The sequence below is a fragment of the Schistocerca gregaria genome, chromosome X, assembly GCF_023897955.1.
Source record: "Schistocerca gregaria isolate iqSchGreg1 chromosome X, iqSchGreg1.2, whole genome shotgun sequence".
In the NCBI taxonomy this organism is placed as follows: Eukaryota; Metazoa; Arthropoda; class Insecta; order Orthoptera; family Acrididae; genus Schistocerca; species Schistocerca gregaria.
In genome coordinates, this window is record NC_064931.1 from 186,240,352 (window position 1) to 186,312,440 (window position 72,089).

Sequence of the window (72,089 nt, forward strand, 5' to 3'; positions counted from 1 at the left end):
TCTTTGTTTGTTTGACGGTACATGTCATCAGTCCTTTGGTTTTGCTTTAGGGCGCAAAAAACAACTGTGGTCATACACGCCCATCTTCAGCCCTGTTACATACTGAAATCTCCACGCCATAATACCGTAGCGCGCTGCTTGATGAGAGAAACGAAATGACGCATCCCACTGGTAAAGCCAAGTCTGAAAAAGAACAACGCTGCAACAGTTCATGCTAAGTTGGTGGAAGTGTACAGCAAAAATGCACCATCGTATAACGCAGCGGTTAAGTGGTGCAGATTCTTCTAAGATGGGACGGACAGACAACATTTAAACTGTTAAAAATAACTCTTTTTTGAAGTCAGTAAGCCAACACAGAACTTTATGGTCGCAATTTGATTCTTTCGAGGTGATAATTAAAACTTCGTGACTGCTTCTGCTATTAAGGATAACTACGATTCGTGAGTCACCATGTTTACATACTTCCGCAAAATAAAAAGAACATGTATGATCAGATGTTTTTTATAACTTTTCTGAATTGGGCACATTGCACATTCATAAGCATCAGTTGATGTTGGAGACATTCACGGTGTTGTATGTGGACAGCTGCTTTCACACAGCAGTCACGTCTGCAAATTTACGTTCGCAGCTTCACAGGACTGCATTATTCCGTAAGCCTTCCCTCGGAAATAAGCAGCCGCCATTAGCATCGAGTCAACTATGTGCAGCGAGGATAGATCGACAAGCACGTAGTTACCGGTGAATCGTGGTAGCTGGATCCCCGGAACGTGCCTCGCTCGCACAATTCGCCTGCGAAGGAAACTACTTCCACAGAGAAGTGAAATGCGCAGTTGAAGCAGCCCAACCTTAGCATTAAACATCAATTGCTGCAAAAAGCTCTGCACCGCGCTTTCACGTGTCTTCAACCTTCCATACGTAACAACTTGACCCAGAATGCGTGTAAGGGCTCGCGAAGCGCTGCACAGCCAGTTTCCTATAATGAAACAAGCGAGTAAACGCCTCTATGGATAATGCTGTAGCAAATTTTACAGTAATTTATTCTCTGCCAATCGATACGAATGATCGGAAATCACTTGTTCTCTAGAAACAAAGGAATGTTATACACGTGAGACTTAAACGAGGATGCGCGCGCGCGCGCGCACACACACACACACACACACACACACACACACACAGAGAGAGAGAGAGAGAGAGAGAGAGAGAGAGAGAGAGAGAGAGAAGGTGGCGGTGGGTCAGAGTTCGACTGAGTTCGACTGTTCTTACTGGGGCTAGCAGATATAAAATTGAATGTTAATGAAGATGGTAAGTTACTTACACAGATACCTGTGTTTGGACACAGCCGAAAATTTCTACCACCGAACGAAGGGTGTTAAATATACTTACATACAGTAATATGATTGAGAATTTAAAACACAAGAACTGTTGTGCAATTAAACCGAAGATTCTTTCTTGGATCTTGTTCAGAGATTCAGATTGTATACTTACACTGACTGTGTAAAAAATTATTCTTAATAGATGATGAGTTGTTTTGTTTTTGACAGTCAAATTTTGAATTCTAAGCTAATTATCAACTGAAGCTTCATAGAAAGAACTAGAACACCATTCATTTTTGAGAATTAATCGAGAAATGCAAGAGATTCATGGAAGTTTGTGTGTTTATCGCAGTTTTCCTCTGTAGAGATTCAGTAACACAGTACGTGACACGCATATCTTCATTCAGTAGTTAGTGTTGAATATAGTTCTACTGTAACGCCTAATGCGGTTTCTGTACACCATAACCGATATTTCCGACGGTACTCAGTTAGTTAGTTAGTTAGTTATATGCTCCAAAAAGCATTTGAACAGAACGATTCTTTTATCGAAATGATGTGGAATGAGGGAGTTTCAGGAAATGTATACATGATTAGTATTGAAATTAATATAGGCATTATTTTTTTAGCCCAACTCTTGCAACTACAGTTAAAAACAAGGTTCTTTTTGGCTAACATTCTTTAATTAGAAGTTCGTCGATGGAATAAGAAGAGTCGTCCAGGGGAAATGATTTTAAGTGAGATTTAAAACCTGCTGCATACTGGACTCTTTTTCTGAGCCTCTGGTAGCTTTTATGATGTGTGGGAAAGGTGATTATTCCTTCCGGTGTTGCAGATATGGATATCACTGTTATTCTCAAATTATGATGGATTATTTATGATGAATTTCATTAGCGAATATAAGTACTGTGACGACGCAGTTAAAATGCGTACCACCTTGAAAAAGTACCTACATCACGCCCGTGGGTGAACACCACATATTCTTACCGCTCCCTTCTGTGCAATTAATACTTCCTTTTAAATGATGAATTACTCCACAAAATTATTCTGTAAGACATTATTTGAGTGAAAATAAGCAAAATATTTCAGGATGTCGATTCATTTGTTTCCAAGATTCGCAGTTATACGAAGAATGAAAGAAGGTGAACTTTAACTTTTGAGAAGCTCACTCATATACTTCTTCTGGTACTACAAGTTTTCGTCAATACGTATACAGAAAAGTCTACCCTATTTACTGACTCCTGCTCATATGCTAAGTAATGGTGTGACTCTATTTCTTGTACAGAACTGAATATAGCATGTTGTTTCTTTCCAAAGTTTAGGGAGAATTCATTTTCTGAGAACCACTTCGTAATTCCTCACAAAATTTAATTTAGCATCTTTTCTGTTGCTTTCTGTCCAGACTGATTTATCATAACACTAGTATCGTCTCGTGACTCAGTATCAACACCCAGCACACCGCCGCCAGATTTATCTTCTCCTACCTGGAAGAGGGTGTTCCGATTCAGTTTGTCCAGAACAAATTGCTCTCTTGACTGTCGACTGGTATAGAAAAGGATTCAGAATCTCAGAGTCTCAGACAAAACCGTGCGAGGACCCAAACAGAAAATAGTATAGTTGCTACATTTGAGGGCACATGCTGGGAAATAAATTAAAGGAGAGACCCTCTTGTCCCTTCAGCCGTTTTTTTAAGATCTGCTGGGCGCCATATCGCTCAAGGTAAACCTAAGGCAATCAAATCAAATTTATACTGCGTGTCCGAGAAGTTCCTGTATTTCTACGTTAAATCGAGCGAGGTGGCGCAGTGATTAGCACACTGAACTCGCATTCGGGAGAACGACGGTCCAATCCCGCGTCCGGCCATCCTGATTTAGGTTTTCCGTGATTTCCCTAAATCGTTCCAGGCAATTGCCGGGATGGTTCCTCTGAAAGGGCACAGCCGACTTCCTTCCCCGTCCTTCCCTAATCCGATGAGCCCGATGGCCTTGCTGGTTGGTCTCTTTCCCCAAACAACCCAACCCATCTTACGTTAAAATAGTATATTGTTTATTGGACTACTTACATGTAAAAACATTGTATCCAGCATATACGTATGTGTACCACTCTACGTCATACAGAGATTTATGTGTCACCATACCTTCTTTGACAGTTTTCGGAGCATCTCAGGAGTTATGATACAAAAATCTCCCTCAGTACTTTAGAACAACTCTTCATTAGTCTTCTATAGATGTTGAGCCCTATGGGACTTAATTATACGTCATATTGAGTTGTCCGACGTGGTAGGGCCCGGATCGTAGTGGAAAGTCAAATAGGGCTGGAGATGTTGCTGAACTAAGCCCAATCGATCAGTCTCCAAGCAACTCACTTAGCTCAATAGCAAAGCGTTCTGGATCTCCGTCCTGCCGTAACCACACGTGATCCATGACTCCCATGTCTCCGTGCTGAGGTATTAATTACAACATGTCCAAATAAAATTTCCCATTTACGTACCCTGCAAAAAATATGGTTTGCTCTGGTATTATGAAGACATATTTGGCCATACAACAACATGAGGCAGATTCGTTCCGAACTCCTGTACATAATGAGGATTTTCCTTAGGCCAGAGAAACCATCTTGCTTCTCTATGATCCATGATGCCTTGCACAATCGTCGGAAAATACCACTCCTGAGAAACCACACATGTTGTTGTTGTTGTTGTTGTCTTCAGTCCTGAGACTGGTTTGATGCAGCTCTCCATGCTACTCTATCCTGTGCAAGCTGCTTCATCTCCCAGTACCTACTGCAACCTACATCCTTCTGAATCTGCTTAGTGTACTCATCTCTCGGTCTCCCTCTACGATTTTTACCCTCCACGCTGCCCTCCAATGCTAAATTTGTGATCCCTTGATGCCTCAAAACATGTCCTACCAACCGATTCCTTCTTCTAGTCAAGTTGTGCCACAAACTTCTCTTCTCCCCAATCCTATTCAATACCTCCTCATTAGTTACGTGATCTATCCACCTTATCTTCAGTATTCTTCTGTAGCACCACATTTCGAAAGCTTCTATTCTCTTCTTGTCCAAACTAGTTATCGTCCATGTTTCACTTCCATACATGGCTACACTCCAAACAAATACTTTCAGAAACGACTTCCTGATACATAAATCTATATTCGAAGTTAACAAATTTCTCTTCTTCAGAAACGCTTTCCTTGCCATTGCCAGTCTACATTTTATATCCTCTCTACTTCGACCATCATCAGTTATTTTACTTCCTAAATAGCAAAACTCCTTTACTACTTTAAGTGTCTCATTTCCTAATCTAATTCCCTCAGCATCACCCGATTTAATTTGACTACATTCCATTATCCTAGTTTTGCTTTTGTTAATGTTCATCTTATATCCTCCTTTCAAGACACTGTCCAGTCCGTTCAACTGCTCTTCCAAGTCCTTTGCCGTCTCTGACAGAATTACAATGTCATCGGCGAACCTCAAAGTTTTTACTTCGTCTCCATGAATTTTAATACCTACTCCAAATTTTTCTTTTGTTTCCTTTACTGCTTGCTCAATATACAGATTGAATAACATCGGGGAGAGGCTACAACCCTGTCTCACTCCTTTCCCAACCACTGCTTCTCTTTCATGCCCCTCGACTCTTATTACTGCCATCTGGTTTCTGTACAAATTATAAATAGCCTTTCGTTCCCTGTATTTTACCCCTGCCACCTTTAGAATTTGAAAAAGAGTATTCCAGTCAACATTGTCAAAAGCTTTCTCTAAGTCTACAAATGCTAGAAACGTAGGTTTGCCTTTTCTTAATCTTTCTTCTAAGATAAGTCGTTAGGTCAGTATTGCCTCACGTGTTCCAACATTTCGACGGAATCCAAACTGATCCTCCCCGAGGTCTGCATCTACCAGTTTTTCCATTCGTCTGTAAAGAATTCGCGTTAGTATTTTGCAGCCGTGGCTTATTAAACTGATAGTTCGGTAATTTTCACATCTGTCAGCACCTGCTTTCTTTGGGATTGGAATTATTATATTCTTCTTGAAGTCTGAGGGTATTTCGCCTGTCTCATACATCTTGCTCACCAGCTGGTAGAGTTTTGTCATGACTGGCTCTCCCAAGGCCGTCAGTAGTTCTAATGGAATGTTGTCTACTCCGGGGGCCTTGTTTCGACTCAGGTCTTTCAGTGCTCTGTCAAACTCTTCACGCAGTATCGTATCTCCCATTTCGTCTTCATCTACATCCTCTTCTATTTCCATAATATTGTCCTCAAGTACATCGCCCTTGTATAAACCTTCTATATACTCCTTCCACCTTTCTGCCTTCCCTTCTTTGCTTAGAACTGGGCTGCCATCTGAGCTCTTGATATTCATACACGTGGTTCTCTTCTCTCCAAAGGTCTCTTTAATTTTCCTGTAGGCAGTATCTATCTTACCCCTAGTGAGATAAGCTTCTACATCCTTACATTTGTCCTCTAGCCATCCCTGTTTAGCCATTTTGCACTTCCTGTCGATCTCATTTTTGAGACGTTTGTATTCCTTTTTGCCTGCTTCATTTACTGCATTTTTATATTTTCTCCTTTCATCAATTAAATTCAATATTTCTTCTGTTACCCAAGGATTTCTAGCAGCCCTCGTCTTTGTACCTACTTTATCCTCTGCTGCCTTCACTACTACATCCCTCAGAGCTACCCATTCTTCTTCTACTGTATTTCCTTCCCCTATTCCTGTCAATTGTTCCCTTATGCTCTCTCTGAAACTCTGTACAACCTCTGGTTCTTTCAGTTTATCCAGGTCCCATCTCCTTAATTTCCCACATTTTTGCAGTTTCTTCAGTTTTAATCTACAGGTCATAAGCAATAGATTGTGGTCAGAGTCCACATCTGCCCCTGGAAATGTCTTACAACTTAAAACCTGGTTCCTAAATCTCTGTCTTACCATTATATAATCTATCTGATACCTTTTAGTATCTCCAGGGTTCTTCCACGTATACAACCTTCTTTCATGATTCTTAAACCAAGTGTTAGCTATGATTAAGTTGTGCTCTGTGCAAAATTCTACTAGGCGGCTTCCTCTTTCATTTCTTAGCCCCAATCCATATTCACCTACTATGTTTCCTTCTCTCCCTTTTCCTACACTCGAATTCCAGTCACCAATTACTATTAAATTTTCGTCTCCCTTCACTATCTGAATAATTTCTTTTATTTCATCGTACATTTCTTCAATTTCTTCATCATCTGCAGAGCTAGTTGGCATATAAACTTGTACTACTGTAGTAGGTGTGGGCTTCGTATCTATCTTGGCCACAATAATGCGTTCACTATGCTGTTTGTAGTAGCTTACCCGCATTCCTATTTTCCTATTCATTATTAAACCTACTCCTGCATTACCCCTATTTGATTTTGTGTTTATAACCCTGTAGTCACCTGACGAGATGTCGTGTTCCTCCTGCCACCGAACTTCACTAATTCCCACTATATCTAACTTTAACCTATCCATTTCCCTTTTTAAATTTTCTAACCTACCTGCCCGATTAAGGGATCTGACATTCCACGCTCCGATCCGTAGAACGCCAGTTTTCTTTCTCCTGATAACGACATCCTCCTGAGTAGTCCCCGCCCGGAGATCCGAATGGGGGACTATTTTACCTCCGGAGTATTTTACCCAAGAGGATGCCATCATCATTTAATCATACAGTAAAGCTGCATGTCCTCGGGAAAAATTACGGCTGTAGTTTCCCCTTGCTTTCAGCCGTTCGCAGTACCAGCACAGCAAGGCCGTTTTGGTTAATGTTGCAAGGCCAGATCAGTCAATCATCCCGACTGTTGCCCCTGCAACTACTGAAAAGGCTGCTGCCCCTCTTCAGGAACCACACGTTTGTCTGGCCTCTCAACAGATACCCCTCCGTTGTGGTTGCACCTACGGTACGGCCATCTGTATCGCTGAGGCACGCAAGCCTCCCCACCAACGGCAAGGTCCATGGTTCATGGGGGGCATAGCATTTGGAAATTATGCAAACAAAGCACGGTAGGCGGCAACCCGCACTCCTTTTCGTTGTCAGACATTTCATAAACAGACAACTGTATCAACGCTCTCATTGTCTCATTGTAAACTCCCTCTTGCTGTGTTCATGCATAACTGACTGCGGCACTTGAAGTTCAGCTGCTCTTTTGCTAGTGGATTTCATTGGAGATTTCTCAGTTGTTCAAAAACAAGAAGGTACGAGGCCGTCTCCGACACCCTGTAGAGTTGGAGAGACATTAAGTGAAGGAAAAGCGGCTAATGAGCAACACATACATAAAAAATGAATTGTTAATTTGTATTTTCAGTTAAACAAGAAAATTATACAATAGTCCGATACGTCACAGAATCACTTGGCCTGGGCGGGAGATGTTTGGTAAGTTAATTATCTCACGTTTGTCACTGCATGGTACATTAAAAATTTATATTGGGCAGCTGAGAGAAATGTCGCTCCCGGAGAAAATCGATAGCTTCTTCGAGAATTTCACCGTCCAGAGAAAAACGCCACCTTTGGCGGTTTCCAGCGGTTCGAACGCCTGCAGAAAACGTGGACTGTTCGCACTAAAGCCGCTTGTAAAAGGGCGAGGAATGCAACTGACTGTCCTTGGCTCCATAAAGTTGTGGGGATGGCCAGATTTCTGGAATGTTGGTGGACAGTGTTTTTTATGGCTGCCCTTTCAACAGTAGATGGCCTAAGACATGTTCGCTCTGAAAGCTGTTGTAAGAAGTTACGACTGTGGCAATTTTTTTACTACTGTCCTTGGATCGAGAAAGTCGACGGATTCGGCAGGTATAGGGCAACGGACGTTGTTGGGTACGATTTTATTGCTGTCTTGTCGAAGGGTTTATGAGGAGGGAGTCGTGGCTGTCCTGCTAAAAGCAGACGGGCACCATTAAACAAACAGCTGTAGTGCGCAGCAGTATGCCTCTTAATGGATGACAGACTGGAAGTCTCTTTAGGAATACAGACTGATCCATTAGTGACTTACAAAGAACCACGGTAATTTTTATTTATTTATCTGCTTCTGGTTTTCTATTTATCACAAATGTATTTCTTTCTTCTAGTGTTTGATTTTTACTGTTTCTTTCTGAATCTCTTTTTTATGTTTAGAAGTTATACTTCAATAATAATATGTTTTTTCCGACTTGAGGATTCTACAATTTAACAGAAAAAAATGGTTCAAAATGGCTCTGAGCACTATGGGACTCAACTGCTGTGGTCATCAGTCTCCTAGAACTTAGAACTACTTAAACCTAACTAACCTAAGGACATCACACACATCCATGCCCGAGGCAGGATTCGAACCTGCGACCGTAGCAGTCGCACGGTTCCGGACTGCGCGCCTAGAACCGCGAGACTACCGCGGCTGGCACAAATTAACAGAATTTGCACCAAATACATCTCGCTTTTATTTACAAAGTACCAACATTTGCTATTTGTATATTAAAAACAAGTTTTACGAGTTTAACATATGATTTACTTATAGTGTGTAACACTCCTATTTAAATGTTATTTAACTGTTTGTTAAACTCAAAAAGAAAAACATTTTTTTTAAATCTATGAATAGAAAAATGTAGAGACATATTATGTATACTACACTTACAGAAGCACCACAGAAGAGGCATTGCATATAAATGTGGACGTGTATGATGTAAAATATCTTATATTATAGGACGCTTAAGATGGAAAAAACAAATAACACTTTGTAAATGACAGCTACTGCACAGAAGTTGATCTCACAGACAAAAATATAGCAGCTGTACCTTTTATAACCATTGTTGCAATTCATTATCATCAGAATAATTTTATAATTTTGTAGAATACAATGATCCCATTAGAACTTTGCTTCGTTAGGTAATGTAAATGCACCAATAAGATAAAGTCCTTTTCTCTATGGAACCCCTTACACAATGTGCTGTAGTGGCGCCGCTACTGCGTCACCGTATTGTCACTATTCTGATATAATTACAAATGGAGAACTCAGAGGATGTGGCCGCTCCATGCTTGACAGTGAATAATGCAAAACATTACTAGCTAGCTGTTCCATAAATACGCAGTAAAAGTCACGTTTCTCTCACGCACGGACAGACGGCATCTCTAATTGCGATTGGCCATCCAAAGCTACATTTTACATTTTTCCCTATGCAGGTTTAACTGTTAAGATGATTCCCTTGAAAATAACACGGCCGTTTTCGAACCCCAACTTTCTACGAATATGAGCTTGAGTTAATTATCTCATAGTTGACTGGACATTAAATTCTAATCTTCCTTCCTTGCTTCCTTCATTACGATCGTGAGCCTGCATGATTTCACTCTCTCCATTTCTTTCGTTTCCATTGCCAAACCGAGCGAGGTGAAGCAGTAGCTGGTACATTTCTCTTATATTCTAGAGGATGAAGGTTTATATCTCCGTCTGACGATCCAGATTTAATTTTCAAGTGATTTTCCTAAATAGACTGAGGCAAATGACGGCATGGTTCCTTCGGAAGAGCACTACCGATTTCCTTCTCCTTTCTTCCTTCTTCCTTCCATATCTAATGACAACAACAGTTACACAACATAACCCGTTCCCGCCACCCTCCCCAAAATCACAATCATTGACGTGATACTATTATATAAAATGGTCAGAGAAAACTGTCACCACCAGATCTTTCCGAAGTATACACATGTTGAGTCTAAAAGTCTCAACGAATGAGCCCGTATTTAAACGCGTTAAAAATCTGAGCCGTAGACATACATGGCGGGCAGAAGTGTCACCCTGTGTCGAACACACTAAGCAGGAATAGATTTATCTGTTGCGGGAAGTGAAATATAGTAAGTGTAAAGAATCGTGTCGTAGCAACGCGAAAACGACAAAAAATTTTGTTACAAGTTTTGTTTTGAGTGGCAGCACAAACGCTGTTCTTCATCTACATCTACATGACTACTCTGCAATTCACATTTAAGTGCTTGGCAGAGGGTTCATCGAACCACAATCATACTATCTCTCTACTATTCCACTCCCGAACAGCGCGCGGGAAAAACGAACACCTAAACCTTTCTGTTCGAGCTCTGATTTCTCGTATTTTATTTTGATGATCATTCCTACCTATGTAGGTTGGGCTCAACAAAATATTTTCGCATTCGGAAGAGAAAATTGGTGACTGAAATTTCGTAAAAAGATCTCGCCGCGACGAAAAACGTGTTTGCTGTAATGACTTCCATCCCAATTCGCGTATCATATCTGCCACACTCTCTCCCCTATTACGTGATAATACAAAACGAGCTGCCCTTTTTTGCATCCTTTCGATGTCCTCCGTCAATCCCACCTGATAAGGATCCCACACCACACAGCAATATTCTAACAGAGGATGAACGAGTGTAGTGTAAACTGTCTCTTTAGTGGACTTGTTGCATCTTCTAAGTGTCCTGCCAATGAAACGCAATCTTTGGCTCGCCTTCCCCACAATATTATCTATGTGGTCTTTCCAACTGAAGTTGTTCGTAATTTTAACACCCAGGTACTTAGTTGAATTGACAGCCTTGAGAATTGTACTATTTATCGAGTAATCGAATTCCAACGGATTTCTTTTGGAAATTATGTGGATCACCTCACACTTTTCGTTATTTAGCGTCAACTGCCACCTGCCACACCATACAGCAATCTTTTCTAAATCGCTTTGCAACTGATACTGGTCTTCGGATGACCTTACTAGAAGGTAAATTACAGCATCATCTGCGAACAACCTAAGAGAACTGCTCAGATTGTCACCCAGGTCATTTATATAGATCAGGAACAGCAGAGGTCCCAGGACGCTTCCCTGGGGAACACCTGATATCACTTCAGTTTTACTCGATGATTTGCCGTCTATTACTACGAACTGCGACCTTCCGGACAGGAAATCACGAATCCAGTCGCACAACTGAGACGATACCCCATAGCTCCGCAGCTTGATTAGAAGTCGCTTATGAGGAACGCTGTCAAAAGCTTTCCGGAAATCTAGAAATACGGAATCAACTTGAGATCCCCTGTCGATAGCGGCCATTACTTCGTGCGAATAAAGAGCTAGCTGCGTTGCACAAGAGCGATGTTTTCTGAAACCATGCTGATTACGTATCAATAGATCGTTTCCTTCGAGGTGATTCATAATGTTTGAATACAGTATATGCTCCAAAACCCTACTGCAAACCGACATCAATGATATAGGTCTGTAGTTAGATGGATTACTCCTACTACCCTTCTTAAACACTGGCGCGATCTGCGCAATTTTCCAGTCTGTTGGTACAGATCTATCGGTGAGTGATCTATTGGTTCATGCGCTGCGACTGAAAGGAAGTTGTTTAGCATATGTCACGTTCGAGTCGGCCGTCAAGTGTAACTGTGGATAACACTAAGCAAGTGCGACACATCCTGATGCATAACCGTCGGTTGTTGCGGAAAAAGATGTCGGGGGTGCTGGCGATTAGTAGCTGAGGTGCTAACGTTATCATTCACCAAAATTTGTGTAAGCGGAAGATGTGATTCTGATATATGCCACAAAAACTGATTTATGAACGGAATTAGAAGATTATGTTACAGATATAATTGTTCGGTGTTGCTCCAATTCATCTTCTCAGCAAACTGTTATCACAGAGGATGATACCTGGTGTTACCAGCTCAATTAGAAGGGGGGGGGGGGGGGGGGCGGTCGGTATCGATCACGGTCGCATGCACAGCTCTCTGCAAAATATTCCGGAAGACATTTGAGGACATGTGCGTCAGTATTTCGATCGATTACGATGAAAGTCTTCATGGACAGGTTCCTTCAGATTTATAAATAATTTTAACGATATATTCTGGCCAACGATGGTTCTGTACTGATTTTTGTTTGTTTAGATACACTCTTCTTTGCTTTATAACACCTGCTAGACGCTTATGGTTTGTAGTTCGACAAGAATCACATTTACACAAATAACAGGCTCATCAAAGAATTGACCCGTGGGCGCGGCCGCACCCTGCGGGCGCAAGGCAGTGTAGTTTAGCGCCCCGTACGCCACCGCGTGTCACTAGGGTCGGCACAGTAGCGAGAGATACAGCCGCGGAGCGAGTGAGACCGCACACCAGTACTCTTCGGTGGACTGCCCCGCAGACAGACCCAACGTAAACAAATAACAGAGGAAGCGCACCTCTGTAAAAGTGGTCGATGAACGGTAAAGCAAGCAAACCATTTACAGTTTAGGTAACTATTAGTCTTGGTGTGACAGAATTACTACGCAAAGTTTTAGAAGACAATATCAAAAACAACAATCGAAGAACAACTTAGTAGTTTTCTGACCCACTGGTTGATTCAATTAGGATTGCACATGCACACTCGTCATATGTACAGTAGGAGTCTTCTGTAAGATATATCAATTTCTTAAATGAACTAGTATCTACATGTACAACTACATCCATACTCCGCAAGCCGCCTGACGGTGTGTAGCGGAGGGTACTTTGACTACCTCTATCGGTTCTCCCTTCTATTCCAGTCTTGTATTGTTCGTGGAAAGAAAGATTGTCGGTATGCTTCTGCGTGGGCTCTAATCTCTCTGATTTTATCCTCATGGTCTCTTCTCCAGATATACGTAAGGGGGAGCAATACACTGCTTGACTCCTCGGTGAAGGTATGTTCTCGAAACTTCAACAAAAGCCCGTACCGAGCTACTGAGCGTCTCTCCTGCAGAGTCTTCCACTGGAGTTTATCTATCATCTCCGTAACGCTTTCGCGATTACTAAATGATCCTGTAACGAAGCGCGCTGCTCTCCGTTCGATCTTCTCTATCTCTTCTATCAACCCTATCCGGTACGGATCCCACACTACTGAGAAGTATTCAAGCAGTGGGCGAACAAGTGTACTGTAACATACTTCCTTTGTTTTCGGATTGCATTTCCTTGGAATTCTTCCAATGAATCTCAGGTCTGGCATCTGTTTTACCGAAGATCAACTTTATGTGATCATTCCATTTTAAATCACTCCTAATGCCTACTCCTAGATAATTTATGGAATTTACTGCTTCCAGTTGCTGACCTTCTACACTGTAGCTATATGGTAAAGGATCTTTCTTTCTATGTATTCGCAGCACATTACATTTGCCTACATTCAGCCGTCTTTTTCGAAATCCATGCTGATTCCTACAGAGTAGATTTATAGTCTCCAGAAAGGTCCATATACTCGAACATGATATGTGTTCCAAACTTCTACAATTGATCGACGTTAGAGATATAGGTGTATAGTTCTGCACATCTGTTCGATGTCCCTTCTCGAAAACGGGGATGACCTGTGCACTTTTCCAATCCTTTGGAACGCTACGCTCTTCTAGAGACCTACGGTACACCGCTGCAAGAAGGGGGCAAATTCCTTTGCGTACTCTGTGTAAATCGAAGTGGTATCCAATCAGGTCCAGCGGCCTTTCCTCTTTTGAGCGATTTTAATTGTTTTTCTATCCCTCCGTCATCTATTTCGATATCTACCATTTTTTCATCTGTGCTACAATCTAGAGAAGGAACTACAGCGCAGTCTTCCTCTGTGAAACAGCTTTGGAAAAAGACATTTAGTATTTCGGCCTTTAGTCTGTCATCCACTGTTTCAGTACTATTTTGGTCACAGAGTATCTGGACATTTTGTTTTGATCCACCTACCACCTTGACATAAGACCAAAATTTCTTACGATTTTCTGCCAGGTCAGTACATAGAACTTTACATTCGGATTCACTGAACGTCTCTCGCATAGCCTTCCTCACACTACATTTCGCTTCGCGTAATTTTTGTTTGTCTGCAAGGCTTTGGCTATGTTTATGTTTGCTGTGAAGTTCCCTTTGCTTCTGCAGCAGTTTTCTAACTCAGTTGTTGTACCACGGTGGCTCTTTTCCATCTCTTACGATCTTGCTTGGCACAGACTCATCTAATGCATATTGTACGATGGTTTTGAAGTTTGTCCACTGATCCTCAACACTATCTGTAGTTGAGACAAAACTTTTGTGTTGAGCCATCAAGTACTCTGAAATCTGCTTTTTGTCACTTTTGCTAAACAGAAAAATCTACCTACCTTTTTTAGCATTTCTATTTACGGCTGAAATCATCGATGCAATAAACGCTTTATGATCGCTTATTCCCTGTTCTGTGTTAACTGTTTCAAGTAGAAATGGTTCAAATGGCTCTGAGCACTATGGGACTCAACTGCTGTGGTCATTAGTCCCCTAGAACTTAGAACTACTTAAACCTGACTAACCTAAGGACATCACACACATCCATGCCCGAGGCAGGATTCGAACCTGCGACCGTAGCAGACGCACGGTTCCGGACTGCGCGCCTAGAACCGCGAGACCACCGCGGCCGGCGTTTCAAGTAGTTCGGGTCTGTTTGTCACCAGAGGGTCTGATATGTTATCGCCATGAGTCGGTTCTCTGCTTAACTGCTCAAGGTAGTTTTCAGATAATGCACTTAAAAAAAATTCTCGATTCCTTGTCCCTGCCACTCGTTATAAACGTTTGAGTCTCCCAGTCTACATCTGGTAAATTATAATCTCCACCCAGAACTATAACATGGTCGGGGGCCTATAGAGACATCCAATTACCATGTCTCAGCCTGCTTTAACCATGACCTTCACCCAAATTATTTCACATTTCGGATCTCCGTCAATTTCCTTCGATACTATTGCACTTTTTATCGTCATGAACACGCCTCCCGCTTCACTTTCCAGCCTGTCTCTGCGGTATACATTCCAATCTGAGTTTAGAATTTCATTACTGTTTACATCTGGTTTCAGCCAACTTTCTGTCCCTAGTACTATGTGGGCATTTTGACGTTTATTAATGAGAGCAGTTCTGGGACCTTTCTATAGACGGTCCTGCAGTTTACTATTACCACATTAATATTGTTATTCCCTGTTGCATTTCGCCTACTCCTACCTTGCCGCGTCTCAGGAGGCGTCTTGTCGGGCCTAGGGAGGGAATTCTCTAACCTAAAAAACCCACATGTGCACTCCACACGTACTCCGCTACCCTTGTAGCCGCTTCCTGCGTGTAGTGCAACGCCTGACCTGTTCAGGGGGACCCTACATTTCTCCACCCGATAGCGGAGGACGAGAAATTTGCACCCCAGATCTCCGTCTGAACCTCTGGTTTCAGCCTTCCACTCGGCTCCAAACCAGAGGACAGCGATCAGTTCTGGGAACGATACTACAAACAGTTAGCTCTGATTCCACCCCGCGAGCGAGGCTTTCCGCCTTCACCAACTCCGCCAACCGCCTGTATGAACTGAGGATGACCTCTGAACCCAGACGGCAGGAGTCATTGGTGCCAACATGAGCAACAATTTGCAGTCGGGTGCACCCAGTGCTCTCTATCGCCGCTGGCAGGGCCTGCTCCACATCTCGGATGAGACCCCCCGGCAAGCAGACAGAGTGAACATTGGCCGTCTTCCCCGACCTTTCCGCTATTTCCATAAGGGGCTTCATCATCCGCCTAACGTTGGAGCTTCCAGTCACTAATAAACCCCTCCCGCCGTGTGCCTGCTCGGACCTTGCTGAAGGAGCGGCCACATGTCCACTCACAGGCAGAGCGAGCGATGCCACATGGCCAGCCTTCACATTAACCCTCCGCTTCGTGAGCCGCGAACGCCACTGAACCCGCCACTCCCCTTCGGGAGAGGGTGGCCCAACCGCGCCCTGTACCCGTGAAGATGTCTCGACAGCAGGGACAGTGGGTGAAGCATGTAACACCTGGGTTGTACCATGTGACGCACCAGACTCCCCACTGCCGCTACACTCCGAGGCAGCAGCCTGAAGACGGCTGACCGCGGCCATCAACACGCTCAGCTGTTCGCGAACAGTGGCCAGCTCCTCCTGCGTCTGTTCACAGCAGTCACACATCCCATCCAGGTAAGTATCATAAACATTATATTTTAGAAATAATTTTACGTAAGGGATATACAGTCTCATTCTTACTGTTAGTGGTTACAAGTAAATATTTTTTGTTGTACTTGGTGCTACAGCTTTTTGTATCCCTTTTCAGAGTTTAGTCATCGGATCCTTAGTTTGCTGTTTTGGACGTAATGATTTTATTTGACCAAGTTTGAAAACATAAAAAATTAAGGTTATAAATACCTATAATCTTACAATCAACATTGTAAAAGAAGTCAATTAACTTTTTGCACGTTTTTCTTTTTAGAGGAAATGATTTTGTCTAGGTTTGGTATAATATTCCGGGAGACGGCAAACCTCAAAGAATTAGTCAAATTTTTATCGCTAAGTAGTAAACGGTTCTTAGTTTCAGCAAGCTTTAAAAGGGATAAAAAGCGCTCACCAATGTGCGTGGAACCAAAAATTGAGAGAACTTTGGCCGCGTGCTTGTGCAAAAGAGGACACTTGTCTCGTGGGAACCAGCTGTAAAAGCCATCCAAAATTTTACACATAAGAAAGCCGTCCTACAGGCGGATATCGCACTGCAGGTCATTTAGCACTACTTGAAACACTTGTGAGACGTTCTCTGCCCAAAGGGAAAACGGGTGAACAAATATGTCTAAGGCCGGCTGAAGCTTACTTATTTCCAAAAATCTGTTTTCAAACTCTTATTGTAATTTGCAAATGATTTGAAGACAATCTGAAAAATACACTTCTTCTTTAACGCTGTCTAATGCAAGTAAGTGTCCACAATTCTTCTCGCGCAAGTGTTTTTCCTACAAAATAAGTTTTTTTTTCTTTTTAATGCTTGAATCGTCAGCACTAACCAACAGAGTGATTTTCGCCTTGGAGTGAAATGTTCAAAGTTTTTAAATAACCATGTAGGTCACTCTAAAAGCCAAATTCGCCACACACTTAGGATCACGAAGTAATTCTTCTGTACGTCCTTTCATTTCCAAAATGGTAGTGATTTCGTTCCTCAAGGAGAAAAACCGATGAAGCACCTTCTCTCTGCTCAGCCATCTTACTTCAGCGTGGTAGGGGATGTCCGGGTATTCCACTTTGATATCAGCAAGAAATTCTTTAAATTGGCGATGTTTGAGTCCATGCGAGCGAAGATAATTAAACAGTGGAACAACTGTATCCATGACATTTTTTATGTTGACAATCTTCGCACAAAGTGCCTCCTGGTGTATCAGACAATGGACTGCCGCGAATACGGAATAGCCGACTTCAGCCAATTTTGACCTGATGTATCCCAAGAACCCAGTGCGTATCCATCGTAGCGCAGGTGCTCTATCCGTTGTTACACTGATCAGGCGTTCCCATTTTAAACCCATTGACTCGAACACGTTTTCCACGACTAGAAAAATATCCAAACCCGTGGCTGTGTCTGTTAATGGTATTAGGTCGAGAAATTCTTCGGTGAACGCAGATTGTCGTCGACACCTCGAATGTATATGACGAGCTGAGGTATGTGCGCAACCTCCGTGGAGTCATTAGCAACGATAGAAAATGAAACGAAGTTTTCCGCTCTCTCCATTAATTACTGCTCCATATCTGAGGCCATATTTTCACCTCGGCGAGCAACAGTTTGTGGCGAAAGAGCTATTTTTCAAATTTTTCCGTGAGGTCTGCTGGACAAATACAATCCGCCATGTTGACCAGGCAATCCATGATGAGATTCCTAGCCGCAAAGGTTTCCCTGCTTACGCAATTATCAGCGAGCATTGGTATCTTGCACGCAAACTTTGTCCACCTGTTTCCTGCTCCTACCACGGCAAAAAATTTTACAATTAATTTTGTACAATCCTGTTTAAAAAAATTGTTTCATTCATTCATTCAAAACCAAATAAAAAACTACCAAAAAGGATTGGTTTTAAGTGCGTTTTCCCTCCAGTTTCTCTGAAAAGCGCTCTCAGACGCTAGCAAGAACAGCGAAATGTAGTCGCAAAATAAATTTTTATCTATTGAAATATTTGCGTTTTAATTAATTGAAAACACAGATAAGACTACAACATATGTTTTCCCATCCATCAAAACACAAATACACAAAAACAAATAATGACTCTTAATGACACTTTGCTGCCGAGAGAGCGTTTGTGACGGATTTCAGGAAGTGGCAAAAACTTACGAACCTGAAACTCTTTCTTATGTCTGTGCGACGCGACTTAATGCAACCCAAATATAAAAATTAACCGAAAAGAAATGTTCCTTGTTGTTGACAATCTGATATTTGATAACTGGCACATTGCTAAGTGATATTTCAGATTATAAAATATAGTTTTATTTATCATCTTTATAAATAATAAAGAGTAGGCGGCCGCGGTGGTCTCGCGGTTCTAGGCGCTCAGTCCGGAACCGCGCGACTGCTACGGTCGCAGGTTCGAATCCTGCCTCGGGCATGGATGTGTGTGATGTCCTTAGGTTAGTTAAGTTTAAGTAGTTCTAAGTTCTAGGGGACTGATGACCTAAGATGTTAAGTCCCATAGTGCTCAGAGCCATTTTTTGAATTATAAAGAGTCATTCGATAGGGAACACTTACTTAACTGTAATGCTACTTGAAATTTTCTTTCAGTTCTTAAAGCTTTGACTGGCGTTCCCCTTGTAACAAATTTTCGAACTGATCTTTGTGACAAGTATAAAAGTACCGTTCAATCGAGTACTTTTTTAAATACGTGAGGTTCCGATGACACACTAAACGTTTGGCATGATTTTGGACAGCAGTACAAAAGAAAGTAATTTTCCTTTCGGGTTTAAATAGTGCCGACGCGCCGCTCCTCCTTTTTTTCTTCTGTTCGATCCACTGTAGCCTTAGGTCTGTTGACTAACGGCTTTGTGTCGTATCAAAGATTTGGCCGCTGCTGGCGCGGCGGTCTGTCTTCCGTACGAAGGCACGTACAGCGACATGGAGAGGCGCGGTGGGCGGTGCGCACGATCAGGTAAGCGACACGGCTCGGTCACAGAGACAACATACGATTTCGCCCGGGGCACTGGTCTCGGGCGATCGCGAGCGCTAGCGGTCCAGGGGCACAGTTTGGAAGATGCTTGCAAATAACATCACTTCGAAACCCTAAGGATATACTGGGTGATAATAATTAAAGTGCAGCTACCCAAAGAAGTCCATCTTGGACTGTAATTATCGCTTGGCAGCGAAACTTGGTAGGTATTCTATTATGTCAATGTGGAATCGATTTACGCTGGAAAAAATTAGTATCAGTTTTGGCCACCAGGAGCTAATCTGGCACTGTGAATACAAGAAAGACGTATTGAAATATTTACATACGTAATGGATTAGGAATGGTTCAAATGGCTCTGAGCACTATGGGACTTAACTTCTTTGGTCATCAGTCCCCTAGAACTTAGAACTACTTAAACCTAACTAACCTAAGGACATCACACACATCCATGCCCAAGGCAGGATTCGAACCTGCGACCGTAGCAGTCGCTTCCGGACTGCGCGCCTAGAACCGCTAGACCACCACGGCCGGCGGATTAGGAATGAAATGTGGGCAGATAACATCAAACACGTGAGATAGGCATGTTGATAAACCACCGCTTACACGATTTGTTCAGTATGAGCAGTGCCAGAACTTCACCTGGTGGCAATAATTGGAATTAATTTCTTTCCAGGGTAAATCAGTTCTGCTTGAACACATTAGAATAGCTACCAAATTTCGCTGCCATACGATAATTACAGCCAACACTGGACCTCAATTAGCAGCTGCGCTTTAATTATAACCACCCAGCACCTTCCCTCGTCCATTGTTAGACTGATGAAATGTAGTGCATGTAAGCTATAACAGGATTCTCAAGATCTTCTTGGAAATTTATCCGTAGTTCCTCCAATGTCGTATATGATACTGCTGGACAATTAACAGATCAGACAAGAAAAAAATAGAATCTTTTTAAATGCGATGTTTCAGAAGAATGCGGAATATGGCGAGGGTATTGATAAAGTTCTAATTATCACTTCGAAAAAAATAAAGTTTTTTGTTCCTTTGCAGGTCCATGTCTACAGTCCCAGTACACTCTGAAATCCTTGCGCCATCCTACCGTAACACGCCACTAGAGGATCCAAAACGAAATGGGGTAGCCAACTGATAAAGTGGAGCTGTAGTGTGCCTTTTTGTTTTGAGCCTATAGGGGCTTACTACTGTACTTTAGTACTGGGATTTCAGTCTGCACTACGACTGAAGACAGGAAAAAAATTAATTATGCAAATAAATTTCTTTTCATGTGATAACTGAAACCTTGTATATCGAGTAACAAATGAAGATGTGTTGCATCGAAATGCGCAGAGAATAGATTTATGATATAATTCAACAGAAGCAGATTGATGGGATGCATCCTAAGATATGTAGGAACAATTAGTTTGGTAAAGGAGGGAGGTTTGGGGTGTCGGGTAAATATAGCGGTGCCATATCAAGGTCGGCATCGCACATCGATACCACGGACATTAGCGATGTCTCGCTGCAATCCACAACGACGAATGGGAGGCACTCCTGAAGATGCGCTCTCTCTTTCAGCACTGCAGCGCCACCCCACAGAGGTCGGCATAGAGACGGGCACGGACTCAGTCAAGTGAGAAATATTGAAATCGGTCAGATGACACAAGTTGGACATGCTGTATCAGTTGTGCAAAGATGCTGGTATCACCGATCACTTAAACATTCTCACATCTGTAGACTAGTTTCTGCACACCCATGCAGCACAGACGCCCACCAGGATCGTCGTATTGTTAAGCACAGCAGTGGCAGATCGTACAGCTACCATAACCCAAATAAAAGGGTTGTGAGCCCAGGCGTCTCAACACGAACTATTGCAATCCAGTTATTAGCAGTGAGGCTACGGGTACGCACACGTCTAGCCCATCTTTTACTCACGCCGCAACATCGACGAGCAAGGATCGCTTGGCACATGGAATGGAGAGCTGTGGTCTTCAGCGATGAAAGCATATCCAGACTGAACGCAAGTGATAGTCGTTGGTGAATACGACATAGACCTGGTGAATGTTGTGACATAGAGTGCATTCGTCCGAGACACGCTGGACCTACATCAGACCCTACGATCTGGGGATGCGATAAGATCCAACTCTCGTTCAAATAGGAAATTTGTGGTAAAGACTGTGGGACCAAACTGCTAAGGTCATCGGTCCGAGGGAGGACTCGAACCTCGGAGGGGGGGGGGGGGGGGGGGGCAGAGTCGTGCGAACCGTGACAAGACGCCTGAGACCGCACGGCTGCCCCACGTGGCCATCTCTCGTTCACATTTGATGTTTCTGGAGTGGTCGCTATTCTGCGCTCGATACCTGCAGTTGTTGTTGGACCCATTCTTTTGCAGTTCTTGCAGCAGGGAGGTGATGTGTTGAGCCAACAGAATAAAGAGAATAAAGCTCGCTCACTCCCTGCCTGTGACACTCAATGTGCTCTGCAAAATGTGCGACATCTTCCCCGGACATCGCGATCTCCAGACTTGTCTCCAATCGAAATCTTGTGGGGTATGATAGGACGAAATGTGTTCGTCCCCATAGCTGAGTGGTCAGCGTGACGGATTGACGTCCTCCAGGCCCGGGCTCGAATCTCGGCTGGGTCGGAGATTTTCTCCGCTCAGGGACTGGGTGTAGTGCTGCCTTCGACATCATTTCATACCCATCCGGTGCGCAGGTGGCCCAATGGGGCGTCGAATGTAATAAGACCTGCACCAAGGCGGCCGGACGTGCCCCGCAAGATGCCTCCCAGCCAATGACGCCAAACGCTCATTTCATTTCACAGGACGAGATGTGACTCATGTGAACTGACAACTATTACAGAACAGATCGACCAGGGGCGGCATAACGTATCCCAGGACAGTATTCGACGTCTGTACAACCGACTGGATGTCAGAGTCAGTGCCTGAATTGCCGCCCTTGGGGGTTACACGGTGAACTTACGTATATGGATGTTTCAGTATGGGTCGATACCTGGTACATGAGAACAGCTTGTGTTATTCATCTGCAAATGTAATCATTTCATGTGCTTCATATGCACTGTTGCGACAATAAATCTTGAAATAATTAAAAATCTGTAACAGGATGTACTAATTTCCTTCTGGCATTGTTTTTCAGCCACTGGTCGGGAGAACACAACTGCAAAACTCATCCACTAGGGGGTGCAAGGGTTCTACCAGCTATATAAATGGTTCAAATGGCTCTGAGCACTATGGGACTTAACATCTGAGGTCATCATTCCTTTCATCCATACATGTATTTTTTCATCATTACTAACTTTACGACAGGAGCAGGTATACAATGTAAAAGGCATATTACTGCGACTTGGCATCTATTCCACAATGCCAGGTCTTGTAAGCAATGACATCTCGGTCGGCGAATGATTCTAATCCAGATAGCGAGGCATTCTCACATCGCACAATAGCTAGTGTAAATCATCCACTTCCAGTACTCCCTGTGCCAGCATGAACACTGAAATTAACTCGACATCCAGGAAAAAAATGGGTCCATTTAATATGACACTTTATGCAGTGCCATTAGTACCAAGTTTATTCTTCATGCTTGTTATGTGTTTGTAGACTGGCATGCGATGGCGATGTTGACGATAGAACTACTTAAACCTAGCTGACCTAAGGACATCACACACATCCATGCCCGAGGCAGGATTCGAACCTGCGACCATAGCGGTCGCGGGGTTCCAGACTGAAGCGCCTAGAACCGCTCGGCCACCTCGGCCGGCTCTACCAGCTACAAACTAATGTATCGCGTGTAGATTCGCACGCTGTTCACATCGTCTTAGCAAGTGTATTCTTCATCACATGACATGTTTTACATTTCCTAAAAAACACAGGCTTCTTTCGGCCGGACGTTCTCACATTCATCACGGTTCCGAGTTGTCCACATAAGAACGGATTTCCCAGCGGTCGCGATGGCGTTTCACAAAGGCAGGAATTGCTGAGGAGCGCCCAGGAAGTGGCAAATTCGCATATTATCTGCGACGGCAGGCGGCAGCCGGCAGGCGGCAGCTGGCCATTAGGAGCGAGTCACTTTCCACAGGGGCGGGCGCAACGCGCCGAGACGCCGCCGCCTCCGCCTCGACCGGAAATGAGTACCTCGCGTTTATGAAGCGTCCAATTTCGTCTCGCCGTAATTAGTCTGCGCAAAAGCGCGTTTTAACAAAGATTATAAAAGTTGTCCGCTTTCCCTTTGTAGCGCTGCGCACGCCTGCAGTCGCGGCCGGCACAAAGTACGCAGCGTGTGCAGCGCGGCGTTTAATGGTTAATAATTTCACTTTCTCGTGTTTTGTTTCGCACCGGAGCCGGGAAGTGTGAAATTCTTACGGCAGTCTGCTTTAGCTTTATGCGGAAAGAGCGGGCTCTTAATTTAGTGAATTAAACATTGACAAGGAGATAAGCGCCGGCGGGCCGTGTTGTCGGCTGCGTCCCCGACTCCTGGAGATTGTCTGTGATATGGTAATGCGCCGTGAAAGGATACGCGCGCCGGAACTGCACCGCGTCCGCCGGCTTCCGTACAGTCTGGCCACATCACTCTGCTCTCTGACACAGCACTTGTCCGGGCGGGCTGACCACTTTCACATGCAGAATGGCCTGAACGATCGTGGGATCCGACATACAAAAAACGCGATACCGAACAACAGTTTATTTAGAGTAAAGAAATTTCGAGAATACATTCGTTTAGGTGACATATTTCAGTGATTAACATTGCAAGATCACAAGTTAATACAAGCGCGAGATGAACCATGTTGTTGTTGTGGTCTTCAGTCCTGAGACTGGTTTGATGCAGCTCTCCATGCTACTCTATCCTGTGCAAGATTCTTCATCTCCCAGTACCTACTGCAACCAGCATCCTTCTGAATCTGTTTAGTGTATTCATCTCTTCGTCTCCCTCTACGATTTTTACCCTCCACGCTGCCCTCCAATACTAAATTGGTGATCCCTTGATGCCTCAGAATATGTCCTACCAACCGATCCCTTCTCCTAGTCAAGTTGCGCCACAAATTTCTCTTCTCCCCAATTCTGTTCAGTACCTCCCCATTAATTGTGTGATCTACCCATCTAATCTTCAGCAATCTTCTGTAGCACCACATTTCGAAAGCTTCTATTCTCTTTTTGTCTAAACTACTTATTGCCCACCTTTCACTTCCATACATGGCTACACTCCATACAAATACTTTCAGAAAAGACTTCCTACTCGATGTTAACAAATTTCTCTTCTTCAGAAATGCTTTCCTTGCCATTGCCAGTCTACATTTTATATCCTCTACTTTGACCATCATCACTTATTTTGTTCCCCAAATAGCAAAACTCATTTACTACTTTAAGCGTCTCATTTCCTAATCTAATTCCCGCAGCACCATCCTATTTAATTCGACTGCATTCCATTATCCTCGTTTTGCTTTTGTTGACGTTCATCTTATATCCTCCTTTCAAGACACTGTCCATTCCGTTCAGCTGCTCTTCCAGGTACTTTGCTGTCTCTGACAGAATTACAATGTCATCGGCGAACTCGAAGTTTTTATTTCTTCTCCATGTATTTTAATTCCTATTCCGCATTTTTGTTTTGGTTCCTTTACTGCTTGCTCAATATCCAGATTTAATAACATCGGGGATAGGATACTACCCCGTCTGACTCCCTTCCCAACCACTACTTCCCTTTCATGTCCACACATGGCTCTGAGCACTATGGGACTCAACTGCTGTGGTCATTAGTCCCCTAGAACTTAGAACTACTTAAACCTAACTAACCTAAGGACATCACACACAGCCATGCCCGAAGCAGGATTCGAACCTGCGACGTAGCAGTCGCACGGTTCCGGACTGCGCGCCTAGAACCGCGAGACCACCGCGGCCGGCTTTCATGTCCCTCGGCTCTTATAACTGCCATCTGGTTTCTATACAAATTGTAAATAGCCTTTCGCTCCCTGTATTTTACCCCTGCCACCTTCAGAATTTGAAAGAAAGCATTCCAGTCAACATTGTCAAAAGCTTTCTCTAAGTTTAGAAATGCTAGAAACGTATGTTTGCCTTTCCTTAATCTATACTCTAAGATAAGTCGTAGGGTCAGTATTGCCTCACGTGTTCCAACATTTCTACGGAATCAAACTGATCTTCCCCGAGGTCGGCTTCTACCGATTTTTCCATTCGTCTGTAAGGAATTTGTGTTAGTATTTTGCAGCCGTGGCTTGTTAAACTGCTAGGTAATTTTCACATCTGTCAGCACCTGCCTTCTTTGGGATTAGAATTATTACATTATTCTTGAAGTCTGAGGGTATTTCGCCTGTCTCATACATCTTGCTCACCAGATGGTAGAGTTTTGTCAGGGCTGGCTCTCCCAAGGCTATCAGTAGATGTAATGGAAATGTGAAACTCTAGTACTTTGATAACCGGTATAGCCGCCAGAATGTTGAATGCACCCGTGTAGATATTGATGCATTGTGCTGTACAGGTGCCGGATGTCAGTTTGTGGGCTGGAGTTCCCTGCATGTTGCACTTGGTCGGTCAGTACACGGACGGTTAATGCTGTTTGTGGATGACGCTGGATTTGTCGTCCGATGATGTCCCACATGCGCGCTATTGGAGACAGATCTTGTGACCGAGCGGACCAAGGCAAGACGTCGACTCTCAGTAGAACATGTTGGGTTACAACAGCGGTATGTGGGTGAGCGAGGTCCTACAAATTTCCGGTCAAGGCGCTTGGGATTAAATGCGTGAGTGCTCCTGCTGTCATAGGAAATCACACCCCAGACCATAACTTTAGGTATAGATCCAGTGTGCTTAGCATGCAGACAGGTTGGTTACAGGCCCTTAACTGGCCTTCTCCTACCCAACCAACGGCAGTCACTGGCACCGAGGCAGGACCAGCTTTCATCAGAAAACACAGCAGACCTTCATCCTGCCCCCCTCAGTAAGCTCTCGTTTGACTCCACTTACTTCGCAAATGGCAATGGTTTTGGGGTCCGTCTAGTACTTGCTACACGGCTTCTGGCTCGGAGCTGACCTGCAAGTAACCGATTTGTAACAGGTCGTTGTGTCACTGTAGTGCCAACTGCTGGTCAAATTGCTGCTGCAGACGCACTACGAAGAGCCAGGGCCATCTGCGAACACGACGATCTTCCCTTTCGGAAGCGTCACGTATTGCGACCATATATTCCCGTAACCACTGCTGCCAGCTGTCACGTACATTGGCTACATTTCTGCCAAATCTTTCTGCCACATCGCAGAAGGAACTTCCAACTTCTCTTAGCTGTATTACACGTCCTCGTTCAGCCTAAGTGAGGTGTTGATAATGACGTCTTCGTTGCCTTAAAGGCATTCTTGATTAACGTCCACTCACCCCGACCATTCTCGAAGGCAACTAACGCTCGCGACTTTACAGTGTGTATTTAAAGCAAACCTGATTTGCATCCCCACGGTGTCGGTACTAGCGCCACTCTTATTCTACTGGCGCCATATTTGAGTAGACATCTTCTTTCAGAGGTAGAAGCAGGCCTACCATCTTTCGTAGGCCTATATGTCGCACAACTCCTTGTTGGTGTAGCGATTTTTTCCGTCAATGTATCTATACCGAGAGACGCGTTTGAACCATTTACGGTTGCCCAGTCTGCGTTTCACTCAGCGCTCTTGTATGAATATCATGTGAGCCCTCAATTGACACGAGATATGCAGGACGAAGTCCCGATGCTGCAAGATGTCTGTGTACCTACATGAACGTTAACAAAGTATGTACTTAGCTTTTTCAGAGTCATCTTCTTTGAGTTGCGTTGTCGGTTCCAGGTTCATTTATTCTCCGAAAATATCCTTGAGGAAGTTGTCTCTGTTGTTGTCCATCAAGTAAAACTGCCTTTGTACTGGCAGACGTTTGGATTTATAGGCTGACAGCTTTCCACTGCCCAGCTCTTACATTGCAACACATTTTTAGTATTGCACAGCCTTGTTACAGAGTCAAGTACACATACGTCTGATTTCAGCAACATTCACTTCACAACTGCGTCTCACGTTAGAAATGCTTGCGATCTTTGGAATAAGTCCAAAGCCAACTGGTTGCTTATAATATAGACTTTGTGTACAAATGGTAAGAAGACTTTACGACAGGCGTGAAACTTATTACACTTATTGATGTGTTTCGTACATAAAGCGGGTGTTATAGTATTGGTGTTTAAATACGTACATATGCGTTTACAAACTCTTCTGTAAGTAGCAGATGTAATTTGACTAGCGTGTTGTAGCTTGGGCGATCTTGTCAACATTGATATTTTGTTATATGTTCCTCAAATCTGTGGAGTTTTTCTAACCAATTTGCCCATATAAGTGGTATTTTGAATATGACAAAGGTGTGAAACATTTTCGTTATGAATAATTTATTTACGACGTAATAAAATTAGTACTTATGTCGAATATCCTCAGCCTAGCAAGTTTGAAGGAAAGTGCGAGTCTTAGTGGATTCTCCGTCGCCCGAACTTTCTAATGGGATATAATCTTCAGCAAAATTAGTTACTTTTTAATTTACGAATTTTCGTAAATTCTGTGTCACTTGAAATGAAATATTGCTTTCATGTTTTGGTGGCTGTAAAGCTTGTATACAAGCCATGGTATATCAGGGACTGGATTGAGTATCATTACTTTTCACTGTTAGTTGGTACTGTTTTATTATGTTGTTTCAATCATGATAGGGATTTTTGTTTATCATTGGATATTATTATATGGAAGAAATATCTTCATCTTCTACGTCAGTGAGCACATTTCGTCATTTCAAATGGTGTTGAGAACATTATTATTCAAGTTACGAACGTTAAGCTTCGCTCAACAGTGAGAAAATGCCAAGCGAATTTACTGATACCACTTCTAACGAGATTAGTTGTTTGATTATCGAACTGAGTATAAAGTGTGGGGATCGATACTACAGGAAAAGAGTTTCACCAGGAAGCTTCGATTTCCACTGGAAACTTCACAGACGAAGTTTCGGAGCTTATTCAGGTAAATTTTTTGAGTATTTCAATACGTGAGAAGAACGAAGACTCAGTGAAAGTGTGTCCTTCTCTCACTGCCGGATAGACAAACAGTGTAACTACACAACACAATACATTATTTAACTATTCTCTAAAGCTCAGTGATCCTAGCGTCATAAGTACTCTCAGGGGAAGTACGGTATTAGTATTAGTTTCAGTAGTAGTAGTTGCTGTAGAAAAAGTGGCGATGGTGATAGTAGTAATGAGACGTTTTGTATTTGTAAAAAGCGTGTTGTTGGTTACCGCAGTAGTAGTAGGAGAAGGTGGCCACTCTAAGCGAAATGGAAGTTTCATGAAACCATAGCTATTAACAGAAGCTTGTGGCATATACATCTCGAATCTACGTACTGTAAAGTATGACACCAAATATTTACAGCTAAGGTAAAACTATATTTTATAGGATATATAAACGTTTTTCTGAATGCTTACATTGTGACCACTTTTCCACACCTTATGGCATAAAGTGGCTAGTCCTTTGCCGCCATTCCCAAATAGACTGTTCAGTTTTTTTAAAAAAATGGATAAGTTTAGAGCTTTTGTTTCACCATTGATTATTATTAGAAGAATAATTATAAAAATGTGGAAGAAATTTGTTGCAATGCATTACTGGCACAAAAAGGTCAACAAGTGAGAGTTATGATTATTATTAATGATTTCAATAGGAGAATCAACAACTAACTGTAGTCACTATTTCAGTCCAATTCATTAACAATTTATCCACTCAAAAACAATATTAAGGAATGTACAGAATTCGCCCGTGGTGTTGTCAGCATCCTCATCACATCCAGCGCACAGTTCACCAGCTCAGCGTTTACAGCTCCGACATGTTATCCATCCTTCCTTTTCCGTACATCTAGAAAACGTTTCCTTGCTGTAAAAGCAGTTGTGTCACTGTCCTCATCAGCGAAATGTACTTCTTCCGTTTCTTCTTGAAAAAATTTCTTTTTGCAGAAACTCTCTTAGCGTTTGGGCTCACTTTTAGCTTCTTACCTTTATTTTGTGTTGCCTTACATTGTAGAATAACAAAGAAAAACAAACAGGTAAGGCAACTTACCTGTTTGTTTGTCTTTGAGCTTGTGGTTTTTTAAATTTTTTATTAAGAGCTCTTCATCTTTATTTCTTTTAGCTACAGCCAACACATTTTTATAAGGACTTAAAGTGGCTATAGCAGTCTTTCCTTTTTCATTCTTAGTTTTTTCTCTGATTCACACTTTGTTTCTCAGGCAAATGTTTCACATTCTTTGGGCTTATGTGGAATCCATCTGTTGAATACTCAGATGGATGTTCTTCAATGCCAGCATCTCGTGGTCGAGCGGTAGCGTTCTCGCTTGCCACGCCCGGGTTCGGTTCCCGGCGGGGTCAGGGATTTTCTCTGCCTCGTGATGGCTGGGTGTTGTGTGCTGTTCTTAGGTTAGTTAGGTTTAAGTAGTTCTAAGTTCAAGGGGACTGATGACCATAGATGTTGCGTCCCATAGTGCTCAGAGCCATTTGAACCATTTTTTTGTTCTTCAATGGTCGGCCACCGAGGTGAACTTTCCCTTGAAGAAGGGTTATTGCGTACAATCTGAAGGCAGCGTGTACTTGAAGACAATTCATAACTTGGTTCCGGAGAAGAACCAGTAGGACTATTTAAAGAGGGACCAGCACTTGCTGAAGAGTCAGCAGTTTTTCAATGAGAAGAACCAATATTAGTGTCCCTATCCAAAGGAATATCAGTAACCTCAGCTGCGGTATACTCTTCATCCGTAAATATGTTACGGTCTAGATCAAAAATTCCACATTTTCTAAATCCATTGATTGCTGTCATTGGAACGACTGACGAAGAAATGCTTCACCAAAGAGTGTACACATTTGAAACTGCGTAATAGTTCTTCCTGGATTACTGAGAAGAAATTTTTCACAACTTGTGTGTAGAAGGTATTAAAAGGAGACATGAATGCTACATCTACAGTTTCGAGCTTGTGGCTACAGTGTGGGCGCAAGCACACAATAATTGTATCATTTTCTCTGGCCTTAGCAATGGAACGTATGTTCTTAATATGGGTAGACTGACCATCTAAGATAAGTAGACCTGGATCTTGAGCTTACAAAATGGTGGAAAGTTTCAATTTTGGCAGTAAAGAAAGGTCACTTGGGCTATCTCTGCTAACCTAAGAAAATGGCGGGAAAGAAAGTGCACTTGGGCTACCTCCACTAACCTAAGTCATCTGACCGCCACCTCATCCTAGGAAATCGTAGAAAAAGGACTCGAAGTGTGCTGGACATAAGTCTATATTTTGCACGTGCCAGTCTTTAATTTAAACAATCCGAGGCGGTAACATCATCCAGTGTGTTCCGCTCAAGCACATAGCGGCAGCATCCCTTTCATACTCGACACCTGAGAAATTCCTCTCGAAATACGTGATCATCTAGGCACTGTTGCTGACGTGACCTCACGCGAGCAAAGACCCTTTTGCAGAGTGCGGATGCTCCAAGGGCATGTGTGCATCGACTTCATCTAAAAGACTCACCAAACACACTTGCTAATCGTCAAGTTTCTAAACCATATGCTGAGCACCTGTTCACAAAATAATACAACAAACACAAAAACAACTACTAAATCCTCAAACCATAGTGCGTGTCTAACACTCACAGCACTCAAACAGCAGGGAACAAATCCAGTGCACAAACACTCAGAGCATGTAAAAAAAACGCTTCCAGGCTATCATTAACCGCAGCTAACAGGGCCAGCCAGCGTCAGCCAGCACAGGAGCGTGTGTTATACTGACATCACATGTCTGTCTATCTAAATATGCACCAACTCATCCTCGGAGCCGTGCATGCGTGTGAACCCTCTCTCTGCCTACAGTCCAGTGAAGACCTAATTGCCTAGTGACTCACCCTCGTAGACACTGCAGAAATTGTTACCAGAATATCACAGAGTCCTTTGTTCCACACATTCCTAATGGAACATGCTAGTTGTGTTTAGCCGTGCCTGCATACCCAGTGTGGCTCACACTCCACTGTGGAGTGTTTGTCCTGCTGTCAATATACCACTCAGAAATGTTAAACGTTCACACAACCTGTGCACGCTTGCAAAACACCCTTAATCATGAAAGCATTCTCCTTGTCTGGAAACAGATAGCTATCTAAGCACAGATGGGGGCGATTCAGAACAATTACACAAACGGAATTCGAAACACTCTCATACAGAAGAGAAAAAAGGTCATTAATTTACGGTATCCTACAGCTACAGGTCTGGAGATATCCTAATGCCACAGTGGTGGATGAATGACGGCATCCCTATCAGATATGGATGGTATGGTTTAGCTTGTCTCTGAATACTTGCTTTCTCAGAACTTCCTGTACATACCATGCCTCTATCTTGTTTGAATCAGTTTGTAGACGCTCCTACGTCCTGACACAGACGATGTCTTAAGAATGAATCAGGCAATATGATTGGCTCTTATCGAGTTTACCCACTGAATTACTGATGCCGCCAGTGTGGAACCACCTTCCACATTTTTCCTTCTTTCTGAAGACGAGACTTTCAGCAGCAAAAAAACTATTTTACACAGATAGCCATATTGTACCGATAATTAAACCATACAAAGTGCCCCTACATATCGTCAAATACAGAAAGACTCTTACTCAATTACACTGCTTTTCCACCGAGGACAGGGGATTGAATATTAGAACGTGAAACCGATCTCCAACCCCTCAATATATCACCGCATACCGTACCGATCTAGTAAACATACAGTTCGTATCCTGCGCCATAGTCAGCCCTTTTACATCATTCGTACATATACAGCAAAAACAGACAGCACTGTACATATACACATGGCACTAGGAATTTACCACAGGGTCGAGCAGGCATCCACCTCCAACGTGTGGATCGAAGTCACTCTCAGAATGGTTCTACAAAATCAGCCTCGGTTTCCCCCTCAGCACAAATACGTTACTATTCCTGGTCCGGATCTGCTTGCTTGCTTGCTTTTCTACACCCATCTCCACACTCTGGGATTACAAGAACAAATCTAATTTCGCATGGCTTGCTAGAATATCATACCAATTTCACGGTAATTCTCGATATCAAACACATATCAATATTGCTTTCATAGCAGTACTGCTCTCGTGATACAATTCTGAAGATATAGACTGGAAATTATTTCTCTAGAAACCTGAAATTTTAGTTTGGTGGAGCGTTCTGTAAACCACTGACTAATTAGAAACTTGTCACGTCTGCAAAGACATTTACTCGGAAACTCGAAAAAAATAGAGAAAACTGATATTTATACTCATGAATACCGATTTTATTGATGTAGCAGATCCCAAATCACCCCTATAATTTACAAAGTCGACTAAGGTGTTTCTCATGTCTAGAGAACTGGCAAACATGCTAGGTGCTAGATACTAGATCACACACCACAATCGATCTTTTCTCAACTAAATAAACACGCGAAATGTGCAGAAGCAGCCAACCGAACAATTTACATGGGAGGGAATAACGATCCAGCGCAAATGCACCTCCACATTCAATCTTCTCAAATTTCCATGTGATCACGAAAGCTATCCAACACATACTAAGTACTAGTTCGCTATTCGATCGTCTGGAAGACAACACAGTTAATTCATCTACATTCCTACACTCCAACAGGCGTCTCCAGTCTGACAGCTCCTACCGTTACAGGGAAACGTGGATCACCCCCACACAGGTGACCTGTACTGAGGGCTGAGCAAGCACAGGTAGAATCATCATCCAAAGAAATGGGACACATATATATTTTATCCCTGAACTTACTGCTAAATGTTACGATCGCGGTTTCAGTTGAACGACATTCTACAATGAGCGAAGTATCGGAAATATATCCTCTTGACAGCTATGGCTCTGGAAATAGAAATATCAGTACCATTCTTATGACTTGACATACTTTTCACTTTGCTATCATAGTACTCGACGTCAAATCCATACCTTCCTTTGCACATGTCTGAACACAAACACATACTTTATAAGCCTGATGCTCAAAGCAAACCTGTCACGCACCCCCTAGTACTAAGTATAATAATTCGTCAATAACTGATCGGTGGCGATACGAAATAACACTAACCAAAACTCAACGATGGGTGGACATGTCTTATAAGATTTTCATGTGAGTGCTACCACCGTGTCTTTGAAAGAAAGGTTTAATGGTCTTTTAAACCGGCAGATGTTAAAAAACCCAATGCCAACAACTACTGTATGTTACTGTCACAAGCGATCGTTGTTCTACATGTGCACATAGGCATACATGTTAAAAACTATAATGACTTTATAAATTGAGGTATGGAATTACCTCCAAATGAATTTGTTTTCCCAGACAAATACCGAGATGGTAATCGTAGGACTGTATAGTATCAGACCAACATGTCGACAGCGGTGCAAGCTCGTAAGAAAATTAGCGCATTTTGAGAGCGATTCGGCTGAGGAGTGTGGAATGAAACTGGTATTTGCAACTCCCTCACGATGCCGCCGCTATATATTTCTGCAGTATTTGTAATGCTTTCTGTCTCGATGCAATGTCAGAGGGTTGGTGATATATCCACTGGGCTATAGGCAATGGTTGATTGAGAAGGATCACAAACAGTAGTAGATGGTGTGATGATTGAGGTCGTAAGCATTGTACACAAGCTTTTCAGATCTATAATGCCACGCTATCCGCTAGAAATTCTGTTAGGGATTTGGAATCAAGTCTTTCCATTCAAGCACATGCATGCATTGGATCCTATGGAGAACTCCATTAATGATTACAGCCACTAGTGAATCAAATTTCTGGCACTCACATATCTCAAAACGAGTCACTTTTCTCGAACCTATCTGCTACAGTAAAATTACCGCCTCATTTTAGGTAACCCCTATGCATCTGCAACTGCCCCACTCTATGCTTGCAATTGAGATATTCATACCTCATAAATTGGTAAGAGATGGAACGGATCCCCCGTGGTACACAAAAAAGGTCCGAACGCTGTTGCAGAGGCAACGGAAAAAGCATGCGAAGTTCAGAAGAACGCCAAATCCCGAAGATGGGCTAAAATTTACAGACGCGCGAAATTTGGCACGTACTTCGATGCGAGATGCCTTTAATAGGTTCCACAATGAAACATTGTCTCGAAATTTGGTAGAAAATCCGAAGAAATTCTGGTCGTATGTAAAGTACACAAGCGGCAAGACGCAGTCAATACCTTCGCTGCGCAGTGCCGATGGTACTGTTATCGACGACTCTGCCGCTAAAGCGGAGTTATTGAACGCAGTTTTCCGAAATTCCTTCACCAGGGAAGGCGAATGGAATATTCCAGAATTTGAAACACGAACATCTGCTAGCATGAGTTTCTTAGAAGTAGATACCTTAGGGGTTGCGAAGCAACTCAAATCGCTTGATACGGGCAAGTCTTCAGGTCCAGATTGTATACCGATTAGGTTCCTTTCAGATTACGCTGATACTATAGCTCCCTACTTAGCACTCATATACAACCGCTCGCTCACCGATAGATCTGTACCTACAGATTGGAAAATTGCGCAGGTCGCACCAGTGTTCAAGAAGGGTAGTAGGAGTAATCCATTTAACTACAGACCTATATCATTGACGTCGGTTTGCAGTAGGGTTTTCGAGCATATACTGTATTCAAACATTATGAATCACCTCGAAGGGAACGATCTATTGACACGTAATCAGCATGGCTTCAGAAAACATCGCTCTTGTGCAACGCAGCTAGCTCTTTATTCGCACGAAGTAATGGCCGCTATCGACAGGGGATGTCAAGTTGATTCCGTATTTCTAGATTTCCGGAAAGCTTTTGACAGCGTTCCTCATAAGCGACTTCTAATCAAGCTGCGGAGCTATGGGGTATCGTCTCAGTTGTGCGACTGGATTCGTGATTTCCTGTCGGGAAGGTCGCAGTTCGTAGTAATAGACGGCAAATCATCGAGTAAAACTGAAGTGATATCAGGTGTTCCCCAGGGAAGCGTCCTGGGACCTCTACTGTTCCTGATCTATATAAATGACCTGGGTGACAATCTGAGCAGTTCTCTTAGACTGTTCGCAGATGATGCTGTAATTTACTGTCTAGTAAGGTCATCCGAAGACCAGTATCAGTTCTAAAGCGATTTAGAAAAGATTGCTGTATGGTGTGTCAGGTGGCAGTTGACGCTAAATAACGAAAAGTGTGAGATGATCCACATGAGTTCCAAAAGAAATCCGTTGGAATTCGATTACTCGATAAATAGTACAATTCTCAAGGCTGTCAATTCATCTAAGTACCTGGGTGTTAAAATTGCGAACAACTTCAGTTGGAAGGACCACATAGATAATATTGTCGGGAAGGCGAGCCAAAGGTTGCGTTTCATTGGCAGGACACTTGGAAGATGCAACAAGTCCACTAAAGAGACAGCTTACACTACACTCGTTCGTCCTCTGTTAGAATATTGCTGCGCGGTGTGGGATCCTTACCAGGTGGGATTGACGGAGGACATCGAAAGGGTGCAAAAAAGGGCAGCTCGTTTTGTATTATCACGTTATAGGGGAGAGAGTGTGGCAAATATGATACACGAGTTGGGATGGAAGTCATTACAGCATAGATGTTTTTCGTCGCGGCGAGACCTTTTTACGAAATTTCAGTCACAAACTTTCTCTTCCGAATGCGAAAATATTTTGTTGAGCCCAACCTACGTAGGTAGGAATGAACATCAAAATAAAATAAAAGAAATCAGAGCAGGAACAGAAAGGTTTAGGTGTTCGTTTTTCCCGCTCGCTGTTCGGGAGTGGAATAGTAGAGAGATAGTATGATTGTGGTTCGATGAACCCTCTGCCAAGCACTTAAATGTGAATTGCAGAGTAGTCATGTAGATGTAGATGTACATGTAGATGTAGATCCCTGCAGCTTTGCGCACGTGATTGTTCCAATGTAAGTTGGAACTGAGTAGGGGTCAGAGGAAATTATTCCTATCACCTCCTGCAATCTGTGTAGAAACAGGCAAGCTGAGTTACTGCGACAGAACTGTATTTGAACATTCGACAGAAACAAAGCCTGCTCCTGTAACATGAAGTAGTGTAAAATATAGTATGGGAACTGGGGGAAGGACGTGGATTTTGCTACTGCATTGTAGTGCAATGCGCTGCGAGTGTTAGACATGCAATATGGGTTGAGGATTTAGTAGTTGTTTTGGTATTTGTTGTATTATTTCGTGAAAGGGTGTGCAGTGCATTATTTCGAAAGTTGAAGATTAGGGAGCGTGTTTGGGGAGTCTCTTAGATGGAGTAAACGCGAACGCGCTCGAAGAGCGCCTGCGCTCTGAAAAAGGGTCTTTTCTTGCATGAGGTCGCGTCAGTAACGGTGCCTAGGTGATCATGTATTTCGAGAGGAATTTCTCAGGTGTCGAGTATGAAAGGGATGCTGCCGCCTCATGCTTGAGGGACCTGAACGGGAACCTGTTTGTGGCTTGGCAGTTGATGGCTGCTTTGCGGGGGCTGCCACTAGCAGCCTGTGCAATCCATTTAACTGAGGGCAGCTCGCAGCGTCTGCCCATGTCTGTTGCATTATTTTGCAAGCAGGTCTCTAGGCTGTGCTATGTTTTATTTGGACAGTTTACAAGTTGTTTTCGTGTCTGCACATCAGCGTACTGCATTATTTAGGAGCAGTTTGCATGTCTGTACTGAAATTATTTCGGTAGTTTATTAGTTGTTTGCTTGTCTGCAGAGCATTATGTAGGAGTAGTTTACAGGTCTGTGGGCTGTGTAGCGTGATCCCAAGCATGTCAGAGCTTGTGTTTTGTATCAGTGTGATAAATATACTATCTCAAATCCATTCCTCAATAAATTGTTCCAAAATAAATAAAGTACACTCCTCCCTCTCTCCAGCAGCCCAGTGCAGGCTTAGTCATTTTCCCCTCCAGATAGTCATCTATGGTTATCTCACGGAATAAACAACAGCGCCCTCTGGTGTTTGTAGTGTGTACTAGGCCCACACCTCATGGTGAACACACTGTTTCCATCCATCTTGGATAATGGTACTTGCATCATTAGCTGACATCATGACTGCCATCTTGGATTATGTCAGAAAACGGAGGACAGCGTCCTCTGGGAGCAACACTGTGTACTAGGTCAGTTGGACTCCAGACTTCGTGGTGAACACACTGGATGGTGTTAATGCCTCATATTGTTTAAATAAAGACTGGCACATGCAAAATAAAGATTATGTCCACCACAGTTCGAGTCTTTTTCCTGCCATTTCCTAGGATGAGGTGGTGGTCGGATGACTTAGGTTAGTGGAGGTAGCCCAGGTGCCCTTTCTTTCCTGCCATTTTCTTAGGTTAACGGATATGGTCCAAGTGACCTTTCTTTACCGCCAACATTCAAACTGCTCACCATTTCCTAGGATGAGGTTGCGGTCGGGTGACTTAGGTGAGTGGAATTAGCCCAAGTGCCCTTTCTTTCCCACCACTTTCTTAGGTTAGTAGAGATAGCCCAACTGCCCTACCTTCCCACGAAAATTCAAACTTGGCGCCAGTTACTAGGATGAGGTGGCAGTTGGATGGCTTATGTTAGTGGAGATAACCCAATTGACCTTTCTTTCCCACCATTTTCTTAAGTTAGTAGAGGTTGCATTGTCCTGATGGAATTTGAACTTCCCACCAGGGGAAGTGAGGCAGGGGGGCCTGGCACTTACCCACCATCTTGGATAACGGTACTTGCGTCATCAGCTGACATCACGGCCGCCATCTTGGATGAAAACATCATCTGACGTTAAGGGCGCCATCTTTGATGATGTCATCAGCTGACTGTTGGTGATGTCATCGCCGCCATCTTGGATAACAGTACTTCGGCTTGGAACACCCCTTGCTCTAATACTATACTGTACAAGAAAATCCTACCAGTCATGTAAGGAGTCCAGCAAATTTAACAAGTAACATGCAAGATCCATCAACTCATGGAGAAGAAGAAGTGTGGAAATAGTGTTGTATCTGCTAATTAAAATGTAAAATAATTTTAAGTTGGGTCAATGACAACAAATGAATTTTTTATCTCACATTCTGCTTTCTTAAATCCTTTCTATCTAGCTCCTACTTAGATAATATATAGCTTTGTCTAGATCCTATGTCGGTGGCTTTGTTCAAGCACAGGAGATATAATTTCAGATATATTTGCTGTATGGATTTGGAAGTGGACACGATCATGTGTCACCTGTTCCCAAAATACTGTATGTGCAGCACAACCGGTGAAATCCAATGCATTGATTATATTTATTATGCTTTCCACCACGTTAAATGTTAACTTACTCATGTTTTAAACTAATATCTTGTGCATCTTGTACAACCTTTACATACATTTCTAAGAGTAGGTATTTGTCAAATAACTACAAACGGGTATTGTAACGAATAACATTTTTTTTATTGAGACATAAATATTCCCAATACTAATACAGCTTTAGATTCACAAATCTTGTTATCTTCATAATACATCAAGTAATACTGATTTTAAATTCACGGTTCTTGTTTGAATTTTTTTATCCACAGTTATTGATTTTAAAACTAATATCACTAGTTGAAAAAAATTTTGCTTTACATTGCAGTACTGATTACAACTACTGCAGAGGTACGGATTCTCTTACACTAAAGCTGTTACCATTTCTAGCGAAATTCCATCCAAATAGAAGACTGAATTTATGTGTTGACTGGGGGCTCTAAACATTTTCCACCTCAAGCAGATGAAATAATTTAATAACACAAAAGAAGTGGATGGCCCTGAAATGTTCATTTCAGACAGATGCACAAAAATGAACTGGGCAGAACTCACACTTAAAACTAATGTGACTTTGACAGCTAGAGGTAGGTGAAACTATTCTATTTAAAAATGCACTCACACAATCACACACACACACACACACACACACACACATACATGAAGCGCAAAAGAGAGAAGTATGGTAAACTATTTTTTTTCATTTACAATTTTTGGATGATTTTACTCCAATTTTTAAACTTGTTACATATATTACACATTTTTAAATTTTTTACAATTTTTGTAATTTTTTCCAGCACATGTTGGCTATATATTCATGCATACATAGTATGCTACTTGTCAAGGAAAAAATAAACAATATATTTACACACAGGCATACATATTTACATAGGCATCCACAGCCGAACGCACTCACAAGCATACACACTGACCCAAAAGTAGCCACACATGCAGGCACAACATACTAGTTTGCGGAGATTGCAGCACACTGCACCTCCATGCTTGATGTCTTGCCCCACATCGATGTCATCTTTCTGCAGTATAATTGTCTGTGTGCTATAGTGATTTCACGGCGACCAAATTCGCCTGACATAAATCCTATGGAACCCACGTGGATCACCATCGGGCATCAGCAGCGCGTACGCAAATCAGCAGCCCATTATTTATCCGAATTACATGACCCGTGCGTAGACATCTATTGCTAAAAACCTACCAACAAACTGTCAGTCCCTGATACGCAGAATCAGTTATGTATTCCGTTCCAAAGACAAACAAGCTATTAAGCAGTTGGTTCATCGGTGTATACTCCCTAATCCGAGACTGTATCTCGTCCCTTATCGACAATTCGTCGAAGCGGCTTTAAGGCTTAGTATTTCAGAGGAAACGTCATTGTATCTCTTAGATCTACAACTTTGCTGCCGTCGTTTTCTCTCGAATTTCGAGATTTTGTTGTGAAAAACCTACAATTAATTTACGATATAAAGTACTACCCATTACTGGCCATTAATTTCTCCCATCGTTCGGGGAGTATACAAATCCCACGGTGGAAGAACTGGGAGTCTTTTCAGGAGATTCATGAATCGATCCAATTCTTCAAGGCCGGCCGAGGTGGCAGAGCGGTTCTAGGCGCTACATTCTGGAGCCGCGCGACCGCTACGGTCGCAGGTTCGAATCCTGCCTCGAGCATGGATGTGTGTGATGTCCTTAGGTTAGTTAGGTTTAAGTAGTTCTAAGTTCTAGGGGACTGATGACCTGAGAAGTTAAGTCCCATAGTGCTCAGAGCCATTTGAACCATTTTGATCCAATTCTGCACTTGTTCATAGGATCGGAAGCACTCACCAGCCAGGCGTGTGCCACTGATCGAGAAACATTGTGGTCAGAGTGAGCGATGTCTGGAGAATACGGCGGCTGGTGGAAGGCTTCCCATTTCAACGTTTCCAAGTACTTTCTGACGGGTTTTGTGAAATGGGGTCGAGCACACACACACTGCAAAATCACCTTCTCATGACCTATCGCTATATCCTGGCCATTTATCTCTCACTGTTCAGCTCAAACGCATCAGTTGCTTTCGATACCTATCTCCTGCGATCGTTTCTGTCAGTTTCAGAACCTTCGAAGACCTCTCTTCAACCGTTATTCCGGTCATCGACGTCAAAAATCATCATCACTGAAGCGTTGAAATAATTATATGTACGTTGTATCATTAATAGGTGCCTCATTAAAAGTCTTACTCTGCATTTCATGAGCTTTAGTCTTCATGTTAAAGAAGCAAATTATTACTATCTGCTAATGACAAGATTTGGGTTCGTAAGGTGACATATTAAATTTAGAATTACTTTATGATGCAATCACAAATCGACTTTTGATGACATGTTTACAAAGTTTATCGCATAACCTACCACCTGCAGCATCAATGGCCGCTATTGCCACCGACTGCAAAACGGCGGGGGAATGTTGTAGACCTAATAAATGGTCCAGGTTAGACGATATATTAAATATGTGCAGAAAGAAAGAAATTATCATAGTTCACTGAAACCAAAAACTGTTCCTTGTCGCTGGCAAAAGGACAGTTACTTACAAACTACACACATCAACAAAAGGTTTGCATCACCCCGGTTCCAAGAACTTCTGAAGATAGACGATGACTGTGGATATTGCATTCCAGACACAGTCCCTTTACCTGTTCAGAGATGTAACTAAACCCGCCCAAAGATGTAAACAACCATGCATGAGCAGCGCCTATTAGGAGGAGGATGTCCAAAGGCCCATCAGTCCCAATCATTCCACCAGAAAGGAGGTACACGACTCGTGTTATTGAGGAGGTACAGAGAGACAGGAACTGTCGATGACATGAGTCTAGATCAGGCCGCCCAGCGGCTACTATTGCAGTGGATGACCGCTACCTACGGAGGAACCCTGACAGCAACGTCACCATGGTGAATAATGCTTTTCGTACAGACACAGGACGTCTTGTTACGACTCAGACAGTGCGCAATAGGCTGAATGATGCGCAAGTTCACTCCCGACGTCCATAGTGAGGTCCATCTTTGCAATCAGAAGACCTTGCAGCGCGGTACAGATGAGCCCAACAGCTTGCCAAATGGACCACTCAGGATTGGCATTACGTTCTCTTCAACCAGCCAATCATTGGAGACGTGTTTGGAGGCAACCCGGACAGGCTGAACGCCTTAGACACACTGTCCAGCGAGTGCAGCATGGTGGAGGTTCCCTGCTGTTTTGGGGTGGCTTTATGTGGGGCCCACGTACGCCGCTGGTGATCGTGGAAGGTGCCGCAATGGCTGTCCGATACGTGAATGCCATCCTCCGACCGATACTGCAACCATATCGGCAACACATTGGCGACATATTTGTCTTCATGGACGACAATTCCCGCCGCCACCGTGCACATCTTGTGAATAACTTCCTTCAGGATAACGACATCGCTCGACTAGAGTGTCCAGCATGTTCTCCAGGCAGGAACCGTATCGAACATGCCTGGGATAGATTGAAAAGGGCTGTTTATGGACGATGTGACCCACCAACCACTTTCGACCGCGAAATGCGATTTCATTCCCCCAAATGAGCCAGTTTTGCGTATTGACGAACCCATCCAAATGAAAGTGGGTTTCATCGCTAAACCAAACCATCATGAGCATACCAATTCTCATCATGCCCTGCGGCCAACCGTGCAGTTTGAACGTCCTAACGCAAACCGTTCATCTTATTTCATGTAGTTCAGTTTCTTTCCTTTTTTTTTATTTTTATTGGTAAATTGTGTATCAGAAATTTTTTTCTTGACTTGAGATCTCGTGGACGTATCATATGCATAGGTGAAAAACCGAGCGATGTGGCGCAGTGGTTACCACACTGGACTCGTATTCGGGAGGCCGACGGTTCAAACCTGCGTCCGGCCATCATTATATAGTTTTTCCGAATTTCCCTAAATCGCTACAGGAAAATGGTGGGATGGTTTCTTTGAAAGGGCACGGCCGACTTCCTTTCACATCCTTCCCTAATCAGATGGGACCGATGACCTCGCTGTCTGGTCCCCTCCCCCAGATCAACCAACTATAGATGGAAAGAAACGTAAAGCTAATAAGGAAAAACGACTGCACGAACCAGAATTTGCTGATTCAACCTGCATTATAGGGTAATAATGGTTCATATAACCTAAAATAAATAAAACAATTGAATAAGGAAAAACCGTACACTCGTTTACTAAGGTAGAGTCCACCAACATTCCTGCGCAGAGGGTGTCCCAGAAAAGTTACGACAAACCTCTGTGGGAAGATGGAGCACATCGTAAGGATTGAGCATTGCGTAGGAACGCATGGCCGCAGATGTAAGGAGTAAGTAGTAACAGAGGTCGAAGTTCGGACAGGAAACAACAGAGTGATTGATATGAAAAATTTATTGGACATATTGAGTAAACATGATGTATGACAGGAATACAGTTCTAATGTTACAACGCTGCTCAAATTTTGGACCATCAGACGTTATGCATGCCGGATACTGACTTCGAAACGTGCTCGAACCCACCGGGCATTTCTTTGATTGTAACAGCTGCGAGACGATTTCAAATCTCACAAGATCGCGATACGTGAAAAATTTCATGGCTCCCTACAGAAAAAAGTCAAGGCACGATATATCCGGTGAGCGTAGTTTCCAGGGAACCTGTCCACCACGCCTAATTTATCGATGCGGGAATGTCCTGTTTAAATGCCTACGAACAGCCAGTCGAAAATGAGCAGGTTACCCACCAATTTGGAGTAACATTTTCTGGGACATCTTCACGCAATCCAAGAAGAACCTGTTCGGGAATCGTCTGATAATTCGCGGCGGCCAAGCAGGAGGATAAAAGGTACGGCTCGACTAAGCAGTTGCCGAACAAACCTGGCCACACACTAGCTGTGAATGGATGTTGTGCCGTCTTGTGCAGAGCACCGTCGAGGTTTTCTGTTCCCCACAAATGCTCATCATCTTGATTCAATACGTCATCCCTAGTGGATGCGACCTCAGCAATGATCAACGCATGAACTGGAAAGTGTACATCGCGGACACTTTGTTGCAGAAACCACTGTGCGAAACGCACGCGAGCAGTTTCGTCATCGGTGTAGAATAACTGAATGCTTTGGAGATGAAAGGCGTGTAAGGACTCTTTCAAAATACGCTGGACATTTGTACGAGACATTCTTACGTCCGAGGTAACGGCGCGCATGCTGGTGCTTGGATTAATCTCCAAAACACTTTCTTCCCTAACAAGCGAACGCGCCAGTTGTGGCCTGCTCTCTCTAGCCCAGTCACTTGTTAATGATCCGTGACCCGCACTCCCACAAATTTCGATGCACACGTGCAAACAAACTGTAGTGCGGTTGGAATCTGTCTGGCAAGCGGCTCGTCTATTGCACTCAGTTATTCCATACATTAAGTGCATGTCTGGAAGCTCAACGTTCCTATACCGTTCCATCTTCCTCGTTTGGCGGCTACAACTCGAATGAGGAGATCCTCACGCTCCCCTCCATTACCTTCTTGTACAGTACCACCTAGCGGCGTTTCTCTCCAGTGGTGTCACGTACTGTACCACCCAGCTGCGTGTGACAAATTTGCGACCATGGGGTTGCTATGCAATTCTCAATCCTTATGATGCGTCTCACATTGTAGCAACATTTCTGGGACACCCTGTATACAAAGCTTCTCATCTGCCTGAATGAGAGTTGTGTGCGTGCTGAAATCTACTGGTATATTTTTCATTCCTATTTCGCTCAAGTAATTAATGTTACTGCATTTAATTTGCAAATTTGTGGTAAGTTCCTATGGAACCAAACTGCTGAGGTCCTCGGTCCCTATGCTTACACACTACTTAATCTAACTTAAACAAACTTACGCTAAGGGCGATACACAAAAAATGGCTCTGAGCACTATGGGACTCAACTGCTGAGGTCATAAGTCCCCTAGAAATTAGAACTACTTAAACCTAACTAACCTAAGGATCACAAACATCCATGCCCGAGGAAGGATTCGAACCTGCGGCCATAGCGGTCGCGCGGTTCCAGACTGTAGCGCCTATAACCGCTTGGCCACTCCGGCCGGCGGCGATACACACACCCATGCCCGAGGGAGAGCTCGAACCTCCGACGGGGGCAGACGCGCGAACTGGGGCAAGGCACCTCAGACCGTGTGGCTACCGCACGCGGCTGCATTTAATAATCTAGTAATTCACTATCAGTTGAATTACTTTGTTGCTACATAACGATCGAAGTGACCTATTAAACAATTATATACCCTGAAACTTCCTGGCAGATTAAAACTGAGTGCCCGACCGAGACTCGAACTCGGGACCTTTGCCTTTCGCGGGCAAGTGCTCTACCAACAGAGCTACCGAAGCACGACTCACGCCCGGTACTCACAGCTTTACTTCCGCTAGTACCTCGTCTCCTACCTTCCAAACTCTACAGAAGCTCTCCTGCGAAACATACAGAACTAGCACTCCTGAAAGAAAGGATATTGCGGAGACATGGCTTAGCCACAGCCTGAGGGATGTTTCCAGAATGAGATTTTTCACTCTGCAGCGGAGTGTGCGCTGCAGAGTGAAAATCAAATTCTGAATTATATACCCTTTTTATTGGGTTGTGAAAAGAAATTTCAGTCAGGTCGCTGAATGTTAGAGATAGGTACGTCTTTAGGTGATGTTCTCGTGATCTTTTCTTCTTGTACAGTTGAAAATGTAAAATACGTTCTTCCAATGAAAAATATTTGCAATAGTAGCATCCAAATTGAAAAGGTAACATAACGGGTTTGGTGTCAAATGCAGCTTATACTTTTTATCTGGAGTCAGAATTGTTTCGTTGACTATTTCGTACCATGCAGTTTCAACGTCAGTAGTCAAGAAATTAGTGTGGACATGTTTCCAAACCTGGGCGTAGTTTATGTGTGGTTTTTGATGTGCATTTCCCAGAATGAGTCGAGTACTGTAAAATGCAATGAAACTACTTCTTAAGCTTGACTTATTCTGTTTGTGACACATATCTAGTCGGAAAGTCATAAGCTCCGAAATGGAAAGGTGCGATCTCGTATCCTCTGCCATTTCTACATCTCATGCTTGGCATCACCATGAGATTGGAATCGGTAACCGTCGGTGGAAGGCGAGAGAGGAATGAAGGTGTGAGACAAGGGCAGACGGGTGTGTGATGAGGAATTAAACAACCCCTTCGATTTGCCCAGAGGCTCCACCCTTAAAGAGACTCCCGTTTGGCGTCGGATATGTGACAACTAAATACATTCTTGTACGTAAAACACTCATTAATAATATGCGAGAGTCTTTCATATTCTGGGGTGAAGTTATTCACTAAGTGATGCACAATTTACTAGCGCTCATGTTTTAACATGGTGTATAGAGGAATCCTGTTCCACGTGCTCTTCACGAATTCATTATACATTCGTACCAGTTATTCATTTTGTGCCATAATGTAAACACATTGGTTCTGTTTTTAATTTAGAAGTAGGAAGGATGGTATTAAGTCACGTTGACGCAACTCATTAGGGACGGAGTACTAATTCAGATGAAGATGGATGGAACCAAATAGGTAATGACCTACTTAATGGAACCGTTCTTTGCGATTTTTTAAGGTTCCTCATCTTGTAAGGTACAAAGAAATTACCCTTTGATTGTATTGTTTGTGCCTTCTGGTTTGTGTGCCATAGCCTCCTCCCATTTTTATAGTTATTGTTCCTGTTTGTCTTCTGGAAACACAACATTTCAGCAGAACAGACAACGCACTGCTGGTATATTTTAACTTCTAAACAAATAAGTTTTATCGTAAAATGAGCATGCAGCCTATCAAAACAGAGCTCTAGGCAATCTAAATTCCGTTTCCTGGGCGAGACTTTTTCATCAGGTTATTGGGCCAGTTTGAGACTGGTTCTGTACGCTTTCTAGGTGAATGGTGTATCTCTCTTTGAGGTTCCCTTACACCCGCAAAATAACGAATTAGCACGGTGGTGACTTACGTCATGTTGCAACAGTAGCATCGATGACAGATTTTATACGCCTCCCTCCATAATTCGTTGAAGAGATGACGACACGTAATATTTCTTCTCATGAGGTATCGAGGTAAAGGTAGTTTTCGATATCAAACCTCGTTTTACCAGCCACTTGCACGTGGCAGTACTAGGTTTGTACCAAGTAAAATGATTATAGCGACTTCGGCACATGGTTGAAGCGGCCACCATTACTCAGCACTACAGTCGCTGAAATCCAATATAGCGGTGGTGGGAAATTCAAAAACACACAAGATCATGCTGATAGGAAATTAAAGAAATCCAAGATGGGGGAAGTAGACCACTAGTCTCAAGCTTAAAGTGGCGGGAAATTTTTAAAAAATCGAATGTGGTGAAACTAGTCTAGTTGTGCTTTGTAGCTTCATTTACATTACTACCCAAGATGACGCCGTGTGCAAAACCATCCACATGAGCTGAACTGTCTATTAAAACTATGTACAGCTACTGGAAGAACTCCAGTATTTCCACATCTGTATTCTTTATCAAAAATTTGTAATCGTCACCTGAATTTGGCGTAAATTTCAACCACGTTCCAAAGTATTCGATTACTTAACAAAAATACAGAAACTGATTGACGATATTAGTTTAACTTAGCACTAGTGATCTAGATTCGAACTCCGTACCACTGTTGGTGTGATGCACAATGGAGCCCCAAATTACATATTTCCACATCGAACTTTTCTGTGTTATTTATTAAAAATATCTAAGCTATCTCTCTCTCTCTCTCTTTCTCTCTCTCTCTCTCTCACTCACACACACACACACACACACACACACACACACACACACACACACACACACACCAAATGCGTGGGCGAAAATATATGTAAAAATACATAAAAGACGTAACTAAAATAAGTGGGCAGCTAAAATTTCATCCTCGGCTTAAATGACGCTATGCTTAAAATGAACCGACCAAGCAACATTTTAGGGGAGAAGACGATAACGCACTAAGAAAATAATAGTTAACACAATTGACTGACTGGTGTAGTTTTAACTGTCATTCTGTTCATCTTGGACATATTTGTGGTAGCATGGCTAAAGGCATAATTTTGCGACGACTGTTCTAGCTATGTTCGTTGCGTATCTGTGCTGAACTCAAATGAATTCACTGTTCGTGTGATCTTCTTTCCCGGCTGGATCCTCATAAATTTGTTTTTCGTCATTCAAAACGCCACAAACTGAAACACTAATGGAAAATAATGACGCATTAGAGTCAGAAGTTTTAATGAAACATTGATTACGTAGATTTAGGTCTCCTACCAGTCTCAGGACTGAAGACCACAACAACAACAACGGTGCAGAAGAGATGTGCTTGATATTACAGAAACACTAACATTATTTATCTTTAGCGGAAGATGTTTTGCGGCTCCAGAGTCATCATCAGTGGGTCTCGATACTATTTCATGTCCTTGATTTTGCCGTACAACATTTATTCGCTATGGCTTGACTGCCGACATGTACTTCGTTCATGTTTTGTCTGTTAGTACATGTTACTCTTGTGAAAACGTAATAACAAAAACCACGGTACACGTCATTCTACGGATGATACTGTCTTGCGTTCATTTTTACACTGCTCTATCCTTAGAAAACAATGTTGTACTGCAGATACATACAAAATTATCATTTCAATGTTAACAAAAAAGCATTGCATATGGAAAACATAGAGAAGCAACGAATATCGATAAACAATTGTAATTATTATATATAATAATTTATGTTCTGCAGAAGGAAAGTAATTGGAATCTCTGTTTAAAGCTATGTTATAGAATACGGCAGCAGTTATGAGGACAAAGATATCCCAGAAAATAAGAAATTCGAACAGCGTTGTTGTCTAGGAGAAGAAGAAAGATCCTTCAGCCATTGAATTGCGTTTTAGACAGAACTATTTAATTTACATTAATTAGATTAGTGGGCCGAAGAGTTTAATGTTCCTAGCTGACAGGTGACCATCAGTAGTAACACACGTCATCAGACTAAATAAGATCAAAAACTGATGATCAAAAACAATATTTCGCTACGTCTCCTGCATTTCCAGCCAAATACAGTTGATAAAAATTCCTCGCAGTACCAGGATCCATAGCGGCTGCCTACAGGCTGAACACTGCGGCGTTACCGAGCGTTACCAACCCTCACCACAGTGATTAACTTCCCTTAGCAAAACTTCCCTTAGCAATAATAGATTAAAGTCAAGTAGTATCAAAATTCCAAACTGGGAACTATACCATACCAATAGGTGATCTATTGCATGGAGTCTACTTCGTAAAAGCAATCCAAACATGACGCATCGTTCACAAGGGCGTATACTTACCTGTGGAAAATGGTCCATCTCCCTGAAGAAGCCTGCACACGTTTAATACCTATTCACGGTACTAACATATCAAACCTGCAATACATTGAAACAGCCCTCACACCATCAATAATATTGTAATACTGTGAGCTGACAGAGCGTTTTACAAGTTTAAGATGTCCAATGTACAAAAGAAAGCGTGTGCCGGAATTATATACGTTATAGCTAGCAACAAACATCAAAAAATAACGGGAAAAAGAAAATGGCCCCGAGAATGACTGAAAAAACTGATGGACTTGTCGCATATTTACTTATTGACTTAAGTCAAAACAACTGAACCAAAAGATTTCATAGTCTATTTTCTGATGCGTCCTGTACAGTGCGATAAATTGTTAATATTCATACAACGTAAAATAGAGAATCTAAATACATTAATGAGGGGCAACCACAAATGACGAGAGATTAGGAATAATTCCGAGATTTCTGGCGCCAGGCAGGTCATTAGAATGCTTTGAGTTTAGTGCTGTAATGTCAGCAAACGTAATTAGCAAAATTGTTATGGTAACTTGAGAAGCACTTTTATCTGCCCTAGAAGGACATATTCCAGTAATGAACGTAAGACTTTTTTTTTGCTTTTTTGATAATTGGGTGAGTACGAGAATTCTGCAAACTGCTTACTAGTCATTGCATATCTATCAAGTACTTTCCGAAGTGAAATCGTTTGTTTTCGAATTAATAAATAAAGCAAGGCCATAGTAAATGCTCCATTGATCACCTCAAAGTGATAAATATAATTAGTGGCCCTTCGTGGGCCTATTAAATCTGTCTTGTATTAAAAGACGTGATAAATTGAATCTGAAGCATGGTATGCAGAAAGACGAACTCAAGACATAACCAGTGCACACTAACGCTGTGTGCCTGCTTCACGAAGCTCTATCAACATCTCAATGCAGACTTCACCCTACACATTCAGTGCATAATACCTAAGTCGAGAATATTTTTGAGACAATCAATACTGCTCGTCAGTATTTCAAGTATTGATAATACGTCAATATGTGCCATCAGAGCCGTCCGCGGTAGCCGAGTGGTTCTAGGCGCTTCAGTCCGGAGCCGCGCGACTGCTACGGTCGCAGGTTCGAATCCTGCCTCGGGCAAGGATGCGTGTGATGTCCTTAGGTTAGTTAGGTTTAAGTAGTTCTAAGTTCTAGGAGAATGATGACCTCCGATGTTAAGTCCCATACTGCTCAGAGCCATTTGAACCATGTTTTGTGCCATCAGACGGCCAATATACTAACGATTTGACAAAGTTATTGAAGGTGTGAAGGCCCCTTCACATAGACTGCCATCTACTCAAACCACCTCACAGCCGCTAGCAGATTATTTCGAATAACTCCTTCAGCTCTCTAGATTTCTTTGCTGTATAAACCTGTATTTAGTGTATCACTCAGACCCTTTCTGAAGCGTGTGACAATGTTTAGCTCCGTTTGCCCAAACCAGCCAGGATTTGAGCCTCGATTCGGCATTTTCTGCCGGTCTTCGTCAGTCAGCAGGAATTCCGAACGGACGAAGTCCACAGGGCGCGAGTGTATGACGGTCGGTGCCGGTGGTCGGAAACGCACGTTTATGCATAAGTAAGGAGCAACGCACCGGCCACAGACTTTAAATGGCCGTCTTCTTTTAGGCGCGCGCGGCGCTCGATCCCGAGATTATTTAAATAATCCGAGCTGGATGCCTGCAATGTGTGAAATTACAGCCGCTCGGGCATGTATGCACGTCTGCACATTGTGGGTAAAGGGTTTCATTTCGTCCCATTCACGTAATGAAAATTATACGTGCTGCAGTGGCACAGAGCTAAAATGGCGTTGGCCCGTGATTGTCAGGGTGGCTCGCCGCTCTAAAACAACACTAACAACCAAATAACTACTTGTGGGACATGCGCGCCGTGCAAACGTGGAATTTTCAAAATTGCTACCTTTAATGTAAAGATTTTTAAAAATTTTAAAGCAAAATAAAAAAAGGTCACGTTTTCTGTCCTCGCGCGGGGATTGGCCGGGCAGTTTCGACGCTGTGATTGGCCACAGCGTAATGAGTACCTTCCTACCGAGCCACATAATGACACGGCACGACTTGTACTCACTGTAAGTAATGAAATGAACATTTGATTTCTGTAAAGAGAACCTCCTATAAAGGGAAGGCAGGTACGGCGGTGTGGCTGCGCCGCTGGGACCGCGTTCTTATGCTTTATCGTACCAAAGTGCCCTGCTGGACGCTTCTCTGTTTTTCGTAATTAGCGATTCTAAGTCCACCCTTATTTCAAATTCCAGTCTTAAGGACGTCCTTACAAGAGTCATCTCGAACGGCTTTTTCCCCCTCGCTGTAATAGCAGTTTTGAAATTCGCTCTTATTCTCTTAAAGAACACAAAAAAACTGGTAGGAACCATTTTCTCGAACCTCTTCTTATTATAAGCGAATGAAGCGCATTGGCGTAAGCGCCGACTGTACGTTTGTGAGAGGTCTTTTTTTTATGCGCTGTTAAAACACGCGCTACGAGCATGGTGACGAATTCAACATGGCAGACACGCACGCACACATTCAAGCTCTCTCACATAACACCGCTAGCGCAATTTGCGGACTAGTTAAGGCTGCTTATGCATATTAATAATGTAGCATGAGAAATCTTGTAGCCAGTGCACCGACAATATCTCCAGTTTGCGTCATAACGAGTACTTCAGGTGGCTTTGAAAGGGAAGTGTGCTCTGCACCCTTCATTTGCATTCCTGCGTTACGATATGTGTCCGGAAGCCTAAGCTCCAGTGAACACTAGCAACGTAATAAGCGAAACTCGTTTAATTAAAGCAAGGGCGATAGTTATCATAAATATAATGCTTAGTGGAAGTTAGAAGAAGAATTTGTGTGAAATTACGTCATTATGTCATTTGACTGTTTCTCGCTAGGTATTTCATATATTTGAATAGAAGTCTAGAAATGGTAGAGACCAATGTGTCTTTCCTAGGCCAATGATATGCGCTAGTAAGATGTCTAACAGGTATATCGCTGAGCCACAATTCACATCAATATGAACTCGATCAATATGAGCTCTATGAGCATTAATTTTTAGCTGGGCATTGAGGAGTAAAACAAAAGATGCAAGAGGACTACTGTTTGCTCAGTATCGAAAAGAGTACTGAAAGCGAACAAAACCTATTTGACTATAAATGTGATAAAGGTAAAATGTGATAAGTATTTTCCTATGTTATCAAACATAAATAAAGTAGAATAACATGGAACAGCAAATACATTAACATTCTCTAAAGGAGTGAACCACAAGAACTGAACAATTAATTGCAGCAAATGGAAGTAAAACAGAAATACGAGAAGTATCAACACGTTTAATTTATTACGGTTAAGAATTAATCCTATAATTACGGAGAATGTGATAATCATCTGGCCCTTGATTAAAGGGGATGAAAACAAAAATATAGTAAGACACTGGGCGTATAGAAATTTTCTGATTACGTGAATGAAAAATGTAATAGTCTCTTTCGAATATGGGAATGGTTTTGACAAAAGCTGATGGACTTGAGAAATTTCTAGAGGCTGACGTTGCCTTACCCTACCATTCCACTTTTTTCTTGTTATGAGTTTCCGTGGCACAATGATGAACTAAGCTACTCAGTCGACGAATGAATAACGGCCTAAGTAAATCTCGGAAACGTTATAACAAGAGATTTGCGATGGTGTATTACAAATCTTGTGAATAATATTTCTACCGGAATGGTGAGACCGGACGGTGTGGCCGTGCGGTTCTAGGCGCTTCAGTCTGGAACCGCGTGACCGCTACGGTCGCATGCCTCGGGCATAGATGTGTGCGATGTCCTTAGGTTCGTTAGGTTTAAGTAGTCCTAAGTTCTAGGGGACTGATGACCACAGATGTTAAGTCCCATAGTGCTCAGATCCATTTGAACCATTTTTGGAATGCTGAGGTTAGAATCCTAAGACTCTTAATTTACGAGGGACACTAAACAATTATTGCAACAAAATTTTATTTTCTCGGCCAATTTCGCATGAAAAAAATGGGAAATTTGTTATGAGTCATCATAAAATATTCCCACTTCACCCCCTATAGTTTCATTAAATTCCAATAGGTGGCGGCGCTAAACATAACCTTCAAAATAACGTCTGTAACAAAGCTCCGTTCCAAGCAGAGAACTGTCATTGAGTTTCTATGGCGGAGTATCAGAGCATCCCTGCTGTTCATAGTGGCTTGCAGAATGTCTACGGAGGCACGGCAACGAACAAAATGAAGGTGTGTTGTTGGGAGAGGTTTCTGTCACCATCGCAACCAGGTCGCGCAAACCTGTCCAATCTCCCGCGTGACGGCCGGCCCTCAGGAAACTGAAGAAACAACTTCAGCTTGTTCGTCGCCACAAAAATGAAAATGAACTTCTTCTCCTCCATGACAATACAAGGCTACACAATAGTCTGCGCAGCCGAGAGCGTTTCAAAAATTTTCACTGGATTGTTCTTCCTCATCCATCCTAAAGTCCGGATCTTGCACCTTCCGACTTCCATCTGGCTGGCCCAATGAAGGATGCGTTCTGCAAGAGGCAGTACGTCGATGATGGCGAAATTATTGATACCTCAAGACGTGAGCTCTAACGTCGATCAGTAGAATGTGGGTATACAGGGCATATTACGGTCGGAGGCAGCAATGGCAAACCACCTCCGCTAGGACCTTGCCCAGTCGCCGGTGCGGGTCTCCCGCATCGTTCCCTACGCTCCTCGGAGTATGGGACCTCATCATCATCATCATCATCATCATCATCATCTTACAAGGCATACAGGCCCTCCTAGTAAGGTAGTGGAAGACCATCGAACTGAATGGCGATTACGTTAAAAATAGGGTTTTATGTCAAAAGAGTGGGAAATAATATGGTGTACTGGAATCTCGAGTTAAATCAACCTACTTTCAGGGGAAAAAAGGTGTTGCACTACTTACTGAATGATCCCCGTACAAGAGTCAACTGAGAAATTTGGTAGATGAAGCCGGCCGCTATGGCCGAGCGCTTTTAGGCGCTTCAGTCTAGAACCGCGCGACCGCTACGGTCGCAGGTTCGAATCCTGCCTTGGGCATGGATGTGTGTGATGTCCTTAGGTTAGTTAGGTTTAAGTAGTTCTAAGTTCTAGGGGACTGATGACCTCGGATGTTAAGTACCATAGTGCTCAGAGCCATTTGGGAGACGAATGGTTGTACATCTCAGCTTGTTTGTTACGCTATATGACTCTCGTAAGTCGCTTGTTTGCCGACATAAATATCTGATAAAGTTACACATCTAGCTGTTATGATTATTAATTTGCTTTTACACCAATAAAGATTTTGTTTGTACTGAAATGCGAGCTGCAGGTGTACGTGTAATATCATTCCATTCCTGCCATGATACTTGATGTGCATAATGACCTTCTGAATAGAACAGACCAGAAAAAATATGATGCTACCAGACCTCGTGTGTAAGGCGATGGCAATAGAAGTTGTCAGGCTAATTTCTGAATAGTTCCATGCTTTTGTTCTTCATTATGTGATCTGCCGCTATGGTCTCACTTTTTTGCATTGTTAGTTTCACTGTGTGTCACCTATCCACTGTTTTCACTATTGACGATATACTGGCATTTATAAAAGTCACAAACGCTGACTTCATAAACAAAAATATCAATACGTTACCGACAGATATATTCGTTTGTTTCTGGATACTTCCTTTCTATTCCCTAAGGCTTGGACATAACAACAAACCTGAAGTCATTCCATACCATTATGTTTTCCCTTCATTAAAATAACGTAAATGTATCCTTTGCAATGTTGTACTAGCTGTCTACAATTACAACAAAATATGTTACAAACAGTGGACGAAATTGCGGTAATACTTCATAGCAATGTCCCCAATATTAAGTTGCATGCTTTTATTGACACCTTAATCACTGTCTGAGTCGTGTAACGAAACGGAGATTTGGCTCATATGACTTAATGTCTACGGCACTACATTCACAATCAGGAAGAACGGTTTTCGAAATCTTCGTCAAGTCATTCTGAGTTAGATTTTCCATGCTCACTTTACCGAATGCTGGGATGACTCAGTAGAAAAGGCCACGGCTGATTCCTTTTTCCTTCAAATCAATTCCTAACTACATCAGCGGAGACGGGATACTGAAATCTAAATGTACTTCTTTCGATCTTTCGTTACATGCTTCGTCCGGATCCACTTATTCAGGCCTATCACTCCTAAATGAAATACTACTATCAATCAGAGAATAATTCAAAGACTCAAATAGTTGCCTCATCGGCAAACGGGACGACGCAGAATATACATACCTAAAAAATAGAAGCAGTATTAATGGATTTCGTCCTATCCTCTGACTAACAAGAATATATCTTAATTCTTATCACTGTATGAAATAATTACAGCAGTCAAGGTGTACTATACTCCACAAAAATCTACGTGGGGACACAGTGGTAAGTGAAAAATGCTGTAGTTGGTAATCTTCCAAAGTCTCAGAGAGCTACATAGTCCGACCCAGTACCAATGGTAATTAAAGATTACGATGTGCATCGTTGTGTTTAAGCTCAGAGAAAGGCAAACTTACGTCAACTTCCTAGGAAACTTTTATTTTTCTCGCAAAGGCGCGAACTGTACTTGCAGACACACAATGCATGCAGAATCGTGTAACAAACCATAGTTTGTATATACATCTCAACGCAGAAATTTCTTCCACACATATGTCAGCTCATATCAAGAAAACGGTGCACTGATGATGCATATTATCAAAATAATTGTATTAGAAGAACTGTCTGGAAGGAAGCAAAATTTATACGGATCGATGGACCCAGTGGTATCTTCTAGGGAAGAAGTTAGAGCTTTATGTCCAGCACACATGGAGGTTCAGAAGGGGCGGGTCAGTAGCTCAGTTGTAGAATACTACAGGAAGGTAGCTTTGCTAAAACAACCAACCTAGTATTCGCCTAAAGTGATGTAGACAAACTTCAGGTAAAACTAATTATGATGACTAGGCGGAGATTGGAACTATCTCCTTCTAAAAGAGAAACTAGTGCCTCAGGCACTGGCCCACCTCGGCTGAGCAGTCAAATATTCAATCCATTATTTGATTACCGGATTGAAAAAAAGAATGTGCTGTTCTTATATACAGTCTTTGAGTCTGATGGAGCAGTGAAGTATTTGAAAGTGTATTCATCTGGGCAGCCATCTTCGTTACTAATTTATTATTAATTCATTATAAATGGAGGTTATCTTGTTGTTTTAAAGCACACTCCAATTTGCAGGCTGTCAGCAGCGTTTCTGAAAACACACTCTCTACTTACATTTTCTGGAAAAAGGATAAGGAGAAAAAAATGGTTCAAATGGCTCTAAGCACTATGGGACCTAACATCTGTGGTCATCAGTCCCCTAGAACTTAGAACTACTTAAACCTAACTAACCTAAGGACATCACACACATCCATGACTGAAGCAGGATTCGAAACTGCGACAGTAGCGGTCACGCGGTTCCAGACTGAAGCGCCTAGAACCGCAAGGCCACACCGGCCGGCCAAGGATAAGGAGACAAATCACTTTCCGAAACATAGAGAATACACTGCAAACTGACGCGGTATTTTATATAGGTATTAATCTATATTAAATACCACAGGGTCCATCGATCCGTATAAATTTGGCTTCCATCCAGACAGTTCTTCTAATATGATTATTTTGATAATATCCATCATCAGTACACCGGTTTCTTGATACGAGCTGACATATGTGTGTCACTCCACGAGTGTCCATACATTTACACTGACACACTTTCGCTAGTATGGAATGAGTAGTGAGTTTCGGACGGTTTTACGCGTTAACAAACCTCGAATTTAACTTCAAAACGCAGTAGATACACACAAACAAAGGCAAATTTTGATCATTTTTTATACTTTTGTATCTTGTAGTATAAAATGTTTAACGCTGCATAATATCAGTTACCTATAATTTCCTGATTTTAGAATATCTGTTTGTGTCATTTATTTCGACAGACAGTCACTCACTCGAAAATTCAGGTGAAGGTAAAGATTCGAGATGTGGCCCTAGACGAGCCAACCAGACCGCAGAGATCTCCGTGTCATCCTCTGCCAAAGGCTTCATTGAGTACAGTATGGAGATGCATGTGGTCAGCACGCCGGTTTTCCGGCCATTATCAGGTTTCTTGACCTTGGAACTGCTATTAATCGGTGGAGTAGTTCCTCAGTTGACCTCAGGAAGCTGAATGCACCGCGTAACCGCCTTTCCACAAAGGAATAATCCGTGGGAGTACTGGGAATCGGACCTGGGTGTTCTACATGGCAGTCAGTCGCTCTGACGTTTTTTTAAAATTATTTTATTTATTTTTTATTTTTTATTTTGTTTTAAGTTGTGACGGGGAGGGTAGGAGTGCGAAGCGTGCAGGAGTCGCAACCTGAAGCCTTGCTGCGACGTCCCAACCCCTCAGCCGATGAACGTGACGGGAGAGGAATTAGGTCAAGGTAACGACAACATGGAATTTTTTTCTTTGGTTGTTTTCATTTTATTTAATTTTTTGTATTTTGTAACTATACAAGTTGATTAAGAAGACATAGTAACTAATTTAGGACGTCGTAGTATAGACGAATTGCAATAAAAATGCCATGTAACATGTGTCCCGTTTTTACTGAGTATAGAGATATAGCTGTTAATATGTTACCCAAACAAACTTAAAGCAAAAGCAAATGAGGACGTTCACAGTTGATTTTCAAAAATTCGGCCGCCAGTATCATTGCACCCTTGACTTCTCTTGATAACACTACGTGTAGCTCTTCTGACGTTGCCGAGCGGTCTAGGCGCTGCAGTCATGGACTGTGCGGCTGGTCTCGCCGGAGGTCCGAGTCCTCCCTCGGGCATGGGTGTGTGTGTTTGTCCTTAGGATAATTTAGGTTAAGTAGTATGTAAGCTAAGGGACTGATGACCTTAGCAGTTAAGTCCCATAAGATTTCACACACATTTGAACATTTTCTTGCGACGTCGTCTTTGCGTTCTTGTTTGAGGGCTGCACTACCCATAATCCGAACGATCAAACCGATTCTTGTGGTTAGTTTTTCTTTGTAGACTTCGCCTTTGAACCATCTCCACAGGCAAAAATCCAAAGGGATCATGTCAGGGGACCTCAGTGGCCAAGAAATGTGCCCACATCTGCCGATCCATCTTCCGGGGAATGTTAGGTTTAGACGATGTGTCGCCTGACAACTATAATGTGCACCCCGTCATGCTGGATGAACGTACGTATTCTTGTAGCCAAAGGAATCTCTTTCAATAAATCTGGAAGCTCATTTTCAACAAAGTGTAGATACGGGGTCCTGTAAAACGATGCGGTAACAGAACAGGTCCAGTCAACTGTCTATCAAACCACACCACACACTTACAGAGAAGCGTCGTTGAAAATGTGTCTCGAAAATGGCATGTGGGTTTTCTTCTGACCACTGACATGAATTACGAATCTTATTGATGCTGTCACGAGTGAAAGTGGCTTCATCAGTGAAGTCTAAAAATGGCGATTTTCAAATTTCCAATGACAAAATTTCAATCCTCTATCTTCATCTTCTGATCGAAGGTGTTTAATGAGCTGTAAATGAGACGGATGGAACCCGTGCATACATAATGTACCCCATACTCATGGTGGACGCCGATAGGTGCAGACATTCTATATGTGCTTCTTGAAAGACTACGTTCTGCCGACAGAATAATGTCTTCTACTTCATCCACAGTGTATTGATTCACACGTTCAGATGCAATATGCCTGATGAGCACTGTACTGGTGTCACACAATGAATTGAACACACGAGTAAACACTCTTGAATCTAGTAGTACGCAGTTAGGAAATCGTATGCCGTATTCTCTACGAAAACTTCACAGTAAACTAAAGCACAACTTCACAACGTGAAAATCATCACTCTACTGCTGATATTCGATAAATACGCCCATAGAAACTCATGTCAACCGGTGTACCAAACACGGAACGAAAATGCATTGAGCTTAGCTGTATCTTTGTACTCATTTTTTATTCCATTTCATCTATACTATTACCTCCTAAAATATTTACCATTCATTCTGAAACACCCAGTAATCGACGAGACAAGAGTGGGCCACCGTATCAGGCCGTTCCTAGGAGGGGAGGGGGATGGGAGGGGGGGGGGGGTGCCGTTAGGTGGCGTGCTATATCACGGCAGACTAACACAGGAACGAAAATGTGAATTCAGGAAAATAAATTTTAAAAATAAGAAAATAATATGCATTCACCCGTGCAGTTCCCGCTGCACATACTCGCGTCACCGGTCTGGGCATGTGGGTACCACACACCGCTGTATAACAATCGTAAACGTGTCAAGTACGTAGCGGACCTCAGAAACTGAGAAGAACTTTAAAACCGTTAGGAAAGCGAAACAAAAGAACAGGTGAAAAGTGCTTTAGAGAAGTAAACTATACATAAATTAGCGAGAAAAGACCGGTTACCGTAAACAAAAATGAGCACATTAAAAAAATATAAAAAAAACCAATAATTTCGTAATACATTGTATTTATACATGCAAGTCAAATTAGAATTTTAATATCCAAATTTTGAACTGTTATCTTGGCTTGTGGTCTACTGTAATGTTTCTTGACCCTAGGGGAAAGGCTCATTAGTTCTATCCTATAACGACTTTCCTTTGAGAGAAACAGGTTCTTTCATGTTTATCTATGAGCTGATACAGTTGTTTCTACAAAAGTGCGTTAAAGACTGCATTATGTAGAGGATGGTTCTTATGAACATTTAAAAAGCGACGAAGAAGCTGCTGCGACACATAATTTAAGACAGATGGGGGCGCAAATGTCGGAAAATACGCCAAAAGTGGATGAAAAAAATATGCTAATCATGTGACGTCACCAAATGACATACCTCACCGTACGTGCAGCGGTTGGGCTTGTTGATTATACACTCACCGGTAGAGGCAGTGCTACGCATCGCTGCGTAGCGCTACAACTTTAGAACGTCTTTTGTAACTGTGATCTGATGTAAATGTAGAAGTTACAAAATTACTGTCCTCATTGTAAGCAAGCAAAAGCTGTTCTTCTTTTGCGGTTCTCTCCTTTTTCCCCTTTTCTCTGTGCACGTTCATTGTTTAATAGAGAAATCGTAGATCATTTAGTGGTAACGACGAAATTCGGGAGCTTTAACTCATTTACTTTAGCAACATAGAAGGTTTTTGTTGTACTGTACTTTGCAATAAACCAGCGAATATCGTGACGTCACCAAACAAAATAGTAAATCTTATCTCAATGTAAACGCATAATTGTCTAAGGCAATGAAGAAAAATACTGCCTGACAGACGCGAGACTCGAACCCTGAGCCCCACAACCGAAAGCCGTGCACGTAAGCCTGGAGCCCGACTGACGTGCTTACTCCAGTGGGGTTGGGATGATCAAGTGCGACGGACCGATAAGGTCAATCGCTTCACGTGCGGCGACGTACATCATATGGTGGACTCATATGTTATTTATATCTCACCCACTTTTGGGGCATTTGCCTACATTTGCGGCCCCACGTATCTTGTATTAAATCAGTTGTCTCAGCGTCATCTAAGTCGCTTCGGAGGTTTTTAAACATTAATAAGAGTCACCCGGTGTATTTCTCTTCCCTTATACAGGAACATGGTAGCAGTTGCAAGTCACTTATCTGACGGCTTCCAGAAAAAAAGTATTTCTCGTAATTACATATAATAATATAATACATAATATATATATAATAATGTATAGTATGTACTAACTTGAGACATAACTGAGATATTTATTGGCGGTTTGCTTCTTCAAGTATGGTAACTCAAAATGTTTTCTGTGTTTGCTTGCTGCTGTTGGAATCGCGTCCACATGCACGTAACTGCTCCGTTCACGTAAACAAGCGTCAGTAGCCGTGTGGACTTCATAGGAGGAGTTCTGTGTGCTTTCTCTCGCGGAGCTAAAGTCTCTTACACTGGTACAACGTCGTTTCCGGCGCGGTTATGGTCTGCGGCTAACTGACGATGTTCCCACTTACATAACAATGAAGCAATGGGACAAGTGGCTTCGCAAAACTGAAAGTTTGTTTAAGATGTTGGTCCACTACACCAAACACGCTGTTCCAGAGGCTATGGTTGAAGCTCAGACATTACGCCACTTCATTTCTTCCTGCGGGTGTTTATTACGAATCAAGTATAAGAGACACCATCTCATTTGTGCGGTATCGCAAATGTTATGCGTCCAATGCTACAAAACACGAATCGAAATGCAGATTAGATATCCGTAACGCCGCTAATGGTGCGCATATATAAGTGTATTACGTGTGTCAAAACATTTACCATACAGTTACCATACGTGTAGAAACATACCGTCAATAAATCTCTCAATTACTTTTCAAGTTATTTCATTTTACATTAAAAAGATTTGATTCCAGAAGGAACCTTCGTGCACTGCGACTGTAGTTTAATTAAGGAAGGGTTGGAACGCCGCACATTGTATAGTATTATATGCTTAGCCCGGAAACCCTGCACTTCAGAATGAGAACACTTAGTGACTTTCAACCTTTTTACAAATAATTTCAAACCTTTATGAAACTTATTCTCGATGCCCCCCTCACACACAAAAAGATGAAAGGTAAAAAGTTCATTGCTTACTACGTTTTCGCTGCTCATGTAGTCAGACTTCAGCATCTGGAATGACGTTTTAATGGATCACTTCTTTTCTATCAACTGTATTCGCTACACACTTTTCAGTCTCCTACATATATCACTGAAAGCACGTGTAAAACTACATCATTGCACGACACGTAGTTAAGGACTTACGACGTCATAAGCATTTAGATGCGTGAAAAACTGTTATTTAAAATGAAGCGCAATTTACCGAGACTATGTTCATAAACTGTTTCACAATGACAGCACTTAACGACTTCCGACAAACTTTAAGGATAATTCCAAGCCTTTCCTAAACTTTTTCACGGTTACACGCTTAAAGTCAAATATTCAACACATTAACTTATTTGTAAAATAACCAGGTAGGTAGCCGCGAGCGCTAATGCGATGCTTCCTGGAGTTGGGTAGGCGCACCGGCCCCGGATCGAATTCGCCCGGCTGATTACGTCGGTCGCTGTGCTGGGCAACCTGGATGTGGTTTTTAGGCGGTTTTCCACATCCCGCTAGGTGAATACCGGGCTGATCCCCAGGCTCCGCCTCAGTTACACAACTCGCAGACATCTGAACACGCTCGGACTATTCCATTAATTACACTCGACGCAGACAGAAGGGGTCCACTAATTCCGTTCCGGGGGGTACAGGGTGGCGGTAGGAAGGGCATCCGGCCAGCCCTTTCCACTAACCTTGCCAAATCCATTCCTAACAATGCCGACCCTGTGTCAGTGCGGGACATGGCACCAGTGAAAGAAAGAAAATAACCAGGTAGATTGGGTGGCTAAGACCTCAACGTGAGTTTACTATTGTGCACCTCACATCATTGTAGCACTGTGCTGCGCTTATGGCATGGACAGTTATCCTGCTGGATGATACCATAGTCATCTGGGAAGACGTCACACTTGAAGTAACGTAGGTTGGCTGCAATAATATTTGCAACGTACCAGGGAGGTTTATTGTAACAAATGTATGAATAGAAAATTAATATTCCGATGAAACCTGTTTGTTACAGCCCAAGATCTGGAGGGCAAAAACACAGCCAAATAGTAAGGGATCTACTTCATGTGTAGGGGTCTGGACATGCTTTGTAGCAATGTGTCCTGATGAAACCTTTTTGAATCATAGAAGTCCAGCCTAAGGAACAGTCAATGAATAAATCGCAAAACACAAGAAATGTGAAGTTGTAAACAGTTGTGCTGTTCATTTTTAGAACACAACCTACGAGCAGCTTAGAGACAGAAGTGATGACACTTTCTGTAGAACCTGACCATCATTTTGCAGGACAATGCTCAAGCACGTGCAGTGCAAGCTGTTACTGATTTGTTTGACTGATGGGGCTGCTAAGTACTACACCACCTACTGCACTGCCGGCCGGAGTGGCCGTGCGGTTCTAGGCGCTACAGTCTGGAGCCGAGCGACCGCTACGGTCGCAGGTTCGAATCCTGCCTCGGGTGTGGATGTGTGTGATGTCCTTAGGTTAGGTAGGTTTAACTAGTTCTAAGTTCTAGGCCACTGATGTCCTCAGAAGTTAAGTCGCAAAGTGCTCAGAGCCATTTGAACCAACCTACTGCACTCCCCTGACTTAGCCCTCATGAGCTCCACTCGATTTCTAAGCCGAAGGAAACACTTCACGCCATTCGCTTCAGAACTGCTTCAGATCCGTCGGGCAATAGACCGCGGCGCTCGAACTGTCAACACAACTGGCCCTGCTAAGAGTATCTTAGGACTTCCACATCGCTGGCAACGGGTTTGACACAACTCTGGTGACTACTCTAAAAGCCGGCCGGTGTGGCCGTGCGGTTAAAGGCGCTTCAGTCTGGAACCGCGTGACCGCTACGGTCGTAGGTTCGAATCCTACCTCGGGCATGGATGTGTGTGATGTCCTTAGGTTAGTTAGGTTTAAGTAGTTCTAAGTTCTAGGGGACTGATGACCACAGATGTTAAGTCCCATAGTGCTCAGAGCCATTTGAACTACTCTGAAAGTCAGTAAAACTTTAAAACACGTATCTATTTTGTACGTCTGTAAATAAATAGTTGCCACTATTAAAGTCCCAGCCCTCGTATGTTGTCTTCGGATAGAGGAGGTGCGGTCCTAGTCAGTGTACTACTGGCTGACGTCGTCTCACAGCCTCCTCTGCGGTTAAGTTCTTGATTTTCGTACCGGCACTTGTCGTTACGCCGGAACAGAACAGTCTTTTACTATTGGCTGACGATTATATAACGTGTACAGAACGGGAGGTAATACAAAGGATTGGCTGGACAGAAATAGTGTTGAGAAGGAGCTAAATTTATCATATTTCTGGTTGATTTCCATGCTGAATAGATACTTTCTACAGTTCAGGTGAGCACTTAGGAGCTTCCAGGAACCGTAACTTTAGATTACTGGTAGTAGGTGTTGGGGATCACCCAAGGCTACCACTCAACTCTTGCCAAGCTTTATGTGTCACAACTCCGCAGTAAAGACGGGAATCCCTAGATACGCTTCCTTGAGGAACATCCTCAGCTACCTAAAAGTCTGCGCTGCCTACTATGTATATGAGATTAAATGCAAGTGAATTTATACAGGATTAAGAAGCAATCTGTGCCAGTGAAGCTACAAAATATTTTCGTTTCAGACACAGTCAGAATTTCACCATACTACTGAAATCCTTAATCATGCAGTGGCCCTGTTGCACCCCTTTCCCCCAAGGGTCCAAGCAAAAGCCGCCTTCCGGCTGATCATGTACCTACCTACCCTCCAATCCTGCTCGCTGCGGCCCCTCCGACTGTGCGACCGATCTTACTTCCCAGTTTGACACAGCCACTATGCTGCAACAAATTAGATTTTTTTCAATTGTTCTTTTTTCTGCTCTTCTAATAGCCAGATATCGCCCTATTTAACCTTCCGTACCATGACCAATGTATGTGTAAGGCCGTATTGAAAACTAATGCCTCCGAATTTTATATGTGAAAACAAATAACTTTTTAAATAAAACGAACATCATTAATATTCTACATTTTTATTTTTCGTGTCTGCATGTTTATTTCTCAACATAGTCACCCTGGCGACGACACATTTCCCCCAATGAGACACGGTTTTTTTATACTGTCGCTGTGATTTTTTTTTTTTTTGACGGAGCCCCAACCCCACCCAGCTTGCACCACTTCATCGCTATCAAAGAGAAGTCTTCGAAAGTTTTCTCAAGATTTGGGAACAGATGAAAACGTATGGAACCAAATCGGGATAGTATGGAGAATGATCGAGGACAGTGAACCCAAGGCGTCGAATTGTTAGAGACATCGCAGTGCTCGTGTGTTTTCTGGCGTCATCATGCTGAAGGAAAGGCTTACCACGTGTGAAAAAACCCTTAGAATTCGTGCTTTCAGTTTTCTGAGGGTCTTGCAGTACCTCACAGAATATATAGTGGTGCCTTTAGACATGAATTACAAAGAAAATGGTTCAAATGGCTCTGAGCACTATGGGACTTAGCAGCGGAGGTCATCAGTCCTCTAGAACTTAGAACTACTTAAACCTAACTAACCTAAGGACATCATACACATCCATGCCCGAGGCAGGATCGAACCTTCGACCGTAGCGGTCGCACGGTTCCAAACTGAAGCACCTAGAAACGCTCGGCCACTGCGGCCGGCAATTACAAAGACATCACACTTTGAACGTCGCAGTGCACTGCGAGCATGACTTTGGCTGATAATGGCATGGTCTTGAACTTTTTTGGCGTCAGAGATCCTTTGTGGTGAAACTCCACTGATTCTCACTTGTTTTCAGAGTCTAAATGGTGAATATAGCTTTCGTCACCCGTCACAATGTTGTTAAGGAAGTCATCGCCCTCACGCTCGAAACGCAAAGGAGATTGTTGACATATGTCCAATCTCCCGTTTGATCTCAGAATTGAGAATTCGAGGCACCCACCGTGCACACCGGTTTCTATACCGCAATTATGCTATTATGGCCTCTACACGCTCTCGAGAAATTTTGTGGTGGTAAGTTCCTATGGGACCAAACTGCTGAAGTCATCCGTCCCTAGGCTTACACACTACTTAACCTAACTCGAACTAACTTATGCTAAGGACAACACAGACACCCATGCCCGAGGGAGGACTCCAACCTCCGACTGGGGGAGTCACGCGAACCGTGGCAAGGTGCCCGAGACCGTGCGGCTAGCCCGCTCGGCTCTCGAGAGATGCCACTCTTGCCTGAGAGCTGTGCCTGTGTTATCCGGCGATTTTCTCCGATATCATCCCATGTAGGCTTTCACGGCCGGCGTCTTCAATAGTAAACACTTCCGGGCTAAATTGCCGTGGTCGATCTGTAGAACTTCTCTCTGACGTTTCGTTCTCAACTACGGAGAACATCTTCCGAGGTGAGTCGACGACCAGGCTACTTACAAGAAGAACTAAATCATTTACGAATGGCTTTTGCGAAAAATGGTTATTTGAAAAACGAGATTAACCGAGCACTTCACCCAAGTAGAAAAATGCCTGAAAATAGGAGACAGCAACAACCATCAGCTGGAAAAGTGTTTCTTCCCTTCATACATAACATCACGGATCGCATTGGGAAAGTACTAGCCAAGTTTCAGGTGGAGACTATTTTCAGACCTACTAAGGAAATTAGTGAATGCCTAAGATCAACAAAGGATGCTTGTCACCCCCTAGCCACCCCAGGGGTATATAAAATTCCGTGTAGTTGTGGCAGGGTTTACATAGGAACTACAAAAAGAAGCATCAATACACGTTTGACGGAGCACAAAAGAAACTGTAGCTTGGGACATATCGAGAAATCGGCAGTAGCGGAACATGTTTTTAAGGATGGAGATAACGAAATAAAATTCGGTGAGACAAGCGTGCTAGCGAGGACGTCGCATTATTATACACGTATGTATAGAGAGGCAATTGAAATCCACAAACATCAATACAATTTTAATCGTAAAGAAGAAGGATTAAAATTGGACAAAATATGGCGGTCGACGTTGCATCAATCACGTGACAATCGATTGCCTGCAATCGAGAGAACAGACGATAGCCAGAGATAGCTACACATCGACGCCACGTGACGTGCGGTGGCGCCCTCTACGATCTCCATATAAACGGCGGCCCCAGCTCCTAGCAGCCAGTCGTCGACTCACCTCGGAAGATGTTATCCGTAGTTGAGAACGAAACGTCAGGGAGAAGAAGTTCTAAAAATCGACCACGGCAATTTAGCCCGGAAGTGTTTACTGATTTCTCCGATATGTTCGTCAAACCGATTCCGAAGAGTCTCGTCGGTTGCTGTACACGGTTGTTCACTCTCAGCTCTGCTATACACGTTAAGCTAAGCACTACCGTTTCCTTCATTACGAGCACGAGCTACCCAACGTCGCACATTACTGACGTCCATAAAATCTTCACCGTGTACAGCTTTCATTCTTCTATCGATATATTTGGAGGAACGTTTTCTTCGGTTAGAAACTAGACTGCTGCCCCCTGTTTGTAATAAACCGACATAGTTACGTTACACACCACCATGTTACGCATTACAATTCTGAGCCCTCTTGCGGCAAAGGGCTGCAACTCGGGTCAGTAAAGCGGGGACATCAACCAAATAAAATGCATGACATGTAATACCTCAACAGATATTTCAAACAGAATAAAAAAATTCGTGGGCATTACTTTATAGCGAGCCCTCGTATATGACCTAGCGCTTGTAACACTGACTTTGTCCACAGCTAGCATGATGCCACCGATTACTATCACAAGTCCTATAGAAGCTCAGATGGTTGTCTTCACAGCAGAATACTGCCCCACATGACTGAGTCCGTGGTATAGTGTATGATGCAAGGGTCGATGCCCTGGATGTCAGTGGCTCTAGATATGACCAACGACCTGGTGTAACGAGAAACATGATTCATCCGACTAAGCGACGCTTTAACATCGATCCACGGCTGCATTTGCGAGCTATATCATTGCTATAATAATACCCCACTCCTCATTACTCCGCTTATATACTTTGCCTGCTGCGTCACGTGTCTTTTACGCCAACAGGCAGTAATCAGTCTTGTAGAGGCAGTGGTAATTATGTTATGGTTCATGTATTATTAGTTAAACGCCATTTAATGTTTGTACGAAGGCCCCCCAAAAGCTACCCAAAATAATTTTGATACATCAGTTCTGCGTGTAGTATTTCACTTCGTTAACACAGTCCAGATACTTTGACGCCAGTGGTCCAACAGCTGGAACCTTTTGACTGAAATAACTATTCTCAATGTATAATCACGATTTATGCTGTCAAGTTTAACGAGTCATCTCACTTCCTCCACGTCAAGGAATGAAATCGCGAGACTAGTATTCAGCAGTAGCTGATCAGCTATTATTCCCAGAGAAGGAACGGAGCAAAGGACGATAGAGTTTAACGAACCGTTAACTGGGGACGTTGAAAGCTCAAATAGGTAAGGATGTGGGATATTGAAGGAAATATGAAGCTATTCATATTAGGTGATTTGAGAAAACTGACATAAAATTGCCGGCCGCGGTGGTCTAGCGGTTTAGGCGCTCAGCCCGGAACCGCGCGACTGCTACGGTAGCAGGTTCGAATCCTGCCTCGGGCATGGATGTGTGTGATGTCCTTAGGTTAGTTAGGTTTAATTAGTTCTAGGGGACTGATGACTACAGTAGTTAAGTCCCATAGTGCTCAGAGCCATTTGAACCATTTTTTTGACGCAAAATTATATCGGAAGCGTGTGAAATCTTATGGCACTAGACTGCTAGGGTCATCAGTCCCTAGGCTTACACACGACTCAACCTAAATTATCCTAAGGACAAACACACACACCCATGGCCGGCCGAAGTGGCCATGCGGTTCTAGGCGCTGCAGTCTGGAACTGCGAGACCGCTACGGTCGCAGGTTCGAATCCTGCCTCTGGCTTGGATGTGTGTGATGTCCTTAGGTTAGTTGGGTTTAACTAGTTCTAAGTTCTAGGGGACTAATGACTTCAGAAGTTGAGTCCCATAGCGCTCAGAGACATTTGAACCATTTGAACACACCCATGCCCGAGAGAGGACACGAACCTCCGTCGGGATCAGCCGCACAGTCCATGACTGCAGTGCCTTAGATATATCGGAAGTATGTGAATTAGATGATGTGGGGTACCACAACCGAGGCGCCATCCCACTAGCGACGGATGGCGGGGTGGGGGGGGGGGGGGGGGGGGAAATCACGAAGGTTAAATCTTTTAATTTAATGAATAGAGCTCCCTTCAAGATCCTCATGGAGTGAAATTGTATTAAGCCATCACGGTTTCATTTTATTTAAAATATCGAATAATAAGTTATGCAACTAATTATAATAGTTTATGTATTTTAATCTGAAAGTTCGTTACAGCTTAGTGTTTCAGGCAGTTTTATTTCGATTTTCCTATAAACTTTATCGTGATGTCTGTACACATAGTGATCTTACCCGTCGTTATGTAACTGGAATAATGGAGTGATACCCTATTGAGAAATTATGACTAGTACGATAGACTGGCCCGTAATATCACTCTCCATTGTGAGAATTGTGTTTGAGATCAGAATGCAAAACTCCGATATATATCTTTTATAAGGAAAGTCTCGTTGAAACCACACCCAGATTGGACTGCACATTATCTGTATGCTACTGCAAGGTACGGGATTATGTGCTGAGGACTGTGAGTACTGGAAACTAGATTCCCCTCAGGAAATTACATGTTGCATGAGCTACTGTTTCCCTCTTTTACGACCCCGATTGACTGACTGCTGCCATACATTCCGGTGCAAATGACTGGCCATTCTCGGCAAAGATTTTACTACGCACAGTTAACGAAAATGTTTCTTTTACGGAGAAGAGGAAATTACCGGGGGCACAGTTGTTTGCCCAGATAATTTGGAAGTGCAACCCTCAGGCGCGTTTACAATTTCGATACTACTAGAATTTTATTCCACATAGTTATATGTCGAACAAGTAGTGCGTAAAAAATGACGAGCACTAAACACTGAAATTCAGAAGCGCTTAACCAGGAAAACAACTCTGACCGTGTTTCGCATTTGGCGCATCTCCGCTTATCGAAACTTTTTTCGTCGTCAGTTTTTTTTTATTTTCATCGTCAGTATTTTTTTTATTTTCCTTTATCGATGGCTTTGAGTTATACATTTATTTTTGTTGGGATTTTTCCTTTTATCACTTTTTGTCACTAGGGTCTGCGTGACAAACAATATAGCCATCCTACAAATGTCCTACAGTAGTAAATCACAACTATAATTTTTATTTATTACACTTTATTGTTTTAATTCTTTCTAACCATCGCTCGATAATCTGAAATTGGTCATACTGAGCAAATTTTAGAATTTATTTCAGATCATTAAAATGTGTCAACATAAATCACAGTTACTTACGCTTCTATAGCGGTGGTCTACGAAAATTTACTGAAATTACAGTAACTGGGAAACGTGTAAGAAATGAAGAAAATATGAAAAGAGTATCGAAGAGAAAACAACGAAGCATTGATCAAATTCACCTCAAAACAGGTAGCATGTAAAATATGACACGTGATTTAGAGGAAGCAGGGAAAGAAGATGTAGGTTTAAGGTAGCATCGATGGCGAGGTGATTTGTGACGTAGCTTAAGCACTATAAAAGAAGGATAGGAAAAGAGCCATCTACTTCATTATCAGAGGAAATATTCTCGTATTCCCTCTGATCGATTTAGAGAGACCATGGGAAACCTAAAGCTGAATAGCGATTCGACTCTTCCAAAAGACGAGTTCAGTGCCTTAAATACTGTCGTGTCTTCCAACGTCATTCGTGGTGTGGATGGCGGAGTAGTGGTACGGGTTGGTCTAAAAAGGTTGCAAGGGTGTTTCCGGGTAGGTTGTGCTGAGAAATAATTGTTAAGAAAGGATTTCAATACATTGCGCCGGTTCCAAGTTAATTCGCAATGAAGTTAGACAATCAACTTGCTGCGCGCGAAAATTCAAGCTGTCCGCCAGAGACCGTGTTGTCAAAGAAATGCTTTATTTAGTTTCCTTCGGATGGTTCAAATGGCTCTGAGCACTATGGGACTTAATATCTACGGTCATCAGTACCTCAGAACTTAGAACTACTTAAACCTAACTAACCTAAGGACATCACATACATCCATGCCCGAGGCAGGATTCGAACCTGCGACCGTAGCAGTCGCACGGTTACGGACTGAAGCGCCTAGAACCGCTCGGCCACCGCGGCCGTTTAGTTTCCTAAAACAAAACAAGAGATCGATACAAAAATTGGATTTGGGCTGGTAGTGTGGATCGAAGCCTGAATAGCCTCCACCGTGACACATAAACTTTGCTGCATCTAACGAAAACTAGGCACAGAGCAACGTCACTGTTATATCCCTACGACAAAAAAGTGCTTTATTTCCGTATTATTTGGTGTGTGTGTGTTGTTGGGATTCACAGTCTTACAACGACGAAGTTATCAGCGCCGTAACCATTTGTTCATGGCAGTCCGTGTTCACGAGGTGATAGCAAGTCGTGTAGCTTATCATTCATTTCTGTAATTTATTTTAATAAATAAGCACCATTTAGTGATCGCTCTTCATCCCCATGTCATGTTCCCTGGGACTGTCGTTAGGGACTCTGTAACGCCTCGAAAGTGTGAAGATGTCAACAAAGTTGTTAGACATTCTCCGAATAGATATTAAACATTAAAAGGACTGCAGGTAAAGTGATCTCAGACGAAGAAAGAAAGAAAACATCTGAACGATTGAAGAAGTAGTGTGTCGACTGTAGAACAAAACACTCTTCGTATAATAATAATTTATAATAATCCTTGTATAACAACTGTACTGTTCAATTGCATTATTGAATAACAGCAACTTGTATAAATATTTGTTTAACTGACTAGATTGGTCCAATAAAGGCCATAAAAAAACACAAAACAAAAAATATCAAAATAAATTTACAGCATTTTTCGAAAAAGGTATATCAATATAAATGTATGTATAAACAGAACAAAATCCTTTGATAACCTATCAGTTTCTCTGCTGGTATACAACTTGTTACTGTCATTTAGTCAGGTCGGATATTTTGTGACATTTAAATTTACACTCGAGAATGGCTATAAAGCCTAAATCTTGATTGTGTGAAATAAATGAGTAGTAATTTACAGTTTGATGTCGGATTTCTTTCGAAACGGTTACATTTGTAGTAGGAATACCTCAAGTCAACGGTTATACGTACAAACTCGTGTACTCGCTCTCCTGAGCGACTTGAGTCTACTTGTACCTATCATCAGACTCACATGACAAGTGATCAGTGGCGGAAACCCACGAGTCGAATCTACGGGCACACGGAGAGGAAAATTCGACACAGGACTCGCTGGCGAGTTTAAAACGAGTATAGAGAGATAATTTCTGATACCTACTGGGAACCTCATGTTTGCAATTCACCCATTGCTGTCATGGGGCCGGCTGGAGTGGCCGTGCGGTTCTAGGCGCTACAGTCTGGAACCGAGCGACAGCTACGGTTGCAGGTTCGAATCCTGCCTCGGGCATGG